This window comes from Malus domestica, chromosome 15 (assembly GCF_042453785.1).
Source record: "Malus domestica chromosome 15, GDT2T_hap1".
NCBI classification, from domain to species: domain Eukaryota; kingdom Viridiplantae; phylum Streptophyta; class Magnoliopsida; order Rosales; family Rosaceae; genus Malus; species Malus domestica.
In genome coordinates, this window is record NC_091675.1 from 14,178,350 (window position 1) to 14,247,667 (window position 69,318).

A 69,318-nucleotide genomic window follows, 5' to 3' on the forward strand; every position below is an offset into this window, starting at 1 on the left:
TTGAAATGATTAAGAATATTTTTTGTTGCGTTTGAGCTCCTGTATTTAATTTTCCGCTCCCCAAATTTTCCTCAATCTAAATTTGCTATTCAATTTGGTTGGTGGAGTTGGATATGACTTGACACAACTTCTAATAAATTGAAGATTTTTGTTTCTTGCTAGATGACCTAAACATGCATATCATTCATAGTTCATCAATCTGATGTTGTAGGTAGACAAAAATAGGTACACTTGATGTTACATTCAACTGTTAAGATGATTATTCATTTGAATTTCGTCGTTTACAGCCCAAATTTAAATTCGTACAAGTTACAACAGTAACTTCAAAATAAAACTTTGAAGGCAAGAAACTGTAGGTATATATATGATGTTGTAAGTAGGCAATGGTCAATCAGAAATTGCCATCCCACTTATCTTCTATATTTAATTGCTACATTCCCTTTGCTTGAGGAGCAAACATATGTAAACACAATTGGTTTTCTTTTATGTTTACTCTCTAATAAAGTATCGATTACATATGAGAGTTAAGTTAGTTGATAAATGCGGTGTGTTGGTCATTGGCATTTAAATTCGGATCTCTCTTCTCATATATAATTTAGAATATAACAATGTATTGTCAAAGATATGGTAAATGCAGTTTATCGTCTTTGCATTCAAATTTGAATTCCATGCCGAATAATTTAGCCATATCACCTAACAAAAATAAAGTACCAATCACGTGCACACGCGCTTGAGGGTAGCTTTCTGGACCCACCAAAACCTTAAAATGGAAATAATTACTGAAGTCAAATGCCAACTGGTGAAGTTTTAGTTCGGTAAACTATCCAGTCCAACGGAATTAAGGTTTCTTTAAATATGGACTTTATGTAAATAGGTTAACCATGTATTACTTGCAATGTACCTCGAATACAGTGTTTGAAGGTGTATAAATGAATTACCCGTTAATGAAGCTTATCCATCCTTTTAATATCGTCAAATGAAAAATCATTTTCCGACCATCAATATACCTTGAATACAGTGAACTATCCATTTCAATATAATTCTAAAGACCAAACAAGAATCAAGTCAAGAAAAAAGACTTGTTATAAAACATGTGTGTCACGTCATGTACTCACGTGTCTGTCGAATGTTATAGCAAATACGCGAGAAACCCATTTTGACGAGATGGATACTTGTATGCATGCAAGATATTTTCAAAGTGTTGAGATGAACGAGAATCCAAGGAAAACGAAGCAAGAGTTGGGTCATATCTTGCTAGACAATTGGTAGTTGGTACACTCCCTCACTGCAACCTTCACAATTAATTGGAATTAAGCAAAGTACTAAGAAAGGAGTCATGTCTTAAACCATCTTATTTAACTTTATCCACAATAACACAAGCATATAATAATTAAAGGTGGTAAGTCAATGTCATGTCCCAGAAGGAACTCCAAAAACATTAGCACAGATGGTCCACATTTATATTATGCATTAATGCATGTGATTATCAAGTTAATTATCACTTAGATGACTATAATCTTCTGATTAGTTAGTTACATTAACCTCTAGCAGACAAAAATAGAAGGAAAAAAGTCAAATTTTTGTGCGACCACAAGCTGCTAGCGTCCAACTTTCGGTGCATCAAAACCATGAAAATGTGGCTTTTTGGAAGAAGGCACTTGCGTCGGTTTCTCAAGACCATGCTAGACCTAGATTTTATACAAGGTTTTGGAGGCAGTTTTCTCACGGTTAAGTTAGGTAATTGTATTTAGCGGGTATATTTTTGTTCAACTCCTTCAAGTAATATGATGCTCACCACATTAGTTATTATTGTTAGGTAAGTTTAAATTTCGAGATTGATAGATACAAATATCAAAATTTAAACTTATTAATTGATAATAAGTAGGGTGATTAGGGACAGAGTTAGAAACTCCTTTTAGTGAGAGCAACCCAAAAACAATACTACCAAACTTATTATGGTATGGCTTATAACCAAAATGATGATGCGAATGATTTCATAGTATATGATATACCACAATTTTAAAGTTACAAAAGTTTTAGTGTAGTAGTGGAAAAGTGGCTAAGTAGAAGAGATATAATACATGAGAGGCAGGAGCACAACTTTCTCTCTCTATTTCATGATCTTCTTCTTCTTCATCTTTACAATATAAATATATTCTGTAAATAATATAACTGCAACTTATGATCGAAATTACTTGAGTGTGAGCAATTGTCCTCAGTGAGCCTTCATTGGCTCTACCCATAAGAGTGATGAGCATTACTATCATGTGAGAATGGAGAGAAAAAATACACCCATATTTAGTTCTCAAAAGTTGAGCAATTAGCAATTTAGCATCCTATTTTATTTGACAAAAGAAGATTAGGAGTTAAGGAATCTTTAAAATAATATATCAATGGATGCATTATGAATGAGTTTAGTAGTACAATCTCTTAAGGACACAATTGATGTGATTATATCAAAGTCGTGGACGATTTAGTGTTCAAATATTAAGGAAACTTGGACTATCGAGCCTTATCAATTTAAGGGGTCGTTTGGGAGTGAGGTGCTTAAAAAAAAAGCACCCATGAAAAAAAGCTGTGAGGGTTTTAGGTGTTTGGTAAACTGAAAAAAAAGGCTTATTTTGGAAGCTACTGTGAGAATAAGCTGAAATCAAAGGAAAAAGCTGAAGTTGCTATTTGCAGCTTTGGAAAACTGGCTTTTTTTCAAAGCACACGGAGATACAATGCTCCTTTAATGAAAAGACCCACTATCAGACTGCTTTTTTTTCCAAAAGCACTTTTACAAAAAAGTTTACCAAACACTCTACTGATTTATTTCACAGCCGCTTATTCTCACAGCAGTTTTTTTTCAAAGCACAGCAATACCAAACCAGCCCTAAGTCATGGCATGTTGACAAGATCAAACACGTTTATTCACATGACAAAATAGTATTTATTCACCAAATATATTTAAATTTGAAGAACTTCCGGTCATGTATTATTGATTCATGCCCTTGAGTACGAATATGATGTCTCGCAACGATAAATTACATAAGTATTATCGTTATTTTTCATTTTTTATATTGAATGATCAATACAACATACTGACGAAAGTTGGAAGTTGGAAATTCCATTAATTCGAAATAATTTTCCAATGAATGCAATGGTCTGAAAAAAAATTTATGTTCTTTTCTTTTTTAACAAACAATAGTATCTATGTTAAGGGGTTGTGAAAGTAGGCTAATTCTCATAATGAACTAGAAATAATGGGGTTCAATTGCGCATTTGACGATAATTAAACTAAAAATCTCTTACTTGTAAGTGAAGAGGAATACCATTAATTTTTTTTCGTTTTATGTCTTGAAACATAGATATTACAGTAGCGAGTAGGCGAGTGCTGAACACAAGGGGCGAGTGAAGCAGGATGCTTGTGGCTTCTAAGAGATTTTTAAGAGTGACATGAACACAAGTGGTACACCACGTGTAACTATATAAATGGTGGGATATGTGTGTTAAAAAATTAATAACTTAAAAAATAAAATTTCTCACCACTTATATAAAAATACGTGGTGTACTACCTATGTTTCGCTATTAATGAAAATTTTCTCTATCTGTAGGAAGATGTAAAAAGACGAAAATTAAAGAAAAAAGTTGGGTCCCCGTGTCCCTGGAATGGACGAATGAAAATTGACGCATGAGAGAGGTGGGGCCTCTCATGCGAATCAACGGCTGAGATCTTCCCTATTGGTCAAAACTCGCTCTTTTCTGCTCCTCAGATACTCAAGACAATAAAAAGAAGGAAAATGAGAAAGCCGTCCAGGCTGTTCCCCACCCCACCATATCCCTTCACCGGACCCAAAGAACCAAAGATAAAGGGACAAATGCTTCGTCACGTGGACAGTGATCCCCCACATACCAACCCAAGTACATCCTACGCCGCTGATCGCGCACTTGACGGGGCTGATTTTCAATCATTGAGCTCCTTCATTAATTACCACTTGGTACACCCTAGTTGGGAACGGAAGTAATCACAGGATGTTATTGTGATAATATTTTTAGTTATTTGGTACACATTTTATATAGGATTTATCTTGAATTCAGCAGTGACGGCTGCTTACATCCAATTCTGGCTAGACACGTATCCAAGTTTTCATTAAAAAATTCAAAACTTGAACAGTGTCCAGTAGGGATTGGGTGTAAGCGGCAGCTGCTGCTGAATTTGTAGCAGCCAAGTCCAGTTCTTTTATATATGCTAGGATGTAATTGTAACAATATTTTTAAGTAACTATAAGATCATGGAGCACTTTCCTTAATCAACGCTTACGTAAGATGGGTACGATTTTGTAACGTTATTCAAAATTTATAATGCTCGATAATGCGTTTTTTAACTCTTTTCACATAACAGTGTGTTATTGAATTAAAATACAACCATTATGACATATACAAGTTTCTTTTCTTTTTAAGCACACTAATTGAATTTTTACATGTATGAAGTTAGTCATTTTTCTGTAACAACACGATATTTAATTTACTCTATAAGAGTCATGTTTATGATATTTTTACAATTTACCAATTCATCATGATTATGTTATTTGTTATTATACTGTCGATTTGATGGACGCATAGGTCACTTGTGAAAGTTTAAATTAAATTTTTTTAGAGATGATTTGTGAATCACAATAAAGATAATTAACAGCTCTAAGTCTGACGCTACCAAGAAAAGAAGAATAGCTCCTTGTAAGCAATTTGAAACTAAATATATTGTCGTTTTATGTTGTTTTGAGTAATGCGCAAGAATTTAATAAGCATTTTTAGGAGAATTTTTCAAGAACCCAGTTGGCTGCAGGAGCTGGATTGCAATAAAATCAAAAGAGCCAACAAGAAAGTACACATAAACCAACAAGAGCCATGTGTAAGAGATGGGAAATTCTGGAATCTATAAAACTAAAATTAATCAATTCCAATCAGCTCATGGAAATCCTCCAGTGAACCCCCCAAACCTTCATGAACAATTCAAACCCTTCCTCCCACTTGTAAAAATCATTGGCAAATTTTAAAAAAGAAAATTACAAAAAAATTAAAATTAAAAAAAAACAGATATTGGACCCACCACAAATTACCCACATTGTCTTTTGTCGAGAAATTTTTTATTATGTCGAAAATACAGTACAATACTCCAAACACAATAATACAATTAGCTGAAAATTTATAAAATAAATTTTAAACAAATTGTATTATTATAGTTGGTGCAGCAAACCGTATTTTCGCACTCCCATTTGTCCTTCCAATTTCTACCCTTTACAATTTTTTCTTCTTTTTTTTTCTTTGTTTAAATTGAAATTATTTTCTAAGGCGTGGGTGTGACGCTGGGTGGGGTCCTCGACTCAGCGGCAGGAGTATGACCGTCGGATCCTTTCGATGGATCATCGGACGACTGTCTTAAAGCGTCATCTGTCTCAGCTCGGTTCATATCTTCGATCATGCGGACCACCTCCTGCATTGCGGGTCTTTGATCGGGTACGGTGGACACGCACGCCATGGCGATTTGTAAAAGCTGCACCATCTCCTCCTCAATGTTGTGGAACCTCATTAGCTCGACGTCGAACACCTCCGCCGTCCACTCCTCCCGGACCACCGACTGCACCCACCGCGGGAGGTCAATTCCCTCCTCCCCAAGCGACGCCTGATTGGGCGCTTTCCCGGTCAACAGCTCCAGCATCAACACGCCAAAGCTGTACACGTCGGATTTGAACGTGGCCTTTCGGGTCTCCACCACCTCCGGCGCGCGGTATCCCGCCACCCGGTTCGGCGGCGTGGAGGTTCCGAAGAGCGGGTTGAGGCCGAAGTCCGAAACGGAGGCGTCGTTGTCGGGCCGGAGCAGGACGTTGGATGACTTAATGTTGCCGTGGATGACCTTGCCTACGTGGAGGCGCGCTATTCCTCTCGCCGCGCTTAGCGCTATTTGCATGCGGTTGTCCCAGTCAAGTGGCGTTCGGCCCGAGCCCCTACTCCCTGCAATCAAATCAAAATCTTTTTGTTTAACCCGCCATAGTATTATCTGTTTTCTTATTAAAGAACGCTACATTCTAAAATACTCTAGTTACCTGCTTAACTCAATCAATTAAGCACTGTAATAATATTTAAATTAATAACGTGCCGGGTATAAGTAAGTTTTCTCTTTTTCTCTTAACCTAAGAGAGTGGAATCTGAACTAGAGGCAAGAGCGCAGACCCGCATAACTAACCTAACTGATCTAACCTACATCAGCATCCAATTATTCATAATTTTAATGAAATGATTGTTTAATTTCGTTTTTTTTTTTTTAATTTTGTTGAGTATCTTTTACCTTTTTCAAAAACAGAAACTAAAAGCCTCTGCACAGAAAATAAAAGAAAAAGTGAAATGATGTCGGCGACCACCGACCACCGTGGTGAATCATGACGACCAGTTCATCTTTTCCCTTTTATCTCCAAGTTTTAATTTTCCTTTTCTTTTTCTTTTTTTTTTTTGCTCTGAAAAGAAAAAACAAAGACATTTATGCGTAGCTTGCACACTAAGAATGTTTGTACAGAAATAGCAATATCCCAGTGATTTCAGCGCACTCACCGCCGGATAGAAAATTCATAAATTTAGAAAGAAAAAGAAAAGAAATTATACCAAGGAGCACTGCGTTTATTCTCTCGGATTAAACCAATTAAGCTTTAATCATACTGAAAAATAATCAGCATTAATTTGTTTAATTAAAAAATGGAAAAATTAAGAGGAAAATGGGAAACGAAATCACACCGTGGAGAAGTGCAGACAAGCTGCCGGCGGACATATAGTCGTAGACGAGCAATTTCTCGTCTTTCGAGAAGTAAAACGCGCGCAGCGGCACCACATTGTCGTGCTTAATCTTCCCCAGAACCTCCATTGTCATCTCGAACTCTCTCTTCGTAACCACCACGTCCTTCAGCCGCTTCACCACCACAGTCGTCCCTTCTTCCAGCACCGCCTTGTACGACGTCCCCACGCTCCCCTTCCCCAGAACCTCCGCCGACGCTCTTAATAAGTCCTCCAAATCGAAGCTGTAAACTCCGCCGTCGAAGAACACAAGTTTGTTTCTCTCCGCCTCGGTGGACGCTCCCGTGATGTCGTCTTTCGATGATGATGTTCCAGCCTCAGCCGCCGCAACCGACCGTGTCGTTACAGGTGGCTTCGGGGGCTTCGCCGGCTGCTGACGCCGCAGTTTCCGGAGGCAGAGGAAGAGAATGAGAAGGAGCAGGAACAGGGCTAGAGCGGAACCCCCGGCGATGGCGACAATGGCAGCTGTGGAGAGCTTTTTGGACTTCTTGTTGACTGGGATTATGGGCGGGGACTCGGGAGACGGAGTGGGCGGCGGAAAAATTGGCTTACACGGCGGAAGTGGGCTGCCGCAGAGATCTAAGTTTCCGGAGAATGAGGAGGCGGGGAATTTGGATAGCGACGCCGGGATTGAGCCGTTGAGTTTGTTGTTGGAAACATTGAAACTGGCCAGCTTGCCAGCTGGGATGCTGGGCAGCTTGTCTGAGAAACCGTTGTTTTCAAGAAAAAGCCCGGTCAGTTGGGTCAGGTTGCTAATGGCGAACGGAATCGAACCAGTAAAGTTGTTAGAGCTGAGATCGAGCCGGTTCAACCGCTCCAACCTGGTCAACCAAGTCGGAAACTCACCCGAGAATTGGTTCCCCTGAAGGTAGAGGTTGTGGAGCAGAGTTAGGTTGGAGAAATCGGTGGGAATTGGACCAGAGAGTCGGTTAGACCGGAGACTTAAAACCCGGAGCTGAGTCAGCCGGCCGAGTGTGTTGGGAGGGACCGAGCCGATGAGGCCAACGCCCGGGAGGCGGAGGGAGTAGACGTAGGACTGGTTGTCATCGCAGATGATTCCAACCCAGGTGCAGGCCGAAACGGACGCATTCCATTGGACCCGGTTCGCGTGTGGGGTCTGGGATAGAAATGCAAGGAGGGCTTGCTTGTCCTGAGTCGGCTCCGAGTTGACTCGTCCACCACTCAGTGCCAGAAGCGTAATGAGAACGAAACCCACCATAGCATTAAAACTCACTGCCATTATATTTCTAAAATATAAAATAATAACAAAAGGGGAGAAGAAGAACAACGGGATTGTTCTAACAGAGGTTTGGACAGAAGCAATAAGTGGTTTTCCGGCCGGTCTGTAGACGGCGGCGAATGGGTTTCAGACGAAACCCCATGTGTGAGAGCGAGCAGTGGGTAATGTGAGGGAGGAGAGAGAGGGAGAGTGAGAGGGATTTGAGGTATCACGAGGGTGAGAAAAGTGAAAATAAAGCTGGAAGAAAACAGAAGCTCATATGGTGTGGTGTGGAGTGGTGTGCTGGCAGGGAGTGCTAACGTATTTATTAGTAATTTATTGGCCTGAATTAATTGATTATTTATAAATAATAACGTTTTTTTATTTATTTTGCTACGGTTTTCTGTAGGCGCGTGGTTTTGGCGGCAGTGACGAGTGGCAACTTTGGCGACAGTGTTCAGCGGCCTGCGTGAAGAACAAAAATACGGTGGAAGAAGTTGAAAATTCGTATTATTAAAAAAAAGTAAAAATATTAATACTTTTAAATTAACCAAAAATATTATACGTTCATCCTTCTTATTAAAAAGTCTCTTATTCGACTCCCATGATATAACTCAAACTCAAAAAACCTTGATAGTTGAGGATTTTTTTTTAAATTACGTATTTATATTTTACTATTTACTTTTTGGTATTTTGTATTTACGGGACTTTATTTTATTTTCGTTAAATTTTAAAAGTTATTCCTATACTGCTTAGCTTGACATGACTCTAAACGCTTCATAATTCTTATACTGTTTACTCCATGTCAAAGTTAGTCCAATTCAATCTCTGAAATGAGTCCAACTAAATTACAAGCTCAATGCAGTTCAATATTTTTTTTAAATTACTTAAAAGCATTCACGATATAAATTCAACCAACTCAAGCTATAACTTCGCATTAACTTATATAAATTGGTGGTTTCCTACTTATTTAGTTAAAAAAGTTGAAGTTCCACCACAAATTTTATTGGGAATACGGGAGTAACTCATTTTTCTAATAAGCCCAATACAACGCCGCTCTTTTTTCCGATGTGAGATTCATTATCATAATTTAGTATCTTCAATTATTTCATAATGTATTATTTTCCTTGTACAATTGATAAATTAATCATAATTGTGAAAACGCACGCTCTTATGGCCAACTTAACTAAATTCAGATATACATTCTACACTGCTTATTATAAATTATAGGTTGAGAAAGAGGTAGGATTTCACATGATTTTTTTTACCTCATCTGTTTTTTCATCTTTAAGAGTAGTTGCCATTTGACATATGTTTGGTATGGCAATCGAGGATTCGAGTGGCATTTTTAAATTAACATTTATTTTCCTTTTTATAATATGCTTCCAAGTTTCGGTAAATGGTTCATCCATCTCAACTGCCGATGCTCACCAACTCAAGGCAGGCACTTTATGCCTTTTGTTTGTATCAAAATAAGCTCCTGTTTTTTAACTAATTTCCAGCCCAAATATTAAAAAAAATGGAGACTTTGGATACAGTCCCTAATTATGAATATTCTTTGATTGAAACATTGTTGGTTTTCAATTTTTGATTGAAGTCCCTGAAATTAATGTGATAATTTATTTTTATGCACGTTATTATATTTTTAAAATTAAAAATTAAAAATTATATAAATAAGATTTTAAATAAAAAACCATAATTTGTGGGATTAAAAATATTAAAATATAAATATACTATTGTGTGTGTATGTGTGTGTGTGTGTATAAACATGGGTACATTCATCAAAATTAACCAAAAAATTATTGTATCAAAACATGGGTACATTCTTCAAAATCACAAAAAAATATATATATTAGGCTCAATAACATTAGTAAATTTCTTCGATTAAGATTGACATGGATACATTTTAAAATCAAAGAAAAAAGAATGTACCCATATAAGTTTAAAAATGGATTAGAAAAAAATTGAATAGATTTTATATATAAAAAAAAGGGTACATTTTACATATAACAATTTGGTATATTTAACAATGAGTACATTTTAAGATTAAAAATTTGAAAAAATTACATGAATGGGTATATATAATTAGCATGGGTACATTTGACAAGGAATAGGATTTTAATCAATGGAGTAGCAAAATGAAGGATGAGAACCTAATTTCTCCTTTAAAAATTATCAAAAACTCTTAACTTATATTAAGGGCAACAAAACTTTTATTATGTATCTAATCAGTAATAATGTGTCTTAAAAACAGATGAAATGGGTAGGTAATATAATAATATTCATACGTTTTGGCTGTATGAAATGCTGGGTAAATTAATAACGGTATAGTAATATAAGATTAATTAATCCTCTTTCTATTAGAGTTTTTAGAAGAAGAACAACTTACATACAACGAGTTTAACGCGTCATCTATGTAAGTTCTTTTTCGGTAGAAGAAAAGGAAGCATGAGAAGGAATTCTAGGGAAAAGGACATTAGAAACAAGAAAAAGAAGTTAATTTGCTTTTTGTATTAATCCTCTTTCAATTAGAGTTTTTTTTTTTTTTTTTTTTAAGAAAAGCGACTTACATACAGCACGTTCACCACTCTCTATGTAAGTTCTTTCTCTGTAGAAGAAAAGGAAGCATGAAAAGGAATTCTAGGGAAAAGGACATTGGAAAGAGGAAAAAGAAGATGTTAATTTTGCTTTTTGTAAAGTGAAGTATTTAACTAATCACTTCATGCTAAAACGCAACTGGAGATTTTACCAGTACAGTGTAAGTCAAACATATCATGACCATGGCAAAGAAAGCTTCCACGTAAACCCTAATTTAGCCGGAGTTAACAGTTATAAAACAAATCTTCAAAGAGGTGCGAAGTACTTATACGAAAGTAGGGTTTTGCTGAACCTGCTTTTTCAACAAGTGCTAGTGCATGCATAACTGCATATATAACACATATTTTCAATATCCATGCAATACAATTTCTATAATAATAGATGTGTTTCCCAGGAAATATATATTTCATTGACTTAGAAATGATTGGGAATAATTTTATTTTTTCCAAGATCATTAGAATATATTATATTTTATTAATCCGAAAGAATAAACCAGTTAGCGCATGCATAAAAAATAGGGCCAGCAGAGAGGGAACCGGATCCCCTCCGAATCCTTATATTATGAGCCGGTTGAGCAGACGATCCAGATCGTTGAAATTTGATCCAACGATTATAAACAAGGAATCCTCTAAAAATTATAATAATTATAACCGTTGAATCAAATTTTAACAGTATGAATCGTCTACTCAGTAGACTCATGATATATGGATCCGGAGGGGATCCACTTCCAGCAGAGAGCATACAAATATTGCAAGACCGAGTCCAGCAATATCATAATGTTTGCAGCCACTGAAGCCCACTTATTTATTTTCTACTTTAATTAATTGATTTTTTTTTTTATCGTTGCGTATGAGAAAAGTTCATAATAAAATACAATTCCTAATGATTTGGGAGCTTCTGAAATGAGAGAATTTGAATTAGCCATCTGATTAGGTATCTTGTCCGACTATTTAATGTAACTAAATTATTAACTTATTCAAAATGATTTTTGAAATTAACACAACTCATCATGTTGGTTTCTGAAATTTAAAATTGATAGAAGTGGTACATGAGATTATCCACCGTCAATCATTTTGGTCCTTCTACGAAAAACCTCTGTTTGACAAATCAACCCCTCCCTTTAATTAACTGGTTGTTTATTCAAGTTAGTGGAGATTTTCACAGAAGGACAAAAATGATTAACGGTGGACAATCTCATGGACCACTTGTATCGATTTTAAATCTTAGAAATTAAAATAATGAGTTATGCCAATCTTAGATACCATTTTAAATAAAAAAAATTATTGAAAATCGCAACCATCCATATTATTGATATGTTTCTCAATAGAGATTTTAAGTGAACAAAAATCTGTTGAATCTTATAAGATAGTCGAATACTACGGATGATCCGACCGCTTACCTAATATTTCCTCTTGAAAGATAAGCTTTATTTGGAAAAACAAAAATGATGTTCCTTTTGCCCTGGAATTAATCGGTCCCCAGACTCCCCAGTCAGCCATCAGCCATCACAAACAATTGGTTAATATCATGACAGACAGGTTAGACGGCGAATTGACGATTGTCTGTGGCCAACCAAATGCCCCAGGCAGCATGTGACCATATGTATAACTCCATCGTAGAGATCAGTATAATCGAGAAAGCCATTGTCTCTTTTTATCTCTCTATTACGTCATGTCCCAATTCTTTTAGAATTTAGACCCTTTTGGTTTTGTGCTCTCAATTATTATTGAAATGCAATGGCAATACGTAGAATCAGGTTAACTATACACGATAGATTGCAAAATAATGCCTCTATGCTTTTGTAACTTTTCTATACCAGTTATATTCAATTTTGCTACGTCCATATCTTTTTTTAGTTAATGAAACATATTATTATGTACACGATCGAAAGTATCTGCCATATAAAAGGTATATCTCATTGTGTCAACACCTAACAAATTTGCATATTCTACTAATTTATTGAGAAGAGACAGAAAATATGCATTTAGCTTCTTTTGTTTGAAGAAACCTTCCGGCTTTAGTTTTTACTTTTTCGTGAAATCAAACATGAGATAACAAACACAGTATATCGCTAAGGTTTCGTATAGCTTTCTCCATACGCTGGAGTCACATGTCAATGAACATTCATGCATATCTCACCAAACTTTCTTTGATTTTCCGTCAATCAGAAAAGATGGTGTCTCCATTTCTATGGAAACAAACCCTAATTGGTAAGAACATTATTTGAAAAGACCAGTGCTTACTTTTCTTGTGGAAACAAACCAATTAGCAAGAAAATAGATCAAACATGCTTGCTCTGTAGTTGGCATGGATGCAGAATTATTTGTATTCTGTGTTACACCTATTTATGGGGATGAAACTGAAAGATGAACTATACAATCCTCCATTTGCAACCGCCAACTCCCAGCGTGTTTAAGGATCACAATCATCTCCCGATTCTTCCCTTTAATATATGTTTACTTATATTATAGGTCAAATACGATCAACTTGGATTAAACATAGTAAGAGTCAAGTCCTATGTTTAATTAGCAATTTCCCATTTCTAGCATAGATACATGTACTTAGTGTACTATATAAATGTTTTGTACCTAGTGATTTGATCAAAGAATGATATTTCTACGTGGTATCAGCCTCACTAGGTCCTAGGGTTTGTCTCACCAACGCTTCCCACAGTTGCTATCATGGCTTCGTACATAGTTATGTATGCATCAACATGTATTTTCAAGAGAACAATCATCGATTGTAATGAGAGAAATTGAAGAATATAGTGTTTTTTAAGAAACATTGAAATTGAATTATGCATGAGAATAAATGAATCTAAATCTTCTTTTTTTTTTTTGTGAAAAAATTAGAGAAAGAAGAATATATCAAATAGAGGTAGAAAATCTGATATCAGATAGAGATAGAAAAATGATGAGATAGAGTTTAGGTGGGTTGTGTTGTCATGGATTTGGAACAAATGTATGGATGGCATGAGGGAGAATATTATATGTTTAACACTTTAACTTGGAAAACTAATTAATAATTAATTAAATATAGAATTTAAGTAGTCAGAGATTAGGTTGTTTGTTGGGTTGTCTTGGCACATGAACAAGTGAAATGCATGTGGTTATGTGTAGTTCACCACCCCACCACTCTAAGTTGTTTGTAGAAGATGAACCACCTATAGCAATGAAAATTAAGCAAAAAATGTAAGACCATGCCATATTTTGGTAGGACTTCTTGACTAGGATGATTTTCTCTCATCAAGTGGAACTAGTGAAGTCAAATTATACGGATTTTGTTTAATTAGCAAGAGCAATCGAATACATCCGGCTATTTTACACAAAGTATTTTGGTAAAACTATAAAGTTTATTATGTTCTCGTGTGTTTTATACAAAGAAACTACTAATCGTTAAATTTTGATCATTGTCGATGTTTGTTTAGCATACTAGACAATCTCGACGAAAATGGTGGCTGATGTGAAAGAATAAGGCATGAGCAATAACCAATCAATATAAAGAGCCAACACGACAGCCGCTCAAAAGCTTCAAAAATCCTTGGCCCTGCAGTCTATCAATCTATGTCAAGTCTCGACCACATGCACCATCACTATTTTTCTCATTGGCGACACCAAAAAGGGAAAGGGGAAAAACTGGTCAATCTGGACATTGCCTTGGTGTTTTGCTCCTTCTGGTGCTAATTTGTAGCCGCTGAGCACTTGTAGTTTTGGCTCCATCTAATTGGACCTCAATCTTAAGCCTTAACACCATTCAGGTTTTTAGTTGGCTTCAAAATGAGCCACGAGCTTACAATTTCTACTTATATAGTGCGCTTTGACGCTTTGACATTCAATTAATTTACATATGTTTTTTTTTTTGGAACAAAATTTATATATGTTTTTAGGTTGGTCGTTGTTAACTAATGACATTAAAGTGATGGACCCACTTCAGGATATCTTCGGTCTAATTTTTGTGGAACTATTAGTGAGTTCCAGGGTTAGTCTCATTACGACATATAAGTAATTAATAAGGGATGTTTTGAAATAAGTGCCTCAATTTTGAAAATTTTAAATTAAACATTCATACCTTTTAGAGATTTGATTGAACTCTTTTCTCATAATTTTGGTGCCACATGTATTAGAATTAGGGGTGTGATATCCACACGCTCCATTTTATTTCTTACACACCTTTTTAATTTTTAGCCGTCGGATCAGATGAATTGAAGAAGATCAACAGACAAAAATTATCAAGGGGTGTGTGAGAAGTAAAATGGGGTGTGTGTATAGCACACCCCTAGAATTAATATTTTTTGTACCAAAATTACATAACCTGCCATTGCCCCATAGTTCTTAAAACCTCACACTAAAATTCCCTATAATCTAGCATTTTGATTACTCTCTCCCTCTTTGGAGATAATTGTTAAAAAAAAAAAAGGGTGTAGTTAGATACAATCTATTTTCACAATACTTCCTACAATTTAGCAATGATCAACTATGATTTAATATAGGGAACTTTAACAAAAAGCTCCCGGTACTGTTTATTTTAACCAAAAACAAAATTTTTACACTAAAAAATCAATTCTAGTACTATTCACTTTACTCTTTATTTTGTACTTATCGTTAAAACTCAAAGTTTTCAAACAATTTTCATCATTTTTCCTTTTAATATATATATATATATATATATATTTCTTTTTCAAATATTTTTAAAACCAACGAAATCAAACGTACCAAAAATAGGACTGACAACAGTATAAACGTACCAATAAATAATGTGTACAAAGTCGAACGTACCAAAACTGAAAATAATGTACCAATATCAACAATATATACCAAATCAAACGTACCAAAACCGCAAAGAAACGTACCAATCAATACTTTTTACAAATTCAAATGTACCCAACGATAATATACACATAATATATTGCACCTGATAATAGTTTGTCAACAACTATAAGTAAACAAAAAACGCAAAGAAAAATATTCTGAAAAAAAAATGAAAAAATTATTGTGGATCACCAACGATTTGGAAAAAAAATCCATAAAAACAAACCATTTGAAAAAAGAGAGAATATTTAATGTTTGTAGGACAAAACAATTTATTTTGATCGAAATAATATAATTGGAAAAAAAGATAATAGAGTTAATAACTAATATAATGAAAAAAAACACATCCAACAACTTAGAGGATAAATTCAGAAATTAATAATTAACATTTTATTTTTCAAAAAATACATAATGATATGTCATTTAAATTAACTGAAAATACTAAGGTGTTTATTGGTCAAAACACTTTAATCAAATTTTGAAAAGACACAAATGTTTAGTCCAAAAGATATAAAAAAAAAAAAAAGTTTGTAGGGGATTCTAATTTTCTCAATTGATAATTGACTAGACTATCAATCTAACAAAGTTTATTTAGAATCTTAGCAGCACGAGGAAATTTATTAATAAAAAAAATTACATCTGATGAGGGAGAAACATAAGCTCTACTCCTTTAAAAAAAAAAACAAAAAACGAGGGGAACTTAGGACCAAGCCCCCTCTAAAACAAAACCAAAAAAGTAAGAACCTACCAGATAAGCTGCAAAACAAAAAGAAAAATCCTAAATGATTAGGTAAAACAGAAAATCAAATATCAAGAAGAGGAGACAAAACTATAGGCCAGCATATCCAAAAAATCTAAATGCAAAAAAAGAAGAATCTCTATAAGAGAAGCCTGATAAAATGAATTTTGTTTAAAGGGCTCTTCCCATACTCACTAAGTCCGAAAAATTTCAAGTTTGATCCTTTGGCCATCAAATCCGTAGTCAAGAATTCAATGATGAAAATCTAACAATCGAAAATCATCGTGTATAAATTACACCGAAACACACTATTCTCTCCAACAAATTAGAGGTGATTCAGATGAATATGTTTCTACAGGATAAGACATTAAAAGAGGGAAGAGAACCCCCCACCAGTGCTAATATGGGTCACTCAGAAATGTCAGAGGCCCATCCACTAGGATCAATAAGATATATAATCAAAGGGCCAAAGGCCCACCAAAACTTCATGGATATTTGTGATAGAGGAGTGGTCCTCCACCAGGCCCACATCCAAAGTTATTTTCGCCACTTCAAGAACTATTGACGACTAGAAGTAAAAGTTTCATTCACCACAATTTTTTTTTTCTTTTTTTTTCTTCGTTTTGCTTGCCATTATCACTAAAATGAATACGTTCAAAATAAATAAAAATAACAAATATTGCTTTATGGTCTTGAGATAAATACGGGCGATTCTAGTTGAAAGTTTTGGAAAGACGTGTGCCATTTAACCGTGAGTAAGAATGAGCTGAAATGCTTTTAGTCTTTATGAAGTGTGGAATGACTGGGGCTTCCCCGTAAAAAAAAATAAAAATGAAAAACAATAAATACAGCTGGAGGAGGAAAAAGTGTGAAAGTCAACTGTAAATAAATAGTGCTATTTTTACCATCAATTGGTAACATCTATCTAATAAAAGTAAGGTAAATCAACATACATAAGTCTCAATTATATTATTAGAGATGGTCCAAACAATAGTACAAATATGTAATAAAAGTAGCATTTTTTGATAAATATTTACCAAATCAAATCGGAATTATGGAAGCTATCAGCTCGGCCATTCAGCTATGTGTTCCACTTGAGCAGCTATGCATATATGTTAGTATATCTATGTGATCATGCACTAGAGTTACTGTTTAATTCTGGTCAGAACAATAGTGGGCTCGTAGTTCACTTTTGTAAAGACAATCGGAATAAGCTTATTTGGTCTTGGAGGAGGGTGTGGAAGAGCATGTCCTGATGTGCTATACACCGGGAGTAGAGATGGCCTGATGTAGGACAAGAAGAGTGGATAGGAATATAGTAAGAAATCCAGATTCACTCCGGCCTTTGGCATCACACTGGCGTTCGGGATCACACTGAAGGTGCCTCGGAATCACTCTAAGGTTGCTTGGCCTCACACAGAAGCATGAATTCACAGAACTTCTTTCCACTAACACTGATATTGAAAGAGGCTGAAAGACAACAAACTATCAGAAAATTGCACTTATAGGGCAAATGGTACATGATTCGGGAAAGATCCACTCTAATTATGTGACATAGAGAGGCTCAAAGACTTCAGACATTGCATTTGTTACATAGGAAATTATAGAGACTCTCATTAACTAAACTTTTTTTTGTTTTGTCTTGATCCTGCATCAACTTCACTGTTTCTTCAATTCAGATTTCTATTCTGTTTTAACACCCGACCCCCAACCCCCGGTGGAATGTCTTACCCCTCACCTATCCCCAGAAGTTACCATTACCGTCCAGTCTGTCGTCTTTTTAGTAAACAGTTTGTAAAGATGATTTCCCTTATCATGCACTTCCTGGTTATGAACACCCAAGTCTACATTCATCAGCTTGTTGACAACTATGCGTAGGAACTCCGAAGTCTTGTGCAAGGCTACAACAAATTTATCTGGAGACCTTCCTAGTAGTACTCCTAGCGGGATGAGCCAGTACGAGAAAATTATCGAAACTTTGACAACTCTATTTCCTGTGTGTGTAGGTGTTACATTTCTTTTAACCAGATTCTCATCTTCGGTACTTCTTAATTGCTTACTTCTGTGTATATTTTATACAAAGCTTTTTCAAGAACAGTTGGAAGTTTTAAATCTACTTCCACGGACACGTCATACTGGGCACCATCCTTGGGATCTACAAGCCAGCTGCGGTAATATCTTTGCCTGCTACTTGATTGTGTGGCATATCAACTAGCGTATGGTTAGCCTATTTACATGGTTCCTACAGGTAACTTGGTTGGAGACAGACCTTTTCACGCTTGGCCGGGGTTTCCTCATGCTTTCTATGGGATTGACATTGACCTTTGAGGATTTTAGACGATGTTTGCGTAATCCTTGGACAGTCAGTGAGTAACATCCACTCACATTTAAACTGGCGGACACATCTAAAACAGAACTTTTAAATTATAATTAATCTCTCTGTTGCAGGTGGGTGTAGGTTTTCTTGCACAGTACATGATCAATTGCCCTCGTATTTCTTCATTGAAGTTTTTGTTATCTGTCGTGTAATTTAATATTGAAATGCATTATTTCAATAATTTCAAGTAGAGTTTGTCCTTTATGCTGTTCAGGATCATGATAAAAGGTAATAGGAAAGCATGTTTGACAATTATAATTAGATATCTATTCAATTCAACGTTCAGATGCAATTTAATATGAACATATTTTGGATTGTATAACGATGAACACAGCTTACGAGTGTTTAGCTGCAATAGTAACATTGACCTAAATGTATAGTTATCTAAAATTTTTTTCTGATATTTCAGACTAAAACTTTCTGCACCTATTGCGACTGGTCTCATCTTGGTCTCGTGCTGTCCTGGTGGTCAGGCGTCAAATGTTGCTACTTATATCTCTAAGGGAAACGTTGCGCTTTCTGTTCTCATGACAACGTAACTTACACGCCCTCAAATGCATGCATTTTCTTTGGTTGAGCAGGTCCTGGAAAATGTTTGCAGCACTTATTAGCGTATGCTGCTACTGCAGTACTATAAAACCAAAATCAACAGTCTTTACTTTATTGTAATGTTACATATTGAGACAAAGGTTATTTTGTGGTCTCTCTGTAGGTATTCCACAATAGGAGCTATTATTATGACACCACTTCTTACCAAGCTTCTTGCTGGCCAGCTTGTTCCAGTTGATGCCGCAGTAAGTTGAAACACGGTTCATAATTCCGTTGATAAGTAATGCATCAACTTCTGCAGTTGATAAGTAATACTTGACCGGCACTTCCTAGAGTAATTGGAGAAATGTTACAGATAAAAGAAAATATACGGAAACAGTCTGTTTACGCTGACATTTCCTCCCCACCATCTTTGCAGGGCCTCTCACTCAGTACTTTCCAGTTGTTTTAATGCCAACAATTGTTGGAGGTAATAGAAGGTTTATAATTATCATTAGAATTCGAAAATCCTACCACAAATGATAGCTTATTTCCAATATCTGGACTTAAATTTATAATCAACACTCTCCACCCTTTTTTATGTAGCAGTACTGGCAAACGAGTTCTTCCCCAAATTCACTTCAAAGATAGCCGCGGCGACACCTTTAATTGGAGTAATGCTCACCACTCTACTCTGTGCCAGTCCGGTAAGTCACAAACATTAACTGAATCGACTTCCGTACATATACATTTTGTTTTCCACCTCGGTAAATTCATTGTAGCTACATTACGCATCTAGTAGAGTAACTGTGTTCTTATAATTGTTAAGATCGGTCAAGTTTCTGAAGTCTTGAAAACACAAGGAGCTCAACTAATACTCCCGGTGGCTGTTCTACACGGTGCTGCATTTGGTACTGGTTATTGGATTTCAAAATTATCGTTCGGTGAATCTACTTCTCGTACCATTTCCCTAGAGTGTGGGGTGCAGGTAAACATCGCCTCATCTAGTATTTTCTTACTGATTCTATCGCGGTGTTTGTCAAGGTTGAACGAGTTCATACATTTAAGTACCTGCTGATTACCTTCGCGATATTTCATTTGCAGAGCTCAGCACTTGGATTTTTACTAGCTCAAAAGCATTTTACAAACCCCCTTGTTGCCGTCCCTTCTGCCGTCAGCGTTGTTTGCATGGCGGTACGATTCTATTAAAATCTCTTAATTTCTTGCTTAACTATTTTTTTGAGTTAATTAATCATGGGTGTTCTACCAAGTACAACCTTCTTTACTGTCATCATAAATTGTCCCTCCTAACAGCTTGGTGGGAGTGCTCTTGCTGTCTTCTGGAGAAACAGCCCAATTCCCATTGATGACAAGGATGATTTCCAGGAATGAAAATTGCTTGGCCCCCCTTTTTGTCTGGGTATTTTTTAATTAATAATTACTCATTATTATTTTGAGAATTGTTATTAGCATTCCAAAAATCTTATTTGGCGCTCCAAATTTTTTTGTAAGAGATGTAGAATGAGATTTTTAAAATACTAATAACAATTCTCTATTACCTTTAGAGCTAATAACATGGGGCTTGTCGCTGAAGTTGTTAAATGTATATCATTGCACCGAAGTTCTCTGTTCCAATCCCGTCTCTCCAAATGTCGGTTCTATCAAGAAAAAGGCTTTACACGCACATTGGAGGAAGTGCTTGAATTCAACCATGTGATTAATGGCAGATTTATGTACACGACTGGGTTCATAATTCATATTTATGTGATGGAAAGCCTGGAATCAGTTTCTTTTTTGTTGGCTTGTTATCTCCTATCATCATGCATCAGTTTTGGGATTAGGGTTTTTTAGGAAATTGGAATTGAAAATTAGTTCATGAGTGATAATTATGCTCTACACTAATCTAGCCAACACAAAAAGGTGAATAGTCTTTTTGGTGTCATCAAGTTTCAACAAAAATAGTTGAACAAAAATGCCCCTTAGACAAAAAACTTTAAAGGCATCCCAAAATAATGCATCAAATAAGGTAGGGGCATTTTCATCATTTTAATAGTGTTTTTTTAATAATTAATTTTTGGAAGTATTATTGGCATTCCAAAAATCTCATTATACACTCCTCACAAGTGTATTTTTCTTTCCTAATATAGAAAGTTTGGAGTGTAGAATGAGATTTTTGGAGTGCTAATAACAATTCCCTTAATTTTTTATACAATTTCTTTACTTATTTATTAGTGCTTCACAATAGTCTAGCAATAATGTGATTCAATTGCTCTGTTTTTAAACACGTTCAAAACATCTTAAGAGACGTGTAATGCCGGTTATAAAAAAAGGTATTTCGCAAGCGGATAATAATGTGATTAAATAAGTTGTCAAATAATTGTCTTTTTTTTTTAACAAACGATATTATCTACATTAAATGGAGCGGTGGGCTTAACCTCACAATTGGCTAGCAATAATGTGATTCAATCAATTGTTTATTAAATATTATTTTCTCTATTTTTAAACACGTTCAAAACATCTTAAGAGGCATGTAATGCCAGTTATAAAAAATGTGACCACCCGTCCCGGTATATTATTTATCCTCGAGAGCATGGGAATTTCTATCCCTTATTATTTGGACCAATAGGTTCTATCCCTTATTATTTGGACCTTGTTAGAACTAAAGACTTAAAATTTTGGTTGGTTGACTGCAAACTGGACCACACGCACATACCCTCCTCTTATCCCGTTGACTCTCTCTCTTCCCTTTTGCATTTTCTTCCATGTCCGTACAATTGTACATACAAACCTTGAACTCTCCATTTCACGCACGGATCAAGCTTGTGGTTAGCATCATCATCTTCATCTCATCGTCACGCACTCGTATATACCATTTTTAGAATGTGAAGACCTTATTTTCATGAGAACCCGAGAACCCAGTTTTGGGTCACTGTTCATGCAACTCGTGTTATTGAAGTTTTTAAGAGATTTAAAGCTACTAGTGAGCTTTAGGACATCTTCACGAAGCTCGGAGAAGAAAAACGAAGTGAATTAGACGTCGGGAAGTTGAGTTTAGGGAGTTTCAAGTTTGGTCGGATTATCGAGGTTCCTCCGGCGAAATCTCGTGGATTTCAAGGCTTGAAAGTGGTAAGGTTTTGTTCCTCTCGTCCTAAGCTTCATTTTGGTACAAATTTCATGAAATTTGGTTGAGAAATGAGCAGGAAATGACGATTTGAAGTTTTTCAGTTTTCCGGTGACAACGTCAATCACCGAAGTTCAAAGGTTGAAGACGACGAAATATTCCGTCAAATTTGACGGCGTCAGGTTAGTTTTAACGAAATATGCTGCTTTTTGACAAAATATTCCTTAACGCCGTTAAAGATTATGTTAAGTGTGCCAGGCACGTGGCCCCGCGTGGCGGTGCGTCTGGCCGTGCCCTTGCCGGCGCCTAGGGCATCGGAATTTTTTTCTAAAAATATGGGGGTGTTCCTGAGGTTGAGTAGGTCATCGTGGTATATTCAAATGCCCAATTTGAGCATTGTATGAGAAGTTAATTCCTAGTTTTGTGTATGTGCTTTACATAACGTTTATTCAGTTATTTTGCATATAGGTGAGACCTATCATGAGGACGAGCGCCATCAATCGAGACTCGGGGGCTACGACCCTTCGACATATCAGTGAGTAGACTTTTGGTTTTCCGTATATACTATATACTTGAGATTTTTCCCAGAAAATGAATTTGAATGATTATACGTTTTGAAATGCCATGCAAAGTATTTGCCTATTTTATTTATGCATTAGTAGTTGCATATAATTATGATTGGTGATGCGAACGTACAGGTAAGTGTCAGGTAAGTTCATAAATTAAAGATGTGAGATTACTTCAGTTATGCGAGTTATGATGTGATGTGATGAGAGCTCATAAACTTGCACCAGGTGTTAGTGCTCCTGCCATAGTTGGGGCACAGTCCTTCACGTGATGTTCACCTCCCGCACCGTATGCTCACCTTGGATCCAAGTTAGGTGCACAATCTTGTCGTACATACCACTTTAGGTGGTTCCGACTCGTAGGTGACCCGTGATTATTTGCACAGCCTTCACGTAATCGTAGCACTAGAGCATATTTAGTTTACACCTAGTCTTGTCATACAGACCACTGTAGGTGGTTCCGACTTGTGTGCAGGATTTGATTTGATATGATTGAGATTGGTTATGAGCTATATATTCAACAGTGCAGTTTGAGTTAGAGAGATTTGACTGATGCGATATTTGACATTTATATATTTTTCTTGGTTTACCTATAACATTGCATTGAGATACTTTGACATGGTATACTTCTATGGATTTTCATCTTAAGTATGATTTCTGATTCATATTATTATTATTATTTTCTGGGAAGTTATACAGGTTTTATGGCGAGGGGTTAGAACTTTTGAGAAATAAAATGATTTTGAAAAGCTTTGTTTTTGCCCACTCACACTTTATGTTTTGCGCCCCTCCAGGTTTTAGGTAGAAATGCTTGGTAGATCACGAGGATTTCGACGGGGATTCTGACAGAACATCATAAATGTAGGATCACCCTTGGGTGTTGTATAATTAGCACTTGTTCTGCTTGACTACACTTAGGCTATTTATGCTCTGGTTGTATATTTCACGTTTAATCTCGCACTAACACTCTATCTTAATTAGTTTTGTTAGTAGTTTGGTTTTTATTCCTTTGCAATTCCCTTATATCTTTATTGCTTCCGCACTATGCACATGGTTATGTCACTCCCATGTGACGGCCAGCATGCCCTGATTTAGGTCAGGGTGTGTCAAAAAAAGTCTTTCGCACAAGATAATAATGTGATTAAATTAAATTTCAAATTATTGTTTTTTTTTTAACAAACGATATTATATACACTAAGGGAGAGAGAGGATGGGCTTAGCCTCACAATGAGCTAGCAATAATGTAATTCAATCAATTGTTTATTAAATATTATTTTATATATTCTTAATGTAAATTATATAGAGACCGATTTTATTATGTGAATTAGTTTGCTTTAGGGGGTGAATTCAAATGGAATTTTGAGAGAATTTAAGAGAATCTAATTCCATGGAATTTGAGAGAAAAAAAAATCACTTTCCAGGAATTTTGAGTTAAAGTTTTATAGAATTCACATGAATTATGAGAGAATTCTTTGCATGGGAGAATTTCAGAGAGTTTATTCATGAATTTCAAGAGATTTGTTTGACTTCCCATGAATCACAGTGATTATTTAATTTCAAGAAAATCCAAATTGATTGGTAAAATTGGGTTGTCCCAGAAGGCAAAGGATCCAATCATAGCACATGAATACGCATCAAAATATATTGTTCCAAAGCACAAGAGCATCATCGACCCTTCCAACATTGAGCAACCCATCTATTAATGTTGTGTATGTAATCACATTTGGTTCTCTATCTTCACCGAACATCCTGGAGAGGCAAAGTATCACTTTGTCAACATAACTATTTTTACACCTTGTCAACATAACTATTTTTACACCATCCATCTATTAGCAAATTGTAGGTTACAATTGAGGGAACAAGACCCTTCATCACCATCTAATCCAAAAGAGATCTGGCTTCTGAAACTCTTTACCAATATGTTATAAGAAACTACATGCATAGGATTGCACACAATAAAGACTGAACTACATGCATAGGATTGCAAAGAAGACAAATTGAACAAAAGAAATTGAACAACAAACTTGTCAAGTCTCACCCTAGTTACATTGACATTTTGACCGAATGCTAAAATCTCATCCTTATTTGACATAAAATCAACGGATGCTAAAAGCATGATAACCAAACACATAATGAACCCCACATTTAGATCATCTTTCCTTGCAAACGGAAACAAAAAAATTAGGTCAAGTTTTTAAAAGACTTCTTCATAAAATATTTCAACAAAACACATAGCACGTTTGGTTGTGGAACACCACCGTGCAATGCCTTGGCCACCTCAGGCACAGCAAGTCATGGACATATTCATGTAAACTTGTTAAAAAAATAAAAGAAAACATCAATTTGATATCCTAATAAACCCTAGACCATAAACCCACACCAAACCATAAAGCACGAAAAACCTCTTTGATGCCTATTCGACATCAAATTAAAAGTAAACATCAATTCGATATCCAACAACAAGTTTCCATTCAAAATTCAAAAATTATATGGACCCCAAAACCATCTTTGTGGATTCCAGTTGATCTTTTTGACAATCAAAAGTAGAAAATATTTCAACAAAACACCAAACCATAAACCCACATGCATATTCAACAATAGGGTTTCAAATTCTGATAAACCCTGGACTAGAAAACCCTAACCCTAGAACAAGATTACAATATCCAAACAAGAAAAATCCAAAGAAAACATGTGCAAGGTGAAAAGTTTTACCTTCAAGCTACTTTGTTTTTGGAGCAGAAGGCGCCGCTGTCTCTGGAGAGGAGAGTGGCACACAAAGTCACTCAAAATTTCTAGGGTTGAGGTGAGATTTCCCATGCTCTTTGCTATTTATAGGTCTTACCTTGAAATCCTCCAAAATCCACCAATTCACAAATTCCTTCAAATTCAATTCGTTTTCCAATACACCTAATTTTTTAGAGACTTTGAAAAATCACAATTGAATACACCTATATTTCTAGAGACTTTTAAAAAGTCATTATAATTCTCAATTGAATACACCTAAACTTTTATGAAGTCTTTTAAATTCCTAATTGAATACCCCTAAAATTATTAATTCCCTGAAACTGTCTCAGAATCTCAATTGAATACACCCCCTTAATTGGTTTATGAGGAATTTCTTCTAATTTAATATAAAATTATTCATTTACTTCAAATATTTTACTTTTCTTTTGTCAATTTACGTATATAAATACATTTAAAACGTATAAATCACGCATAGTATGCCGTGATTCAAAAAATATCTTTTGCATGAGCGTGAGCGTGTGCATGAAGGCTAATAGTAAATTAATCAAAAAAATGGAGAAATAATGGGTCATGAATGATAATATAAAAGATTTTGTTTTTTGGGGGGGGGTTGGGGGTTGGTTGCGTGGGTTAAAAAAAAAAAAAAGAGAATGGGATTGGAATTTTGCCAACACCCTATCTTTGACTTTTTGTGACCCTTTGGCAGCAAAATCTGCAAAAACCTGTCCAACTTTTTTTATTCTTTTCTGTGGCACCATTGAAGACAATTGGCAGGTAGTATCTTTAGAATGATCATAACACACGGATGATACATAATATATTTTTATATAAATGATGAAAATTTTTATTTTTAAAATTTTTAAACACACATATAATACTATTTATATAGTGATATATAATGTATTACTTCGTGGTCTGATCATACCAAACAGTTCTCTTGAATTGTGATGTGATATGATATGGATGCTTTAAGAGCCACAGATTTCAAAAGGGTGAGGTATCACTCCAAACTTATTCTCATCTCTTTGACCTATTTGTGCGTAGTGTACTACTACTTGGAGGAGAAATGCTAATGGACCATCTGAGATTTTTCCTGGACTCTTTTATTATTTCGCAGGTTAGCTTTAATTTAAGGGTGTTTTAATGAAATAATTTTAATATTGTTTATTTTTAACAAAAATGATATTTTTATTTTAAAAAGTCATTTATAGTATTATTCACTTACAACACAGTTTTATCCCTTTAATTAAAATTCAAAGTTTTTCAAGCTATTTTCATTAATTTTTCTTTAATTTAAACTATTTGCTAAACAGTATTTTTGAGTAAGCTAGATATAATTTTCTAACTTGGAGAAGTAATGGCTGACCTTGGGATGTTTATGAGGTCAGTTGCTAATTTTTTAATTTGTTAATTGAGTTATTATTTTCGGTGGAGTTGTGTTTTTCTACGTGGCATAAGGAATCTAACTTTATTATCTAAAGGGATGTGATATTCACACACCTAATTTTACTTCTCACACACCCTTCTAATTTTCGGCCGTCGGATCGAATGAATTGAAGAAGATCAACGGACAGAAATTAACAAGGGGTGTGTATGAAGTAATTTGGGGTGTGTGGATAGCACACCCCTATCTAAATGCTACATCCCTTTGAGATGCTCTTATGTTTTCATACCATTATAGAACGACTTTTTAGCTAAAATGATTATTGAGATTTGCATAACACATCACTTTGATGTTTGAGATTGAAAATCAATAGAAATGGTCCCTAAGATTGTCCACTCTCCATTATTTTGGTCATTCCGTTAAAAACTCCTTTAGGTATTCCTGAGCTCTTGGCCGGAAGTTTGGGCAATTTTCAATATTTCATAACTCAATCGTTTCTTAACCAAATTCGATCCATAATATATCAAAAGGAAGATATGAAAGTGTAGAATAAGATTATACTTATTTGGAAGCCCAATGGTTGCCGGAGATGGACGGAAAATAACCTGAAAGGTGACTGGTGAAAAGTTGCCGGAAACTGGGTAAATTTTAAACGTTCATAACTTCTTCAATACTCAACGAAATCGAGTGATTTAAAATTAAAATCACACTTCTTAACAAGACAAAGAGAATGATACATTTCTTGACTGCTAATTCGCCGTAGTTTAGCCGGAAAACGTCCAGCTAAAATAGTGCTAGTGGTCCAAAAAATTCATTTGTGGTTCAAAATATCAACATTAATATCACTTAGTACTACGATATAATGATATTCTTCTTTCTTTATAAATGAGAAGTTTTAGATTCGATTCTCGCTAAAAAGGAATTTGAACGATATTATTGCTAGTCTATTACACGGGTAAGCCCACCCCCTCTTCATTGATGTTGATAATATCTTTGATAAAAAAAAATATCAACATTAATAATATACAAAATGATAAATAAAGAAATTATATAAAAAAGAGGAAGAAGCCAGAAAAACCAGAAAAAAATGGAAATCATTATTTTAGTATCGACTTAATGAGGAGGTTATCGTCTTCGTTCAACATACCTTTATACGCTTTTTAAGAGAGAGAAAGATAGAATATAAAAAAACAACAAAAAAAAAAAACTCATCTGCTTCCGTATAGCAGAGAAAATACGGAGGCTCCGACATTCTACTTCATCATCATCCGCTAAGTGTCCAAAGTTTTGGATTTTCCTGCAGATTAGACTTGCTGCGAATTTCTTAATCATGTCTCAGAGCCAGAACAGTTGGGAAGCTGATAAAATGTAAGTAATTTTGCACCGTAAAATTTTCATTTCTCTTAATGTTAGGTCTCAAATTTTCTGGGTTTTTCCTTGTTCTTACTGCCATGGCAGCAGCTTTAACTTTGGGTGGTTTGAGTGAGTTTTTGGTTGTAGGGTTTCGGTGGGTTCTATTGTTTTCTTATCTTTTTCAAATGGGTATTTTATGGTTTTTTTGGTTTTGCCATTTGGGTTTGTTTCACTTGTGTTCTTTCATTTTTTAAACATAATTAACCGTTCTTTCTTTTAAAGATTGAATCTTTGCTGTTGGGTTGTTGTTAATTTGTGTTTTTCATGTTTTGGTGACCTTAATATGTACTGGGTTGTTTGATTTTTACATGTTTTTGGAAGCTATGTCGAGATATCTTCCATGTTTATGTGTGTGATAAGGGTGTCTTCTTGTTGTTGATAATTCCCAATGTTCTCGTGCTCCGGAAAAGAAGGGGAAAAGAGGGAGGAATTTAACTTTTCTTCTATGAGGACATTGGGGATCGAAAAAGTTGCTTTTCTTACATTTTCTTAGCAGTAAATAAAGCACCATGTCTTTTGATGCTGTGGATTTTCTTAAAACAACTTCAAAATTTTGTTTCACGTGTTTGATTCAGTTAATTCTAGGAACTAAATAATTCGCTTCAACTAAACCTGACACTATAAAGATAATTAGTGAGAAGATTTGAGTTTTCGGGCTCGAAGATTTTCACTTTTAATAGTTCCATTCATTTTCTTGGCACCGGATTGGTGGATTAGCGTTGTGTCGGATGTTATGTTTGCATTTTTGTACCTTCTGCCAAAGTTATTTTCTGCAGATTCTCAAATGTTAAAGTTTTTTTTGGATTTCTGACATGTGGTAACCTTCTAATCTGTTTGGATCACAGGTTGGATGTGTATATATATGATTACCTTATGAAGAGAAAATTACATGCTTCTGCAAAGGCATTTCAAGCTGAGGGAAAAGTTGCTACGGATCCTGTAGGTGAGAATATACTTAAATCTGCCGAAGAAAAGAGATTCAGTGTTATCTGTGAATTTATATCTGAATTTAATCAAATTTCTTTGATTTTACCGTTGCTCCAGCTATTGATGCACCTGGCGGCTTTCTTTTCGAATGGTGGTCTGTCTTTTGGGACATATTCATTGCTAGGACGAATGAGAAGCACTCAGAAGCAGCTGCATCTTACATTGAGGTGTGAACTTATATTTGACTTCAGTCCTAGCTCTATTGTTCGTAACATAGATGGTATTGTTTGAATTTCTCCATTTTCAGTTGTTTCTCTGTTTGCCTGGATGTGTTAGACTCAAGCGATAAAGGCTAGGGAGCAGCATCAGAAGCCTCAGCAGCAAGAGCAAATACAAATGCAGCAGTTTAGATTACAGAGACATGCTCAGCAACAGCAGCAGCAGCAACAGCAGCAGCAGCGACAGCAGCAGCAGCAGCAGCAACAGCAACAGCAGCAGCAGCAGCAGCTTCGAGATGGGACCCAGCTTCATAATGGCACTTCTAATGATTCTCTTTTGAGGCAGAACCCTGCAACTGCAAATTCTATGGCAACAAAAATGTACGAGGAGAGATTAAAGCTTCCAACTCAGAGGGATGCTATGGATGATGCAGCTATCAAGGTAATGAGTTTTGCCATATATTCCGAGGGACTTTCTTTCTATCTTATATTCATTTAATCTAGTTACAACCTCACAATACAAACACCATTCAGCAAAGGTTAGGAGACAATATGAGTCAGCTTTTGGATCCCAATCATGCCTCGATGATGAAAGCAACTACAGCAGGTGGCCAGCCTCCTGGGTATTTCTCTTAAGATTCCATATTTATCATGACTCAGCTTTACGGCGTAACACATGCTCTTTCCTAGCAATTGATACTTTAATTAATATGAAAGTGGTTGAACTCCTTTACAGTCAAATGCTGCATGGTACACCTGGTGGTGTGTTGGGGAATCTTCAACAACCTCACAGTCGGAGTCAGCAACTTCCTGGTTCTTCACAGGTGATTATCATCAGTGATCTGTTTCTTTGTTTGTTTATCCCTACAATTTGATTTTCTTATTTTGGGCATGTTTTCTATGATTAAACAGGACATAAAGAGTGAGATGATGAATCCCAGAGCTGTTGCTCCAGAAGGATCATTGATTGGTGCTCACGGTACTGAATCTACTGATTGATGTTATTTCTTTTCATCTGCTAGAATGTGGGCTGGTTTTTAGATATGAAACTTGGGCAGTTAAATAAGAACACTAGTACAATTTCTTGTGTATCGATTGCTCATTGGATTTATTAAGGCAAGTGTTTTGGTCAGGATCCCTTGTCTTGTAACGAAAGGGGCTCATATTATAGATGCCAATACCAAATTGAGTCATAAAATATCATCAATTTGGACTCATATTTAATTAGAATTGAAAATGCAATTCTCATTTCAGAGTCTGTTGCATATTTCATTGCTCGTTTATGTGTTGAAATCATTACTCATATTTGTATTGGATTCTTCTCTTACCAATGATTCATATTTTCATATTAGGATCAAATCAAGGCAGTAACAATTTGACTCTGAAAGGATGGCCTTTAACGGTAGAACTGAATACCCTTCCACTCTATATGATTGTAATGTATTTTTTCCGTGTGTTTCTTTCAAATTAGATAAGTGGTTTTCTGATAGAGTTCCACCTTTTTAGGGATTTGATCGGCTTCGATCTGGGATTCTTCAGCAGCAAAATCCTTTGATGCAGTCCCCGCAACCCTATAATCAACTTCTGCAACAGCAGCAACTTATGCTGGCACAACAAAATTTACCTTCTCCATCTTCCAATGACTTGGACGGTAGAAGGATGAGAATGCTTCTCAACAATCGAAATATGGTTCTTGGGAAGGATGGTCAATTAAGTTCTGTTGATGTACCTAATGCTGGATCACCAGTGCAAGTTGGTTGCCCGGTCTTACCTCGTGGAGATGCTGACATGCTTATGAAGGTATCATTTCCTTCGTCTACACTGGATTTTTTGGAAACTCATAATTTTAGCTATTATCACTAGATCTTGTCAACTTCATGCTTCCTGTATATATTTCCTTATATAGCCAGCTTATCAGTTACAGCAACAGCAGATGCAAAGCAACAATCAACAGCAGCAGCAGTATCTGCAGCATATTCTTTCAAGTCAGCACTCTCATAATTCAAGCCAACACCTCCAGCAGCATGAAAAAATTATGGGTTCTGGTGGCATGGCACCAGATGGTAGCATGCCTAACACCTTTCAAGGGAATGATCAGGTTTTCTATTACTGCCCATCGAATTTTTGTCTTCTGTAGCAATGCCTTTTTCTTATCTCTCTTTTTTTTTTTTTTTTTTTTTCCAACTTGATCATTGCAGTAAAAACGTACTACAAATTTATCGTGTACTAACTTTCCATTCTACATAGCTGGTTTTTTAGTACTAAACTCAAATTTCATCATATTTCTAGAGCCAACTGTTTTGTGATCTGTATATTTCGTTGTAAACTTGATTAGTGTTGAATACTGCTATATGAGGTTCTGACTTAGTTTTCCTTGTTCAAGGCTTCAAAGAATCAACTTGGGCGAAAGAGAAAGCAGCCAGTGTCATCTTCGGGTCCTGCCAATAGTTCAGGGACAGTTAACACCACGGGACCATCTCCCAGTTCACCTTCAACGCCTTCTACTCACACAGCGGATGGCGTGTCTATGCCGACTTTACCCCCTAATGGTGGTTCGTCGAAGTCTGTACTTATGTTTGGCTCTGATGGCTTGGGCTCAATTGCATCAGCACCAAATAAATTGGTTAGAAACTTGTCATTATTTTATCTAACTTTGAATTGATTGCATTTGGGATGACTTGTATTACCCTAAATCACTTGTAGTGGGTATAACATGCTCGTAGAGACTTGCCTCATGTGATTTTCTTATTATGGTTAAATGTGCCCTTTGCGAGAAAGCATATAGTGCTTACTTATCAGGGATTGTTTCTAGGACTACATTGGCAGTCAGTAACTGAGCTATATATTGCAGACTGATGTAGACCGTTTTGTGGATGATGGATCTTTGGAGGATAATGTTGAATCGTTCTTATCGCATGATGATGCTGACCCTAGAGGTAGAGTTGCTCGGTGTTCAGATGTTGGCAAAGGTATGATGAATCCCGACTTTCATATTGGTCCTAACTTGTTAACCTCGTTAATTTTCTCAGAAGATGTATATCTTGGTTTATTTATACTAGAAATATAACAAAAGGCTTTCTACATCTTCTTGATGAAATAGGCTTCAGTTTTACGGAAGTCCAGCTTATTCCTGCAAGTAAAAATAAAGTTGAATGTTGCCACTTCTCTTCAGATGGAAAATCACTTGCCACTGGTGGGCATGACCGAAAGGTAAGCCTAGGCAGATCAAAGTTTAATATAGGTTTTAGGGGCATGACTGGCCTAAAATGATATCTGCTCTTTTGAAAAAAAAACTTGTTACCAATATGAATAGTTGAAAGAAACACAAAATACTCAGGATTACTTTGATTATTTTATGATGCAGGCTGTATTGTGGTGCACTGAAACCTATAGTGTCAAGTCCACACTTGAAGAGCATTCTCAATGGATAACTGACGTTCGCTTTAGTCCTAGCATGTCAAGGCTTGCTACATCTTCTGCAGATAAAACCGTCCGGGTTTGGGATGCTGATAATGTGAGTCGACGTATACATTTCTTAGGTTCATGGCATGTAGTGTATGCTACCATGATGATTTTATGTTCAATATGAAAAGAGTATAATGAGAACTTGAAACCGACATGGTAACAGCTTGTCATGAACACGAAATTGCAATCTGGAAAACCTGGCAAACGACCTATTGTTCCATGCAATTGATGATTTGATTTTATTTCCTGTAGCCTGGATATTCACTTCGTAATTTTGTGGGACATTCTGCCACTGTTGTGTCAGTGGACTTCCATCCCAGTAAAGAGGACCTTCTCTGCTCTTGTGATAACAACAGTGAGATGCGGTACTGGAGTATCAAGAATGGTAGTTGTGCTGGAGTTTTCAAGGTATACAACACGGTGTTAATTTGTCTACTCTGTATAGGGAGTACCAGAATTCTGGTTTTTCATTTAGTCAACCTATTTGTATTTAATAATGTTACACTACTTTTTCAGGGTGGTGCAACTCAGATGAGGTTTCAACCTCGTTTTGGAAGAAACCTTGCTGCTGCAGCAGATAATTTTGTATCAATCTTGGATGTTGAGACACAAGTTTGCAGGCTTAAATTACAGGTTTCTTATTGACTTTCCGTTACATTTTAATAGTTTTACTATTGATTTGAAATCGTTAGAAATGGGTAGTGGTGGTGGTGTCCACATTTTTGGGGTCGAATGAAATGCACGTACAAACAAGATTACTGTCTTTTACCTGGACGCTTTTTCTTGACTAGTCCAATTAATATATGAATCAAAATCTTATGATTACGTTCCGTGGTTTCTTAAAATTTCGTAACCATCATGTCATCATGAACGCGTTGTGATATGTTTCTTGCGGTATTCATGTAGGGACATAAAAGCCATGTGCATTCTGTGTGCTGGGATCCTTCTGGCGAGTATCTAGCATCAGTGAGTGACGATTTGGTTCGAGTGTGGACAGTTGGTTCCAGCTGCAAAGGGGAATTGATTCACGAGTTGAGCTGTTCCGGCAACAAATTCAAAACGTGTGTGTTCCATCCGACTTATCCTGCATTGTTGGTGATTGGCTGTTATGAGGTAAGTCATAACTGCTCTCTACGTTTTGTTATGCTGATGCCTTTCTCTCATCGAAGATGCTAAGCGGGTTTTAATTTTGATGTGAAATGGGTGCGCGAAATCAGACTTTGGAGCTTTGGAACATGGCCGAGAACAAGACAATGACTCTGCACGCTCATGACAAGCTAGTGTCTTCTCTGGCGGTATCAAATGCTACGGGGCTAGTTGCTTCAGCCAGCCACGACAAGTGCGTCAAGCTCTGGAAGTGACATGGTGGTATCTTTTCCTCACCGCATCTTGAAGGAGTCGGCATTTAGATGCCTTAGTTGTTTATATGTTTACTGTGCACGAAAGAAGTGACATGCTAGCGAACTGATAGAAGAATTTTGTTGCGTCGAGCCTAACTGCCATGTCAAAACAAACTCGATCGAAAGAATCTCCTTCTTCAACTTAAAAAGGGGCTTACAACGTAAATATATTTCGGCCAGACGACGCGTAAATGAAGGCGTCTTAAAGATTGCCCAGGTTGTGAGTTATGATATTCCAAACCTGCCATTTCATATCAGTATCTATGTACAATTGGGCCATTGGCCGAAGGCAAAATCATCAGATGTACGCTGGTACAGCTTCTGGGCATCTGTCCGGATTACTTCAAGCGCCTTCTCGAAATGCGTTGCTTTGTAATCGAGGTACTCCTTCCATGTTACCGGCTGATAGAGTGGATGATTGTGGTCAATCAATGGCGATATCTTCACGTCCATCGGCGGGCCATAGAAGTACGCCATCGAGATGCGATGGTGTACTTCGTTGACAACCGCACGATGCGCCGCACTTTTGAATTGTCCGTTCGACAGTATGTGCATTAAATCACCGACATTGACTACAAGGGCGCCGGGGATCGGGTGCGCCGGCACCCACCGGATCCCGTCCACAAGGACTTGGAGGCCGCTTATGCTGCTTTGGTTTAGCAAAGTGAGCAATGAGGAGTCCGTGTGAGGAGCGAGACCCATTGCCCGGGTCGGGTCTGGGCAGACCGGGTAGGAGTTCAGTTGAAGCACGGTCTGTGGCCTGCTGCTATTTTTGGGCTTAAGCCACTTCACATCTTCGTAGTTCAGGCCCAATGATCCAAGCATGAGCCCAATTAATTTTAGGGCTAGGCCCTTCATCTCCTTTTGGTACTCTTCCATTGCATCGCTGCATGAACATCGATGAGATGATTAAATTGATGCAAATATTATGATGACCAATAACACAAATCTGTACTAAAATGGTTGTTTTCAATCTGAACCGTTAATAAATGAACTTTTGTTTAATTGTATGTAATTCAGATTGACATTCCGATACCATAAAAATGTTTATTGTCGAGTGAAAGAACTTAACTGCAAATTCCGTGTTCGTAAATACAAGATCACAAACTGATACATACACTCAAGCGACTTGGTAAAATCACAAAAAGAAAAGTTTATGTTAAAGTAACAAATTGTTATTTGTATGTAAAAAACCAATGATCCTCAACCAAATATTTTTCAAAATAATTTTTTTTTTAAATTGTTTTGAGCACAACCCCAAAAAAGAAAAGAAGTCTGTTCTTGTTATTGAGAGATTTTCAGTGTGATCGGAACAAGAAGCGGTACACTATATATCCTTATACGGTTGGAGAGAAATTTTTTTTTCAAGTGTCGCTCTAATTGTAATATGACATACAGTGCACTACTTCGTTTATTTTTTTTATATATATAAATATCACTCTAATTGTAAAATAACATATGGCCTACTACTCTATTTTTCGGTGACACTGAAAATCTCTCCATGTTATGGGTCTGGACTCTGGATCATGAGCAAACGGACTACGTGAAGAACAAGGCAGATGGTGTATGTACCAGTACGGACACGCGTTCGCTAAGCTTAGTTCTAAACCACTCATATTCCACCACGTCATATTTGAAACATGCTCCTCAATCCATCGAGTCATCGACCATAAGGATTAAGGAACATAATCTAATTAAAGAGAAACGATACTAAAGTGACAAGCAGGTCGTGCATTATTTATGCTTTTGTGCACGTACCAGAAGTTGGCATGGTGACGTGGCCAAAGTTGAAGAGCATGTTCCGCCGGAGACCCCATGATGGTGAAGCCCTCTGACCACATCAGCTTCGGGAAGTTCTTCGAAATGCGGGCCAACCCGTACCCGGTTACTCCCTCGGGTGATCGGAGGGCCCGGAGCTTTTGGTCTCTCGGGAGAGCGAATAAGCGACGGGTTTGGAACTCGGCTTCTTTCATGAGGTGCATGGGAATGCCGTGGTTGGTGACTTGGAAGACACCCCATTTCTCGCATGCACGGCGTATGAGAGAGGCGGCGTTCGAATCGAATAGGTCAATGACGGGTACGCAGACTAAAGAAGGAGTATTATAAGGTGTTGGAATCTCAACCTCCTTCGTATGAGTCCAGACGTGGGAATCGGGTAGGGCATGAACGGATTCGAAATCGAGTGGGATAATGTGGGAGAGGTTGATAGGGTTTGTTTTGAAGGATTCTGAGATTGATGAGTTCATGTTCATCATATGAGAGAGAGATAGAGAGAGAGAGAGAGAGAGAGAGAGAGAGAGTTTTTGTACGGATATGAACTAGAAGAGAGAGCGGTTGACCAAACAGTTTCTTATTTTGTCGGTTTTCTGGGCAGATTTTGGAGGTGTAATAAACTGAATTAAAAGGGGTTCAGTTTCAGATATATAATTTCTCTCCTCGTAGAGGGTGCGGCATGCGTGCATGTAGGTCCAACAGGGATTTTGATCCTCTGAGTTCCGTTTGAATTTTCATTTAACGGCCATAATTATTATAACTTTAAAAGGATCTCTTATTTGTAACTATTGGATTTGATTATATTAGATAAAAATCCAACGGTTCACAATGCTTGATCAGGAGGATTCTCTCTATTAGCTCAGGAGAGGATCCAAATCCGTCCAACAGGATCCTCCGGATCTTTTTAATGAAAATTTAAATTCATTCGGAGTGATAATATGTAAAGTGATAACCATTATCACCGTTTGAGAATGATGAGCAAAAAGAAACCCTATCATTGTACGAAGATAATGATGAGCAAAAAGAAACCCTATCATTGTACGAAGATAATGATATCATTGTACGAAGGTTAGTTGGGAATTTAATGATGACGTTTGACTTTGAAACAACATGCCTCGTAATACTTTTATCAGTGGCCCAAATTTCTAATCTTTCCTGGATTTTTCCCTCTTTGAGAAAGAAAATGTTGAAAAATGAGTGGCCTAAAGTTCCTACAACGCACAAATCCAGTAAGTCGTACTGCACTGCACTTGTGAGGTTAAAAAAAAGTCGCATACATGCCCCCTTCATTCTCCACGGACATGAACATAGACAAGGATTGTCTGCGCTTTCACTTTCGGTGCTCTTTCATACCTTATTGTTTTGTATGATCATGGTTAAGTCACGTTTATATTTTATATTATTTTTTTATAGAGATAATAAGACAAAAATGAATAGTAATATAAAATTTTGACGTGGTTTAACTGTGACCACATAAACAGAAGCGCACGGAAGGGCACTGGAAGTGGGAGGGTAGACAATCCTTGTCCCATGAACATATCACTATATGTCATGTTTACCATGCTTCCGGACGTACGATATATCAGATCGTTTACAAGTGTCCATAACCCGAGAAAAATTATTTAGATTCTGACAAATACTAAAAAATCACTAACCAATACCATGAAACTCGTTAAATACTATGAAAAAAATATGAAACAAATGAAAGTTTTTTTTTAATTTACTTTAGCCATTAGTTTTAAATTTGGACTGTTAATTTTTTTTTTTTACCGTTGAATTTTATCAATGAATTTATAAAAAATAAAATATACATATATGGTGGGCCAGCCCCACTAATCCTAGGCTAAATTTGGATTCCATTTGAGTTTTAGGTTTTAAACCACACTTTAACCTTGGGTTGGATTGAGTTTTGGAGGAGAATAGAAATAGAAATTTAAGTTTTAACCCAGGGTTGGAGAATGTCTAAAAGCTGGCTTCGAGGTCATTGGATCTTTCTTGAATTTTTCTTATTATCAGTCGCGTATGATTGACAAGCCAATATATATAGAGAAATGAGCACAAAATGTTATCAGCCGGGTCCTTAGAAAACAAAAAAGACGATGACATTTTATTCACCAATTGGTTGAAGAAGCGTTCATACCAAAAATATGGAACTTTACAACAACATTTTTAAGTTTTGTAAAGTAAAACATACAATATATGTAAACCTTGTAGCTATACACCTCAACTGTTCCTTCAGGAAAAGCTGATGTACTAGTATTACAAGCAATAATCCCAGAACCAAAGCAATGCGGTATAAAAATTGGACTTATCATCTCCTCTGGAAGTTGAATGCTTTTATTGCAAAGGCAAAAACAAAGGCGAAAAACACGCAGAAACCGACCACAGCAATGCCGGCTACACCCAGAAAATCATGCTTGTAACCAAACCCTACTTCGAGCAACTGCCTTACAGGCATCTTATGGATGCCGTCAGCTAGCTTCACAAGACTGTGATCCTCGCCGTACTGTGAAACAAAGAGGCCGTACAGACTCCAGGCGATAGGGTCTGCCCAGTAATACCATCTCCACCAGATTGGAATTCGCTGCACAAGTGCGTGTTAGATAGCTAGCTCAATGAATCAGTATTTTCACCTATAAATCAGGTTTTCGTGCTAGTTTCGTGTCTGAAACTAGCATTATACATCCGAGATGTAGCACAGAACGCAAGCGATTAAATTAAGCAAACTGAGACGAAAGAAAGCAGTCACTTTCCGTTACCTTGTGAGGAATCATAAAGCCGCTGAAGAGGTTCCACAGCATGTAAATCGGAGCAGCAATTATAGCAGCGACATTATGATTTGGCGTGACAGCGATTGTCATCATTCCGTAGAAGGTGAAATATAGCATTGTGAAGTACATAAAGAATATGTACCAAAGAAACTTGAAAAGAGTCCACTCAAATGAGGCCGTGTAGTAAAAAATTGCGCAGTAGATAATCGCTTGTGCAAACACATAAGGGAGCTCTATTACGACCTGCAAACACCCCATCAATGCATTAGATGGCTTTCAGGAGTGTCAGGGTATTGTGAGTGAGCATAGCGTAATAAAGGCAAACCTGAGCAAATGCAAATGGTAAGGCCGAGTACATCCCAGCAGCTCTCTCTCGATACGAAACAAATCGTTCTACAGAAATAACAGGTTGAACAGCACTGGCATTGGTGATTCCGCTAAATAGGATTGCTGCATACATGGACCCCATAGCGTTTAACAGATCCTGCTGGGTCTCCCTGTAAGAGAGAAAGTAAAAGTCCTGTCATAGAACCTAAATTGCAGAAAAATATCTAAGCTCGAAATATCTTAAGAGTTGCAACAAATTCAGAAGAATAAGAAAAAAGAGGAAACCTCTTATCTCCGAATTTCCAACAAATTGTTCCCAACATAAACGAGATGATGACTGTATAAAAAAAGCGAACTGCAGTGTACTGAGGGTTTCGCCAGTAAGACAGATTTTGCTTCCAAAGACAAGTGAGAAATTGTTCGACAAATGACTGAGAGTACTTGCTTGGAAAGTTCAAGTCCTTCGAATTGGCGCTTGGTTTGCTTAGGTTTTCAACCAACTCTTTATTACGTCTGAAACAAAGGAGGATAGGTTGTTAGTTAAGGAAGCTGATAGTTCTCCGAACAAGCAACACAGCCAGAATTCATTAAGCAGTCATACTGAAACAAGTTAGATCTTCGGTAAACTTCTGCAAAATCCACCCCCAGGCGACTTTCTTCAACTGTAGAAGTAACATCAAGCATCCATGTGGCAGGATTATATCCAGGCCTGATCTTTTCTACTCCCTCGACTGCCTGCAGAAGGAAATATTTATATTTTAAGTTGACAATCGTCACCATTATGCAATCTCACATTTTCTAAACGAAATACTGGCGTGCAAGATCCAACCTCAAAGTATTTAATGAGTTCACAAGACCTGGGACCAAGTGGACCAGCATATATGAGCTCTCCTCCGCGCTTCAAAAACAGAAGCTGCAATGACAGATAAGATTATAGCACGACGAATCAAGACATTATATCGGTATAGATATACAGGGGGAGAGAGATGGAGAGAGAGAGAGAGAGAGTACTTCATCAAAGGATTCAAAGATGTCTATGCTAGGCTGGTGGATTGTGCACACTATAGTGCGTCCAGTATTGACTATATTCCTCACAGTCCTCATCACAATAGCTGCAGACCGTGCATCCAACCCTGATGTGGGTTCATCCATGAACACTATAGAGGGGTTGGCGACCAGCTCAACAGCTATCGTTAGCCTTTTTCGCTGTTCTGTCGACAAACCATCTACCCCCGGTAGACCAACCAATGCCCCACTTAATGGGGTGAGCTCCACTAGTTCCATCACCTCTTCTACAAACGCCTGAATGTTTTTTTAAATTACTTAAGATGATGGATTAGTTGATCCTATAATGAAGACATACACAAGCAGTAAATAAATTATGAGCATACCCTCTGTGTCTCCAAGTCAACATCTGATGGTAATCGAAGCCAAACAGAGAAGAGAAGTGATTCCAGAACAGTCAAGCAGGGGGAATGAATATCGGACTGCTCGCAGTAACCAGAAATTCTCGCAAAAGTTTCTTGTCTTTTTGGGTAACCAGATATATGAATGCTCCCTTCAATCATCCCACCGGTTTTTCGACCAGCTAATACGTCCATGAGGGTGGTTTTCCCAGCACCACTTACTCCAACCAATGCTGTAAGCACCCCGGGCCTAAATGTGCCAGTGACATTACTCAACAACTGCAATTTCTCTTCTTGAATGCCCTGCTGCTTCAATTCCTGCAGTTGTACTTCGATCAGAAAAGATATCTAGTCAACATGTTTCCAAGAATAGATGGTGCGAGTAGTGTTAATGTCTCACCTGAGGGACATCGACATAGTAATTGATATTGCTGAAAGACATGGAAAGTTGTTGAAATGGGAGCACCATTCCTCTCTGCTTCAAATATTTTCCTGCGCAGAATATGAACAAGAATTTCGGAAATTAGACTAATCCATTGTTAAGTGAAAAGATTTGTTCTAAAACATAATCAATTTTATGAATTTCTTTACGAACCATTTAATGACTCTGAATGCTGCAAGTACTGTCTCAGCTCAATAACAACAGTGTCTCCTTTTCTTCTCCTTTCTCTGTCTTGAAGCTCGTCCTTAGTGACTACTGCTTGTCGTTTCCCCAAGGCTGTTGTATATATCGTACATCAACTTAATTAGCTTTCTTTCTTTGAGTTTGTTTGGCTACATGTAGCACTCGAGAAAAAATGAAAATTAGGTTATTCTTACGAGCAGAAATGACTTACGATTAAGGTAAGCTAGGAAGAATGTGAAGAGGACGTTGAATAGAACTGTATATCCAAGCAAAGCACCAGCACCAATCCAATACCAGTAGCTCTGTGGAAACAAACTGCGTGCTCTTAGCAATGCCTCGCCTAATGGAATGGTCTCGTTTCCAACTCTCTACATAAATAACAGAAAAAAACGAATTAGAAGGTTCCCAAATTAGAATCCTAGATATTAACTTGATATATATATATAGAGACTAACTTGATATATGTATATATATTTATCATGAAATAAATCTGTAGTGTGGAATTTTGTTAATGTCCATGTGATTCAGCAAAATTAATAGATAATTATAATCCATTAAGCAAAATTGAATAGATAGTGAATTGGAATGTCACCTTATCCCATTTATGTCCAAGGAATTCATTTACGGAAGCTGCATTTTGAGCATACATCAAGGGAGAAACCCAGAAACCCCATATCCACCACTTTGGTACACGATCTGTCACAATCAAATAAGGAAAACAATAAAATTGTAAACTCAAACTGGAAACATAAGCATTGACAAAATGTTAGTTTACCTCTTGAGATGACGTATCCTCCAAGACCCATAACAACTAACATAGCAAAGGATCCAAAAGTGTTAGCAACTATCATATTTCGACCCAAGGATCCAATAAGACGGAAGAGAGCCACTGACATCTGGTGTAGCAAGAAATATATCAAGAACTGCCCACAGAATCTGCAAATTCAACAAATTAACCTAAGAATTTCATCCCAATTTTCACAATGTATGCGGAAATCCAAAGGAACGAACAATTTACCTAGTAATTGAAGGATCAAATCCAATGACATAGTATGTGATTGCCACCCACAAGCCAGACTCTATGAATGAATTTGGAACACTTAAGGCCCAGGACGGAATGGTATAGACCCAGCTAGGGTAGAAGTGCAAGTCCCTATGCTTGTAAAGTACCGGAAGCTTGGCCACCAACATTGACACCTCCATGAAGCCATTGAAAAGAATAATAACCATGGAAAAGTATAGAGCACCGAGATATAGGCCTCCATCATCAATTGTATTGTGGTGTAATGTTGACCGGAAAAAAACACTCATTGTGACCATAGCAACCAAAAGAAGCTGGAAGGCAGAACATAGTACTTGGGAAATCAGCACCAGATAGCAAAAAGAAGCCGGAAAAAACACTCATTGTGGCGCAACGTAACAATTTCATCTTTAATTGGATAAGAATAAAAAGATACTAAGGTAATCTACACGCTAACTCAGAAGTGAACTGTTACCTGAATGAACTTGAAAGCATAGATAAATGCATTTCGCTTCATGAGTAGAAGTTGCCAGTTAAAGCTTGTTTTGAGAAGCTCACACCTCTTCATGCCATAAAGAAACGTTGCTAAAGCTGCAGGATGGTTATAGCGTTTATCAAAAGGAACTTCTAGTTCTTCAGACAAAGTCTTCCCAGCTTGAAATAAACGATAAGCGTCAACAAACTTTGCCGGTGGAACATAGCAGTACGGGAGATCAGGATTGGACCAATACTGCTCTTGGTCCTTCTCTGATATAACCTGCGTAAAAGGAAAACAATTACCAACCATTCCATGTAACAGAATACAAATCCACGAATCAAGCTCTCCATAAACTTACTTCTTGCAAGAAGTCTGCCACATTCTTTCTCTGTGGACATCTAAATCCCACATATGAAAAAAAATCAAGAGCTGTTTCGCGGGGTCCCTGATACACAATTTGGCCCTCACACAAAAGTATAACATCATCAAACAACTCGTAGGTCTCTGGAGCAGGTTGAAGCAAAGATATGACAGTGGTTGCATCTAGTGCCCGAGTTGAATGCCTTAGATATTTGATGATTTGATAAGTAGTTGAACTATCAAGACCAGTCGAAATATCATCCATGAACAGAACTCTTGCCGGACCTACTAATAATTCACCTGGAATTCACATTGGAGTTATTAGCAAACAGATTTACCTTACTAGTGCACAAGAACTCCCTCCCTCGTCAAAAAATTTAAAAACGAATGAAGTATGCACCTGTAGTAAGCCGCTTCTTTTGACCCCCTGAGATTCCCTTGAGCATTTCATCTCCTACCAAGGTATCAGCACATATGTCCAACCCTAAAATCTTTGACAAACATATTTTAGTACCAAAAGAGAATCTAAGAATAAATCTAGGGTAGATCTGACATACTATACACGTCAGTGATATCCAAACAAAAAACGGATAAATGAAAAAACCTAATATAATCTATCTACTGAAACCAAGCCTAATACCCTGACCATACACTTCACTTTGTGAAAACAAAGTCTCCATAATCTCTTTTCTTTTCGTTTGAACTTATATCACAATTTGCCCATTTTAACAATGTGATCCAGAATGTTGTGAAACAAGATTTTTCTGCTTTTGGGAAAATATAACCTCACAAACTATTTTCATTCATTCTTGAAACGAAAATAACCAAACATAGACTCCATATGGTATGTATTCGAAAATAACAAGCATCGAACAAGTACCTTCATGATGTACTCCACCGTAAGGCTTGTCTCCTGCCCCCCAAGAGCTAATGACTGGAAAACAAATTGTGTCAGCAATTATTTCATATACAATGGAATCGACATATCTAACAAGTGCAAGTACCTTCATAAATATATCAAGATCTTCATCGGGTTTTATCCCGTCTCTCTTTTCCCTTCTTGCAAGTTCTATTAACATATCTATGATGAAAACTACTCATGTCAGCATATAAACAAGCACGATTCATACCCAAAGACGTGACTATGTAAAGCTTACCATATTTGAATCCAACACCTTGACATCGTCCTGCAAACTCAAGAGTTTCCCTTACAGTCATCTCTGCCGCGTGCCAATCCTGTTGGCTGACATACGCAGATGTCCGCTGAGGAACAAACTCCTTTAAGCGATGTCCATTATACGTGACGTTACCTGACGTCTTCAAAATAATCAAAGTACAAATGAGCAAAAGGACTTGTCTAACGGGGCGAGCAACTAGTAGAAAATCTGTCATTAAATCTGAAAAAAGCGGTAATTTCACAGCACGAATATTGTCTCATCCCTTCAAACATTTGCTCGATAGGATGATCAAAGAATCCATGATTTCATGAAAACTAAAAAAAGTAACGGAATTACCTGCAAACCTGCTCCCAGGCGTCCGGCAAGAGCCAATAGTAGCGTAGTCTTTCCGGAGCTTGGTGCACCCAATAGTAATGTCAACCTAGAAGACAATACCAACAGTTTGTCAGGTGTAAACACTGACAGACATTCGGATGCCACTGTGCCGGTTTACCAAGCCAATGTAACACTAACGCGCCAGAAAAACGGCTTGAAAGACCGCCGCAATGGTATCCGAATTATAAATAGGTCCTTCTTGTAAACACCGGACTGAAATTGAGTAACAGAGTACTGACTGAAGCATTTTTTTCTAACATAAGATAGAGAACCTACCTTGAAGGTCTTATTATCCCGCTAACGTTGTCTAAAATCGTTAATTTGTGTCTCTGCCCCCTGTATATTCGCAATTGCCTAAAAAGGGCCTAAAACGACATCCGAAAAATGCAAAAATTACAAAATTTTCAAACAATTGTGTAATTTGAAGAAAATTAAAGGAGATTTTGAATGAGTTTATACCTCCGTCATATTAAAAACAAAATTGGGAATAGTCGGCAGCGCTCTGCTTCCCACGTGGACGAAAGTTTCAACCTTCATGTTCTGAAATCGGACCTCGATTTTCGGAAAGTTCAATCTTACTCTGCACACCCAAATAACGAACACCATAACAAATTAAGCACAAAAGAAAAGTTCTGGAATTGAAAAGGAAAGGAAATTCTGTTTGGTTGCTGAGAAAACAAAGACTCTTCAATACTCGCAGTCTGGCGCCAATTTCTTAGCAGCCAAACAGATTCAAATTAAATACAAAAGAAAAGTTCCGAAATTGGAAAGAACAAAAAGAAAATCCGTTTGGTTGCTGGGAATATAATCGCATTTGGCACTAATACTGAAATCATTGATTTTCTCAGCAGCCAAACAGTGTCAATCAAAGTATCCAGTAAAATTGAAGAGGATTACGCGTCAAATCTACGGCGCATGCGATTGAAGAATTGCTCGGGGTCGTCGTCAGCGGAGCTAATGAGACGGTCAAGGAGGAGCTTCTGCTCCTTGGCCTCGAGCTCGCCGACGTCGATCTCCATAGTGCCTCCGGCGACGTTCCTGAAAATGCCGCGGCGGGCGCGGGCGTAGGTCGGGAGCCTCTCCAACGCGGCCCACCGCAGCGCCTCCTCATCCTCCCCTACCTCCCGAAACGACGCCGATCTCGCGAACACATTCTCCGCCGAGTTCCACATCGGTAAATCCCTAAAAAGCCCCTCCTATCCACCGAAAGTTGCAGTCTTTGGTTAAAGAAAGAGATTAGAGAGAGAGCAGCTAATAAAAAGCAGAGTGTGAACGTAAGATGGACAGGTTTGATTGCTGAAAATGGAGGTTGGAGCTCTGCATTTAATCTCTCTCTCTAAATAATTTTTGATGTCTGTTTAGACGGATGAGAGATAGAGCTTCTAAACTTTCTCTCACTCAAAAATTTCATGTTTCTCTCTCTAGAATGCAACGTTAAAGTGTTTCACAGTATGTGCAGAACGACGGAGGAATAGAGCGAGAGGTTCATTTATGGCCGCGGGAAAGACAGAAAGCATGAGGCCTCTTTGAAACCACGACTCGCTCGGGTGTTATATCAACTCCATTCGCTCTACAGATGAAGCTTCTATTTCATCCAACGGCTGGAATTAATCGTGATATGGAAAATTTGAAAACAAGATTTTTCTAGGGGTCCCTTCTTACACATTTCTTCTTAATTTTTGTTATTTGATCATCTTCAATTCATTTGATGCAACGGTTGAAAATTAGAAAGATATGTGAGAAGTAGAAATAGATGTGTGAATATCACACCTAGAAGTAAAGACTTAAAAAATTGATGCCCTTCTTCTCTTTTTTAATTATGAAAGGAACTATGGGCTAGTTTGGAAGTATCTTTAAAATGACTGAAACCGTTTTTACAGAAATTGATTTTGGATTTTAAAAGCACTCTAAGCGCGTTTAGAAAAAGCACCATAGAATCACTTAAAATGTTTTTTAGGATCCACTTGAATTTTTACTAAAGATTAGTTTAAAAAATATTTTCACCAAAAGCATTTTAAGTCATTTTAAAAGTACTTCTAAACGAATCATAACTTTTTGTTTTTGGTTTTGATTCCTTTGCTTGAGGCTCTTCAAGAACAATTTGAGCTCATTTTAACATCTTTTAAATATCAATATAACATTTGAGACAAGAAAGATAACTCGACAAACACTCGAGACAAAACAGTTGGATCTTTGAGTGCTATTACTATAAGGCCGATTAAATCTTTTTACATACAAAAATAGAAAAATCTATGAATAAAAAACAAAAATCCTTTTGGCCCACTAAAAATACATGTTTCCAACATTCCCATAGTTAAAGAAGAACCGTTGGTGGATTATACGTATGGCGCGTGTGTAGTTGGGTTGGTGCCGGTGCGTGTGTGGGGTCTTTTCGTGGGAATTTGAATGAAACGGCTGGGAATGTGGGATTTACTGTATTTCTACTTTGTTAGAGATTTTTAGTGTTTCAATAACACATGTATACTCACTTAATAGTACAATTAATTAAAAAATAAAAAATAAATCAAATAATTTTATTATAATATACCGATAGTCACTCAGTATTATGGTTTAGTGATATTCCTCTTTACTTGAAAGTAAGAGATCTTAGGTTCGAATATCGTGGATGACGAATTCGATCCCAAATTAAGCTGTCTATTATGTGACTTAGCCGAACTCCTCATTTTCTTAATATAAAAATATCGATCTATTAAAAAAAATTAATATATATATATATATACCGAATCATATTTCTACCCTTTTGAAAAAAAGTTCTCCATGTTAATAACGTGGGGTGATTTGGAGTTGAAAAAAAAGGCGGGTAGAGGGGAGTTGGTACTGCGACCTTTTTCGGGGAAAGGTTTACTAGGCAAAACCAATAACGTTTCATCTCTTCGGAAAGGTGAGACATTCTATTTTTTGGAAGCTTTCATTGCCATTGCTCACGATACTTATGTGTCTTGCGAGAATTGCTACGGTTAGTTGCCTGCAATTTTTAATTCACAATGTATTGTAAGTGAGAGTTGTTATATTCAGTAATTCGTAATTGTTGATTGTTGATATATAGTCCAAATTAATTCATTTAGTTGTGCACGATTTTTAATTGTTGATACATGGTAGGTCATAATTGATTCGATCAATCACCTACCTTTAAATGCATAACATGGCAGGGTTGATTCAGTCGATCATCCATAGTTTTTAACCGTTGATGTCCAAAATTCCAAATAGTTAACGTGTTGTAGGTCATGAATGTTCCAATAGCCCATAATTCCTAACCATTAATCCATTTTAGGTAAGAGATGCTTTTGTCGATCGTCAACACAATTCTTAACTGTTAACACGTTGTGAGTTAAGAACGCTCCCGACTATCACCTGCAATTCCTCATGGTTGATGCATTGTGTAAACTTATAATGGCACACACGTACGGAACGACGGATCATAGAACATTTTGTGTTTCAATCCATAATTATCTATATATGATCGTATGGCTACTTAGATATGTGGAGGGTAAATGCAATATCTTAATTTCATCAAATGGCACGGGAGTTGTTGAGCCTATTGAAAGTGACATTTTCATCATAATAGCTTCTTGCATGTACCAAAATCTTGCAATTTCGATGAACAATATTTGACCTACTCAAACCAAAATCTAGAAAAATTAATTTATTACGCTCAACTAATACTTGTGACGTTTAATATAATGCTTTCTAACATAAGAAATGAATTAATTAACAAACTGGTAGATAATTAAGTTGGATTAGTTCTAACTCCTAAGTCTAACCGATTGAGACGTATTAAGCAAAATGCACTTCAATAATTTAATTTTGTTAACCAATGCTTGATGAGTAATTTAAGTTATACTAACTTACATTGGCAATGGCATATTTTTCACCTCTAAGTCCAAGGTGGGTGCACCGTAAGTAGGTAACGTATTTACCAATTGTGTAAAGTTAAACATGGAAGTCAAATCCATATAAGATGTGTGGAACATTAATTTTTCAAGCCAGAGTACGAGTACAGTGGATCAGAATACAAGCATTTTTGTAATCCGGACCAACGGTGCCACCACACTCAGTTGGGCTCCGAAATGGTAGGCAAGATCCGCAGGTCTTGTCAAGAATGACCATGCTTGCTTTGCAAGACACGAGATATGGTCCAATGACCTAGCTTCCTATTGTATTGAATATTTGTACAATCTAATGATTGGCTTAAGCCTCAAGTAATCACAGTCCTACACAGAAAGAATATCTATTACTATATATCATTTAGAATTCTTCCAATTTTATGAGAATTCGCTATTCTAAAAGGTATCTTTCTCGATCATTATAAATACACTCAGTTTAGGGTTTGTCAAAGGTATTCACATTCTGATATTGTGCACATTGCATGCATATCGCTCTCACTCTCTTGCTCATTGCTTGAGCTCCATAAACCTTTACTGACTTGACCGTCGGAGGTCCTTTGGCCGGTACCGCAGCGATGTCATAAGGAATTCATAGTTTGTTTGCTCCTTCTTGCAAGTCGCTGCTCAAGCACTCCTCCCTAGATGGTGGTGTGCGAAATTAGTTTCAACAAGATGCAGACCGAGTCATAGTCAAGTTGATTAAAATAGTGTGTAATATAAACACAAGTTATGACCCTCATTCATATAATTTAGATTAATTTATAATGTCACTCGAATATATGAATACTCAATTGTGGAAGTAAATGAATGGTTAATGAGTGCCAAAAATGCTATCCTTTAGAATATTTCCATTGAGTGTCAGTTTTACAATTGAGCTAGAAGAAGTCTCCTTTTTCTTATACATTGAATTGATCAATGATTTTACACTTCTCTTTTAGTCTTCTATGTCTTTAACGTGAGTATAAACCCAAATTGTGATGCGCTCAATTTTGAAGTACATGAATAGTTAGCAATATCATAAAATGCTTTTGAGAGTGAATTTTACATCGGAGAAATGATGATCTTATATGTACTTATTATAAGTAAGTTGGACTACTTTTTATATTGTCAATTAATTTTATGGTAGAACCTTAATTTTCTTCAAACACCATCTTTTAGACTTTCTCATTGACTGAGGTTAACCTAGCAGAAAAAATGTGGTAGCTTTTACAATCGAGCTAAGAAATCATCTCCTACACCACACATATATGATAAATATCTCCGTTATGGATTAGAATTTTGTTTATATGGAAAAAAAAAACAAGTGACAAGTAAAAAAAATATTCAGAAAAAAAAAATCAAACTAATAAAAAACTTAAAATAGCATGCATACGTATGCATTTGGAAAATAAAAGGATCCAAAATGGAAAACTTTTCCCTGCCAACCGCATATTATTATTATTCCTTTGCCTTTAGTTGGCAATGACGTTGGGATATTAATGGGAAAACTTAATGCCCAAGGCCCAATTTTGGAAAAAAAAATTCAGTGAATAAGACCCGGTACACTACAAATAGTTAATTTTTTTTTAAGTATTCAAAAACTTGTATTATGACATTTGATGTACCAGATCATATTTTCAGTACATTGAAAAATCTCCTAGCATTGAAATATGTAACACCACCACTGCTGGTTCATATACAGTTGCAAAAATCCAATAACGCCTCTTAATCTACCAAATAAGTGGGGGTGCTACATAGATGTTTACATAAGAGTGGTGCTATCAACACACAAATTTTTACTTCACACACATCCTTCTTAATTTTCAACCATTGAATCAAATGAATTGAAGAAAGTCGATAAACAAAAAATAACAAAAGTGTGTGGGAGCTAAAAAAGGGTATGCAAATAGCACTACTTTTTATATAATTGAACATGTTTTTAGAACAATGTGATTGTACGTATATCATATGTCTAGAGTTTAAAAATGCTAACCATAATTGTACGTGAAGAATATCTTTAAAATGTAAAAAATAGCGATGCATGCATGGTTGAGATTATGGCACATGCATGTTTTGACTCAAATCGACGTGACTTGTAAGTAGTTTAATTACTCCATCCAGAAAACCTAACTTGATTTTCTTCATCTCCTCCCAACGGACTGGAGGACTTCCTTCTCTCGTTGTGTACTGGTTGGTGAGAGTAGCTCACAATATTGGTGAGCGACTGATGAACCATAAGAATTAGAAAACAATAAGCATGTTTATATACATAATCAGCTATATATATATATATATATATATATATATATATATCTCGATGGTAACCTGCAGGTTAGCTTCTTTTTGGTAATGCTTAAAATATGGGTTATCAATAATTTACCTACGGCCAACAAATGTCAACATTATATGCGGTTTATATTTGAACCGGAACTTTATAACACGATTGCACACATACTGGTTATATTTGACAAAAGAACAAGAAGCGGTTTCTGTACTCTCTTACTGTCCACGTGCACTCTTCAAGTTTGTTATATTCTTTATATTGAACACAATAAAGGAGAACTAATAGATGTAAACAATATGCGGAGTGTGAAAATCATTACCATAATCCAATTACATTTTTAGCCTATGAGAATTAATATGTCAATTACCATTTAGGTATCAATAGCAATTGATATAATAATTGGACTTCATATGTAGAGATAAGTGTGGTTTAGTTTGATTCGGTTCAAGTCTTAATACATCAATCAAATGTGATAACACAATTCAAATTAGTTTTGATATTACTTATTAGTAGTGTTCTAAAAAGCGGCTTAGGCGGCCTCCTAGATTCTGGGCACTAGGCTTCCGAGATGATTTGGAGCGAAACGTTAGAGAAAATCGGTGATGGCTTAGGCGGGCGCTAGGCGGTCTAGGCAGTTGCCATACCTTCGCCGGCATCGATTGTCCCGAAGAGGAAGGAGATCCACCTCCTTTCTTTGAGCCCTAAACAAAAATTTAAGACAAAACCCTAACTTTATTAAAATAATTAAACAATCAATGAAGAAGGTAGTGGAATTTGGAGCTAACCTTGGCCCTTTTGGCTTTCTTTGGGTTCTTGATGCATCTGGCCATTTCTGGTTCTTTCGGTTTTGCATAAGTGGCGACTGACGAATGAAAGGCGGGAAATGGAGAATGCAAAAGTAAATAGGGTTTTGGTGGGGCTAGGGAGCATATTGGGCTCCCGCCATTTATGATCATAACTATTTTTTTTTGGCCCAAAATAATATATGATTATAGTTAATGTGTTTTTAAACTATAAACTTGTTGGATATGGTAATTTATGTATTCTTCTACTTTTATTTTGTTCTCAATACAAGTGTATATATATATATATATATATTTATTTATTTATTTTTTAAAGTGTAAATAGACACTTATTTATAAGATATACAATGAATTAATTTAAATTCGCCCCAGCCCGCTGCCCGACTAGCACCTAGCGTTTTCTAGAACCTTGCTTATTAGCAGTTTCTAATTAGGCCAAACCGAACCAAACCAAACTAAATTTAATTTGATTCAATTTAATATAAAGTTGCACCTTTTAATTATAAATGTCAAACCAAATCGTTTAGATTGGTTTTTTATTTTATTTTAAATGTTTTACTTCAAACAAACGATATTATCTACACAAATGGAGAGGGGGTGAGTTTACCCTCACAATGAGCTAGTAATAGTGTGGTTCAAAATCTCCTTTGGCAAGAATTGAACCTAAGATATCTTACTTACAAGTGGAGAAGAATACCACTAGACCGTAGTACTAAGTGATGTTTGGATTGGTTTTTTATACAATGTACATTTACACAAAGAGGTGAAATGAATAAATTAATATCAAACTCATCATTTACGAAATTCGGACTTAAACCTTCTTATTTATAAGTGAATAATCGCAGCATTAATGATGTGTCATGTAGGACTGGATCCTCCTATAGCCATTGGGTCATGCATTCGGCCCACCCAACCTGCCGTTGTCCGTTACTTTGTAGCCCTTAATCTTGGGCCATTGGCCCTCATTCTCAGGACGCCGTTTCATGATCCATTGGGGGCTGTACCGTACATTTGCCGTTTTCTGTCGCAAAGTTCAGAAAAGCCCCAAAAATCAAACGCCGCGGCAAACAGGCGCTGAAAAATGGATGGGGGGAGTTCCGGCGCTGCTTCCGACGCTGCTTCCGACGCTGCAATCGAAACCCTAAGAACCAGAGGATGGTGCTTCGGCGACCTCGAACAAGTGAAGGCGATGATCCTGATCCACTCCGCCTTGTCCGACGACACGCGTACGGTGGTGGATTCGGTGGAATCGGAGCTCACCAACGTGGACCTCAAATCCATCTCCTCCAGGTCCTTGCCCGACCCGCATACACTCCGAAAGTCCTCTCACCTCCTCGGCCCCAAAGTCCTCCAGGTATTGACACCTCTCCGTAATTTCTCTCGTGAATTTTCTGGGTTTTGTTTGGTTGCTGAGAAAATGGATAAACAGAAAGAAAAATGTGAGCTTTCGTTTGTTTGTTTGTTTATTATCAGATAGCTTGGGTGAGAGACGTTACCAGATGTAGTGTGGAGGATTTTGCAAGGAATTCGAATAGTCGGCGTCTTTTGAAACTTGGGCTCACAGACGGCCACAGTGAGGTAGCAGCCGTGGAGTACTCTCATATCCCGGCAATCCCCGACGACGTCGTTCCGGGTACTAAGGTACTCTTTCTTGCTTCGTGCTTGCTCAACTTTCAGCTTGCGTTTTTTATATTGTATAAAACTTGGAGTTGTAATTTTTGTTTTTGAACATTGTTTGGATTTTGCATTCAGATTAGTATTAAAATAAAACCCATACGGAATTGAGCTACATAATGAAAACCAAGGGGACTACATTACAGAACTAACACTTATTCAGAAATTAGTAACTAACACTTTCTCCTCATGGATGCGATAGTGAATTCCAATGGAAAACTAATGATTCGCCTATCTTCGGCTTTGTTTTTTTTTGTGTGCTACTTCTAGGGTATTTTAAATTCTAGGAAAAAAGGCTTAAATTATTGCTCTTGAGCTACTAAATTACCTCTCCCATATGTTAAGTGCTCAAAACTGCAATGGAAGATCCTAGGAACATTTTGTAAATTTACAACTAATTTGTAGGATACCATTGTGGCGGGACATAAGTACTTTTTCATGAGATGTGTGGTGCTCGTTTGAAGAAACTATCATACTATTGGGAGTTCCCTGTTTGCTACTGCCTATTGTATGTTATGAACCCCGATATAAATTTCACTACAAGTTTTTGGTGTTTCTCTAACCCACTTTCTTAAGTGATTCTTGAAAACTGGTGCATAGATAAGGTTGCATCATGAGTTAACTGAACGTCTTTAGTTTTGTCCTGCTTTTTAATTGGCAGGTCCGTTTGGAAGGTAAAGCTACTATCCGTAGTGGAATAATATGTTTGAATCCTAAAGTTGTGACTGTGTTAGGAGGTGTTGTTCAATCACTTTACGAAGAATGGCAGATGAATAAAAAATATTCTGGGTTCTCACGTTCATCTTTAAGGCTTTCACAGGAAAGTGATGGTAAAGGCCCCCCTCCATTTGAGAAATTGCAAATTGGGGCAGCTAAACGTAGGTTTCCTCAGCAGGACAAGTCTTCAAGTCAGTATTCTTGAGCTATTGATTTCCTAATATTTTATTAGTATATGTCTTTTACCATAATGTTCAACCAGTCATTATTTCTATTGCATGCGTAATTCATGAGAAAAATGCAATCATTGGCAGATTTCTTGGATGTTAGCTCCAAGATTAGTGGGCCTATTGCCATAAATACTGAGGTTAGACCAGTTGGAAGGCAGCAGAACCTTCAATTGAAAGCAAATGACGAGGATAAATCTTATAAAAAAAGTGAGATAGATAACACCCGTAAGGCAGATTTCCTTGATGAAGGAACTCAAGACAAACCTAGTGGCTCTGCAACGACAACGAGGCCAAAAGAAGGTGGATTTTCATTTATGTCCAGCTTTCAACTTTTTATTAAATTTTACTTATTATCTTATGCTGCACCCAGGTTTTGTGTAATATTTAGTTTGATTTTATGTCACTTAGTTGTGGGGAAGAGGTTGAGAGGAGACCGATGTTTTTACACTTGGATTTGTTCACTGATTATTTCTAGTGGCACATATATAGTTGTAGATAGGACAGGTGTAAGGTGGCAGAGTAAAACTTGAATCATTTGAATGGAGGGAAAACCAAACCAAATTTCTGCTAAATTTTGTCGGTATCAACGATCATGTAAATTAAATAACCTTCTACTTGAATCACACAAGAAACACATTTAGTTAACTTATTTATTTATTGTAAATGTGCAACAATTTTTATTTGTAATTTCATATTGATATGTTCATGGCTTCCACAGCAATTGAAGCTGTCCCTGTTCAAAACCAAGCAGCTGCACAAAAACTCCTTCAAACAATGAGTTATCAAAACCGGGATGACAAGCATTCAAGAGGTAGGCAGTTTAGGGGAAAGGGGAGGCAAGAGGAAGAACCCGTGGTGTACACTTTGGATGAATGGCAAAAGATAAAAGCTGGGGCAAAGCCTTCAATAGGAGGTGCCTTTACAAGTAGCAGTCGTGATGAGGAACTTGCACGGCAGCTCCAAACTCAATTTGATTTGGAAGATTATCATGTCAGCATCTCTGCCTCTTCTAAGCATTCTTATTGTTATGGTTGTTGTGTTCCAATTCTTTGATGTTAATATGCTGCAACTCCAGGTACAAAAGGGTCCTCCTGACGTGGATGCAGAGAATATTAAAATGAGCATGTTTAGCTACCAAAAAGACGATGACAGGGATTATGAAGGGAGAGGAAGAGGAGGGAGGGGACGAGGAAGGGGACGGGGGAGGAGTAGAGGGAGAGGAAGAGGAAGAGGAGGATTTTGTTGACTTTGTCGTATCTTTTATTCTCATCACGCTTCGACTCTGTCAGGTAAATTTGGTTCTTGATATGTATATGGATTTTGATGGTGAAAACGTATCTTCCAGTCCTTGAAGTTTAGCTGCATTTGCACTGATTGCAGAACAAGAGTTTTTCTCGTTGTGTTGTAATAGATACTCCTTTTGTGAGTCCGATAGAGTTTGTTACCGACGATCATGCTGTACTTGGTTTTAGTTGTATTTGATGGAATGCAGGTTCTAAATTATGGAATACACAGTCGTATTTGCCCAATTAACTTCATAGTTCGGATTATTGAAGAAAAATTGATTATCTAGAGCTGCAATGCCGGAAATTAAACGTAAAGTTTTGGGGAAAATAAGATGATTGGTAGCAAAAATATTATTCTCAAAACATTACTGGACAAGGTTAGGTGGGATTTGCATGGCTGTTTAAATTGAGGATCCTCTCCATATCCTCTTTGTGAAGATCCTCAAATCGTGTTCGTTCATCGTTCATCGTACATCATAAATCATTTTAAATATTTTTATTTAAAATTAAACAAGAACAATACCTGACGAAAACTGGTCATACGATGAACGAACACGATTTGAGGATGTCTAGGATCCTCATTCGCTTAAATCAACCTTCTACCCGACTAATTGATATTTATTCTTTATTTATAAGACAACTTACTTAGCAACACTTGGCGGGCGCTGGCTTTAAACCATTGTTTAAGTGAGTGTCATATGTAATTTGACGGTATGACTCTGTTAAAATAAAAATAATATTAGGAAGATCAAAATTTTAAATTAAATTTGCAAACTAAATGATAAGGATTCAATAGAATATAAATACTTTAATTAACATTTAAGTGATAATCCAATTATCAATATTCATATCATTTGATTTAAAAGATTTAGTTTAAAATTTTAATCTTTTTAGCATTCCTTTTTATAGTAATAAATGGACTTATTTCGTGAATGGAAGAAACCAATGGAATGAATGAATGAATGATGTGAAGAGAGAGGGGTACATGGCAAAAAGCCTCTCTTTTTTAGAACTTAAAGCCACCTCTTTTTTTAGGAGAAGAACTTATTTACTCTCGGACGCAAATATGGTGGCTTTGTGAATCGACAACGTTGCTTTGTATTTAACTTTTGTTTATTAGAATCACTTGCTACTACAATTTAGTATTATTTTTATTCATCGATAAATTAGAGGTCTTAGGTTTAATTGTTTTGTATTTAACTTTTGTTTATTGGAGCTACTCAATACTACGGTCTAGTAATATTTCTATTCGCTTATAAGTTAGAGGTCTTAAATTCAATTTTTGTCAAAGATGAATTTGAAACAAATTATTGCTAGCCCATTATGAGGCATTAGCTCACTCTCCCACTCCCTTATTGTAAATAATATCGTTTGTTTAAAAAAAAAAATATTCCTTCATTGGAGTACACTTCTTTTTCAGGAGAAGAAGAAAATAACATGTTTACTTAGATGTGAGGGTAAAAGACTGTTTACTACCCTCATGTTTCATGGTTTTCAACATTTAGTACATCAAGTTTTTTTCGTCTCAGAGTCATACCTAAAGTGTAAATTTTGGGACAATCTCATACATCTGTTAGTCAAACTGTTAAATTTGCCGTTAATTGTGACGTGACGCCCATGAAGAAGGAAGAAGGAGAAGAAGGGGAAGGAAGAAGGAGGAAGGAAGAAGGAGAAGGAGGAAGAAAAAAAAAAAGTTTGCAGTCAGGTGGAAGAAGAAGAAGAAGAGAGAGAAAAAAAAAAATTCCCCAAATTCAGAGGAAAAAAAAGGAGAAGGAGAAGGAGAAGGAAGAAGAAGGAAGAAGGAGAAGAAGGGGAAGGAAGAAGGAGGAAGGAAGAAGGAGAAAGAGAGAAAAAAAAAAAAGAAGTTTGCAGTCGGGTGGAAGAAGAAGAAGAAGAAGAAGAAAGAAGAAAGAAGAAGAAGAAAGAAAGAAAGAAAAAAAAAAAACGTGTCAAAAAAAAAAACGTGGCTGACATGTGACGCCACGTCATTGTCCACATAGGCGCCACGTCACAATTAACGGCAAATTTAACAGTTTGACTGACGGATGTATGAGACTGTTCCAAAATTTACACTTTAGGAATGACTCTGAGACGAAAAAAATTTGATGTACTAAATGTTGAAAACCATGAAACATGAGGGCATGTGAAGTCGTGATTGAGAGTGGTACCTAAGATTATTAGGCGCAGTGCACGCTGAACACACATGTAAAGTCTCCTTCCCCCTATTACGACATTAAATTTATGATACTTTTGTGTGAATTAATCTTAAAATACCATGACATCGATGTATGATTATAATAAATTTATCCCCACATATAAAGTGTAGGCCACCAGAAAATACAAGAGATGCCAAAAATTATTAGGCGCAGTGCACGGTGAACAGACATTCTTCCCATTTCTTCCATTGTTTCCTTACCTTCCTTCCCACCATAATCCCGAAAATTAATCCAAAGTTTAGAGCGATAAGCATGGATAAACTCTTAATCCAACCGCTAATCGCGGTCCTAGTCTCGTCGTTGATCGCCGCGAGATCCTACCGAAGAAAATCACTCAACCTCTCAGGGGCAATCGCGGGTTTTGCCGTCATGACCATCCACATTGCAGTCGGATACAGGTGAATTTTCTTTCCACTTTCTTTTATTTTCTCGGCATCCAAACAGCCTTATTGCCCACAAAGTTTGCTCATCGAAGGTACGGAGCTCTGCTGCTGATGTTCTTCTTCACATCGTCGAAGCTGACCAAGATCGGGGAAGACAAGAAGCGGCGCGTCGACGCCGATTTCAAAGAGGGTGGCCAGAGAAATTGGGTGCAGGTGTTGTCCAACAGTGGGATCGCGTCGATGTTGGTTCTGATTCTGTGGGCAAAATCGGGATTGCAGGAGAAATGCTTGGACTCGAACGACTCAGTTCTCGTTACGGCGCTCGTTGGTGGGGTTATTGGTCACTATGCTTGCAGCAATGGCGACACCTGGTCTTCTGAGCTCGGAGTTCTGAGCGATGCTCAGCCTCGGTTGATCACGACTCTTAAGGTTCGTATGACCTGCTCGATTTAGTATTTTCTCACTTGGGTTAAGCTTAGATTTTGCCAAAGTTTCAATTTTTCGCATCTTATTCTTGCTGCAAAATTGCAAATGCGTGCACTTCTGTACATATCTTGAGCTGGAGAAAGAACTTCCTTACAAAGGGATGTCATTGTGGCGGTATCCCAATCTAATGGCGCATTGCCATGTGGGGAAGTTAAAAATGCATTTCTATGCGTGATTAAGTTGGATTACCTGGCATCCCGGTGTAGGTAAATTTCTTATTCGTACCTAATCATCAAAGTTCTGTCTAGAATACGTGTCCTTAAACTCGATAACTAGTTGAATTGTCATATGAACACACATATAGTATGTATCATTACATTTTCGCAGTTCCCTGTCGTCTCCCATCTTCCTTGTAAAAGCCTAGTTGCTTTCGTGCTGTTGCTTATGAGTGTTATTTGTGCATCTTTTTATACTTTGAATTGAACTGTTCTAAAGAATTACCGATCGCCTTATAGACTAAGGGTATAAAGTATTTTTTCTGTCATGATTGGCATTTATGGTGTTATGGGTAATGTATTTGTCTAGCTCAAAGAAATCGAAATTATCTGGCTGCTTGAATATGTAGATACGGATATTAATTTGGGTCTCCACATTGTGTTGGCAGCCTGTTCGGAAGGGTACCAATGGCGGAGTTACAAAAGCAGGACTACTGGCAGCTGCGGCTGCAGGCTCCCTTATCGGACTGACATTTGTGGTTATTGGATTTCTCACTACAAAATGCGCATATGATGTAGCACTGAAGCAGCTGTTGGTGATACCTATTTCTACTCTTGCCGGACTAGGCGGTAGTGTCATCGATTCTCTTTTGGGAGCAACGCTGCAATTCAGTGGATTCTGCACTGTTCGTAACAAGGTGTGTTAAAGGCATACGCGAATCTGATGTTATCATCTTTAAGGCAACAATTGAATCTGCTTAACTAATCTCATTCCAACTTCTTTTGTTTCTCCAGGTTGTTGGAAAGCCGGGGCCAACAGTTGAGCAAATTTCAGGTCTTAACTTTCTTGACAACAATGCTGTGAATGTTGTTTCGATACTGCTGACAACAATTCTCACTTCCATTGCCTGCGTTTACGTTTTTTGAGATCGACCTGCTCAACAGAATGATCTTTCCATTATCATCTAAGATGGCGACGTGGTGTAGATGCAATCGAAACTGTTTCATGTACGCTAGCACGATAACGGTAATCTGTATCATTGTAAACCATGATTTGGATAAAGAGTTTAGTAAATGTTAACCTTCTAATAAGTGTGGTTTGAGGAAATGATACTTGTAGATGGCTAGCTGAGTGGTGGTTTGAGGAACTGATACTTCTAGATGGCTAGCGAGTAGCGTTGTAAAATTTTCAGCTGCAAAACAGGTAGCAGGAAAATCATTTCACTTTACACACGGCTTGAGGAGCTCACCCCAGTGGCTCCGCCCTTAGATGCAATGTGTTAGAGCCGGTACTGAGATTTTTGAGGCCATGGGCAACGTTAACAAAGATGCTCTATTATTAATGTGACATAAGTATTTTTGTACTAAACTTATAGTTGTATGGTGTTTTTTTATTTTCCTTCTAATTTACTAACCTTTTACCAATTGGAAATATCGGTCCCATTAGAAAAATGTTTTGAGTTTTTTTCGTTTTTGTATATAAACAATGAATGAATACCAAATTACAGTAATAATTTTTAAGGTTCTTAATATCCTTTATCCAAAAAAAAAACATATATATATATATATCGCTATAAGACTATGAAATTGTGAAAATTAGTATACAGAAAACTACTATTTTTTTCTTCCATACAATATATTTAATCTGAATTTGTTGCTGGGGAGATTTGAACCTGCGTGCGTGGTATTTAAATGAAATGAATATGTGTGCAATTACACTATAACCAATGCCTACATATAAAACTCAAGTTACAGATTTAAAAAGAAAAGAAGAAAAGGGGCCTCTTATGCAACAAAGCAGCGAAAACCAACACTGCTGCTTGTATTATTTTGCTAATTTATTTGAGTTTTAATTATTTTTAACATTGCAAAAACATAACCGCATACCCACAGACCAACAAAATGATTTTGGTGCCCCCGAGTCCTTGGGCCCGAGCAGTTACCGGGTTAGCCCGGCTCATTCTATACTAGGATTGGCTTTGCTATGTGTATATTTCTCTTTTTATTACGTGTCTTATTAAGTAAAAAAAATGACAAATACAATCAGATATGCAACTAGTTGCACTAAAGATTTTGCCAACTTACGTAATTGTAGGGAGATCATCGTGTAGAATACAAAAAGATTACGGTGGAAGTTGATTTATAAAATAAACTATGATTTTTACCAGATATCAATCACTTTCAATATACAAAATGAACTAGATATATAAAATAAACTTCGATTTTTACTAGATATCGATCACCTTCGATATACAAAATGAACTTGTGAGATTCCTTTTAATGATCATAAATGGTAGTTCCGCATGGGTGGATGCATGCGCGCATACATATATACATATATAGATTACATAAATCCAAGGCCTACAGTGCAAACAAACAATACCAAAGGCAAATATTTCACGAGATCATGACGAAATCTCGGTCTGATCTAATAAACAAACAAGGAGTTACATATATTTCACTAGATCATAAGCATTTGCTGCTATTTAGTAAGAATCGAGATCGAAAATTAAATCATTATGATACTTATCAAGATAATCATTCGGTTGGGAGGATACTAGGTTAACCTAAACACAGATTCTCCTAAGAAGATCATGACTTAGGGTTTGCTTGACAACCAAGTAAGAACGATCAGCATAAATAGAGTGAGATAGATGCATTTCTTCTGAGTTCATCATACAAAACCCAATCTTGTTTTAAGCACCGAGCCTGCATTTCGAAGCACCTACGCTACTTCAAAGTTAGTTTTGTTTTTAATCGCTTAGCCTGCCGATCTTCTTAGTTCATAACATTTGGTAAACTTTTTGTTTCTTGTTGTTGTGTAGTGTAACTTAATTTCTAGTTATAATTTTTGTTTTTTCGACCAAAAAAAGTTACATTTGGTCGGGGGACATAAACCTCTTGTGTTTATCTTTCAATTCTACGGCTGCTGAGTTAATTAATGTGTTATGCATTTGACTGCAGAGTGGCATTCAAGTTATCACTTGAAGATGTTGGAACAATTGTTCATATTTACCAGGGGAGGACTAATCCTGTGGACATATAAAGAGCTTCAAAGTGCTCTTAACGGCCATGGATCCCAAGTACTTGGAAACTTCATCGAATCCTGTCTTATGGAGGAACTGTCTGGCGCAGCAGCAGCGACGTCATCTTTGGATTATAATCGCCCGGGGGCTGCTTACACACTCAAATGGACCTTCCATGACGAGATTCGCCTCGTGTTTCTCTCTGTTTATGATCAGAAAACCTTCCATGACGTCTGGTATGTGGATGAACTGCTTTCGATGGCAAAGCATAAGTTCTTGGAGATTTATGATCCGACGAGGAGGGACGTCTACAATGATTTTGATGAACCTTTTAAACAACTTATGAACTACGTTAAAATACCAATTCAGTACCCTTCCCTTGACGAGGAGTTTGAGTCCGTCAAATATCCTATTGAATACCCTGGCCTTAATAAGGAGTATGATCAGTCCGTTAAAATTCCAATTGAATACACATCCCCTAAAGAGGACTACTTTGAGTCAAAACCCGTGCAAAAGGCTGGACATGAAGGATACAAAAATAACGGGTGGTTTTCGTGTATGTTCCGGAGGTAAGTCATTCTATGTATCTTGATGCTTTATTATCTTTATCTGTATTCCTACTCTAAGTTGATTAATTACTAATTATGCTGGTAAATTTCTTAAAGAATGCCATTGGAGAAGTCGGACCTCGAACCAGCTTTGAAAGCTCTCAAAGAGAAGCTGATCATGGCCAAGAATGTGGTATATATTTTGTTTCTTAATTTAATTAATACCTAATCTTATGCTGCCACCTTGATCATCAAGTTTCTTAATTAATTTATTTGTAATCTGTCTGTGCTTTTTCGTAGGCCGAGGCCGTAGCTGAGGAGCTTTGTGAATCAGTGGCTGCTAGTCTTGAGGGTAAAAAGTTGCCGTGGTTCACAACAATATCTTCTGCTGTGCAGGCAGCAATGGAAGAAGAATTTGTTCGTATTTTAACTCCTACCGCGGACTCTTCTCCTATACTGAATCTGCAGAAGAATGTGCCAAGGAAACCCTGTGTTTTCGCTTACATTGACACCACGGGAGATTGGAAAGCAATCAGTTCGGTTAAGGTAATTAAGCCGATTGATTTATTTCTTGTGCTTAAGTCAAGCAGGCCTCTAATTTACTAAATGGTTCTGTTTAATCATACATTGTGATCAACTTGCTGCAGGCTGCTTGTCGGCTTCAGAAGGAACGAAAGAACAGCGTTATTATGGTGGCCGACTGTAATACATTCCGGTCAGAGACTGTTAAGCAGCTGCGTAGAGATGCCTGGAAACTCCAGGTACTGAGCTATATAGATAGTTTCAATTATAGGATTCACATTCACTTAAGAAGATTATATTTCACAGACGTGATTTAGGTCAGTTTGTTGGGGCAGTGTCCCACCCCTTGCACCTAAGTTTGAGTCACCTTACTCGTAAAGATTATTACTTACTGTCTCAGCCTGATAATTAACTTCCGATTATTAAGAAACCACTTTTGTTCCATGTCAGCGGATTCCTATTTTTGAGAAGCGGTACGAGAAAGATCCTGCAATTTCCATGAAGGAAGCAGTCCAGGAGGCCAGAGACGACGGTTCAGATGTGGTTGTTCATGCAGCCAGTCCAAAGCAGGTATATCGTGTTTTCAAGTTTTTTCTTTTGCTTTCGCTGATGCTATGATCATGTGTTATGTGAACTAATGACTGAATTTGATCATGCATTGTGTAGGCTGCAACTGTGCTGGCGACGGCATACTTATCTGGAGCTAAGGTTATTTTCCGTGGAGTTGGGAAGCCGTACACAGGAGAGAAGCACACAACCAGAAAAATTGTCAAGAAACTCTTCAAATGACACTCAACTGTGCCGGCTTCTTAATCTCGTTAGTTAATTTGTTTGTCGATTACGTAATCCAGTATCATTATCGTGGATTTTCGAAACTTGAAGGTGAAATAATGAAATTGTTTGGCACTAGTTTAATATCAAATCTAATTAATTTTATGTTGTTGAAGAGCTTCTCTTTCTCTAATGTAATTAACATTCAAGTTTTCAAGTCCATATTGCTCACTTGTCTTCTTGTACATCCTGCATATCTTCCTCGGCCTCTAAACGAGTAATGAATCGAAAACTTGTCAACTATCAAAACAAAATATTTCATCGACATTCAACGATCTGTTAAACATTTAGCAGCAAGGGCATAGACTTGAATCGATTTTATTCCTCCTTATGAAGAATTGTTAGAGAGATTTTTGTTGGGTTCTTTTTGTGAGGATGCATATCTCTACCGGCAAGATAACTAGGCATATAGGTGAAAGTGAAACTAACCAACTTGTAGCTCATGAATTTAATTTAATACTGGATTACAGAAGGGTGGGAAGATATATGCGAAAAAATTTACATGTCAAAAGACATATGCTTGTTAAAAAGATATTATATAATCCAAATTACATGGGGGTGACTCTTATTAATTTTATAGTTGTTAAACAAGTTAACTCGCAGTTTTTCTGTTTATGCTTGGTCTAAGACTGTTTTATTACAAGTTTGCAGCTGGGTTCGCAATTTTATTTCGACAAGTAGTACAATTCTCGAACCTATTTCTCTGTTTCTTGGAAGAAATGTTGTGTCCCTTTAAAGGAAAGGGGTCTTGGAGTGAGGAATTTTCAAGCTCTTATGGCTTTCGCGCACAGTGCCGGTCAGTTGCGCTATTAATATAAAAGGGCTTCTGTTTGGCCTGGTTTGCGGCCTGATTTACTTTCATTACAACTGTCATCCATAAAATTGGAACTCAAAACCTCACAAATTCTAAGTGCAACAACAAAGTACATCTAAAGAGCACTCACAAGTCATAGCAGCAGAAATGGCAACAAACTGCACCACAATTCACATATCACAAAATTAACGAAATTGAAAGGATAATCGACTAAATATATACGAGTAAAAACTCTAAAAATTATTGAGAATGAGTCCCAGATTGATGGGAAGATGGACTTTGCATGAGCTTAAGGTTGGGTTACTCCCCATATTGCCAATTGGTTTTATGGTGGAATCTCAACTTTCTTCATGGTATCAGAGCAGGTTGTCCCCGTGTGAAGCCAAACAGCCATATGTGCTCCACGTCACCCCGTTGTTTTGTTCACGTATTAGGCTTGAAAATTCGCTACACGTGAGGGGGCGTGTTGAGAATGAGTCCCACATTGATGGGAGGAGGTTACTCTCCATATTATCAATTGGTTTTATGGTAGAACCTCAACTTTCTTCAAAAATTTCTTTCTTACTAACCAAGCAGAGAGGCAGCCCTTCTCCTCGTGGCGCCTTCGAACGTGATCAACCAGCGACATTTCTTGGTGCCCCGATGGTGCATACATTTTCTCTTCTTCCTCCCATCACAAACTAAGAGAGTGCTGAGTTTTCTGTGCAACTCTATGCTTTTTTAGGCTTACAAATTTGAATAGAAATACTTAATGATAAAAGCTGCGTGTGATAAGCAACTAATCAGATTTGGTACTAAACCCTTCCAGTAGTGGTGGACAGGTGGGTGAGGGAATGAAGCTGAGAGATCCTATCCCGCCACAAATTAGTGGGTAATACGAGAAGTAGTCTAACTCTTTATAAGTACGTACAAGGTTTCTTAATCTTCGATATGGAATATACATTTTCAACATACTCCCTTACATATAAGATCATTTAAGCCTAGCACATGTATGGCGTCATTTAAGCCTAGGACGTGACATTACAATTGGGTAACGTGGGAGCACGCGAGTTGTAGTTCAACACGTGGGTAATGTGCTCTGATACTATAAAGAAAGTTGAGGTAAAAAACTAATTGCTAATATTGAGAGCGGCTCAACTTTTATGAGGACATGCAGGATCCTTCAATTCCTTGACGTGGAATTTACGTTCTCAACAGCATACATACATACATATACACATGTTTATGTGCATATATATACGTATAGTAGGTGCATGTATACGTATACACATGTTTATGTGCATATATACGTATAGTAGGTGCATGTATACGTATACATATGTGCAGGCCATGTGTGGTCACCGTCCAAATGAAGATGAGAAGTCAAATTCCAATGGCATGAGTCATGGCACCATCATCAGGGCTTCCCGTGATTCATATCCTTGTCAATCACAGGAAATCACTTGTTTCTTTATCAATATTAAAGACGAGACTCCAAAACCTACTCTCCTTTATTCTTTCAGGTATGACAGTTGTATGATTCTAACATGGGTTAGTTGACGGAAAAATATGGGTAATGGAGTCCAACCAGGTCATCCGCAAAGGACCTCTCAAAATATCAAGGATGGCGTATGATTTGGTCTTACTCGATCCCGAGTTGATTCTCACCAAATGCGAGAGTTGCCTTGTTAGTCTGTCCTACCGAAATTCAATCGTTTTTATATGGCTACTTCAGCCAAAATCAAAACACCATACCAAAATAGAATCTCATATATTTTGATCTCATCCGATTTTGCACTAGTCTCACCCCCATAAAGTTGTCCTAATCCGTCATCCCCACCAAAATTTCTCCCGTTTGTATGTAGATGACTCTTTTAGTAGAAAAATAACTTTAAACTCAAAATTTGTGAAACATAAGCAAGACCAAAACACTAACATAATAAACAGAGATAACGCGTAGAATCCTTGAGTCAGATGTTGTTCAAAAAGTCATCATAGCAACATTTAGATTTATGAACTTCACCTAGTACATGTGAATCCATACTAGCCAAGGTCAAACATATTTGTTGCAAAAAAAAAAATGAGGACAGTCATTTAGCTATACAAATCTTCTTTTGACATTACAAAGCCAATGGCTTTGAGCATGATCACCATCTACTTAATAGGGATAGACTCAGAAAAATTACAACTTACAAAAGATAGGCCACAGCAAACCAACCTTTCTGTAAAGATACAAAGATGTGTCAACAAACATAACATACAGCAAGGAAAACAGTCCTTTAACGAATCTTCAGCGCAGCGGGATCATCCATCAGTACAATTCCAAAGTACAACATCCAATCACTAACATGATCAACCCCGTTTTCTATCTCTGGTTCCGTTCAGAACCAATTTTTGATACTCGATTAGAGCTATGCATGCCAAGTTCTGGTACTTGAGAAATTAGCAGACAACAGGACACGCGGGAGGCTTTATGGGAGATAAAAAGTTACAGGCTACAGGTTGGACACCAGCAGCAGTTTCCAAGCGTTCCCATGTTAACCTTCGCTTCTCAGCTGCAGCGCTTGACCTTATATTTTCCTCCTCCAACTTAAATTGACAGGCAAGTACCAGCTCCTCATCCATATCGCAAAATGTCTTCTTCACATTGAGGGTCAGGTTCAGCACTGCTTGATTCCAATGGTTTTGGGTGTTTCGCTCAATAGCTGGGAAGACAAGAGGAAAGATTACCTGGCGGTTATGTGCGATAAGGTTAAGGATGTGTTCATTGTTCCACAGCAAGTGGGCTCGTTCAGCCACCTGAAACAAAAAAACATGTCATAGAGGGAAAAGAGAGGCATGAAAATAACATGATTTAGAAGCTTTATCGGTTGAATGATCAAGATCATGCTAATGTATAGTTCTTAGTGTCAAGCAAAGCAAATTTTCAGTCAAACATATAATCTGAAAACTCAAGATGTACTAAGAATTGCAATTTGGCCGCCAATCTATGCAGTAGAATATTACCTGGTAATGAGAACTATTGAGGCAGCATCTTATGCGCCGGAACAATGGAACCATGATCCTTTGAAACTCATCCATGCTAGTCATTTCCAAAACCTCTTCTAACTCACTTAGAAACATCAACTCCTTCTGGCTATTTGTTACAGGCCAGAACTTCAACAAACCCTTTATTACAGTACTTGCCAACTTCGGATCCTTATCTATGAACTGTACAACACAATATGTCAATTGCTGATGATAAATACCCACTGACTTTGGTTTGTGTAGAGGAATAAGAGCCCTCCACAAAAATATCTTGTGTTCCTCCTTCAATGGCAAAGCAAACCCACTAATTACACTTCCAAAAATTTCCAACAGCTCAGAAATTCCATTATGCCTTTCAGTTTCGAAAACAAAACGATATATGATATTGCTGACAGCTTTCCGAATAAAGGGTCTGTGTACCATGAACTTTCCATAAATCCTATGCAGAATGGTTTTCAAACAGTCTCTTTCTCTTGGGTCCTCAGAGTCAAAGAGGTCAAGTAATTTTACGATAAAAGAGTGATCCACATGCTTTTTTGCCACCTTTATGTCAAGTGAAGTATAACTGATAAACCGAACCAGAAGATCATACACAATTTGCAGGTATGACCAAGAAGGATCAAACATTGGTTCTTCATCATCTGTTTCACCCCCAGTAAAATTAGATCGGTACTTAGGTGGAAAAACTCTAAACAGGTTGACTGCACACATTTTACACACAGCAGAAATTGCTGGTTCAGTGAACTTCACAGTCCCAGAAGAAACATAATCAACAAGTTCTATCAATGTTTCGCGTTTGAGATCTTGCTTAACTGGATCACTGGAATCAACAAACTCACAGCAAAGGTTCAGCTTACTGATAAATAGACTATGCTTCTGAGGGTTGGAAACCTCCTTGAAGGATAGATGGGGCTCCACTGCCTCAGCTCCAGCTGCAATGCTTGACGGGAAAACTGCTGAAGACACTCGCTTGACAACATTTAATTTGCTTGTAAGAGAACTCCCACCAATTGTACATTGGAACCCACTCCCCAAATTGGGAGTATTGTTGCCAGAATCACTCCCTGCAGAATCTAGTGAATCAGATTTTGACGACTTGCGAGGAAGTTTGCTTAGAATTTGCTTCAGCATGGTGGAAACCCTGCAAATTCCAACCAACATTCAACATGGCAGAATGACGTAGGAATCAAATCACTCCATCAATGCATAAAACTTTCACACATAATAGGTCATCATGACTTGTGAAGCTAAAAGACAGTGAAACTGCGATGAAGTTGAAGCCTTTGAGCAGACAACTTCGGTTAGTCCATGGACTGTTAATCAGTAATATCTACATGACCACATTTCTTCAGTAAAATCCCGAACAAAAGCATAAACAAGTAACAACTGAACTGAATCTTTCAACCCCTTCAGCAGTACAGTTGCCAAAATAACCAATGCCATTCTTCAGCAGATGGTAAATCCAGATCAAACTCAAAAGCAATCAATTTAAAACATGAAGAATTTATACACCAATAAAAATCTAAGAAATACTTCAATCTGACCAAAAAAGAAACGCATACTACAGAAAGAAACAACTTTAAAACAAGTCTCTAATTAGCAACAAATCATAAGATAATAAATGCATATAAAGTAATTAGATTTTGCTAAAACAAACAATGGAAACTCAGATCTCGAACAAAACAGAAGTATAACACAGATCTACACCAACCCGAGATCACAATTATCATAAAACCCTCTTAAAAAGGAAAACTTGGGCATGATCTACGCAATGCACAAACAAAATTCATCAAAATCAAGAACTTGAAG

General features: G+C 37.1%; 9 protein-coding genes, 1 long non-coding RNA gene and 1 pseudogene across 13 annotated transcripts in view; 5 read left to right on the top strand and 6 right to left on the bottom strand.

Annotated features, from left to right (window-relative positions):
- Nucleotides 1-4,892: 4,892 nt before the first annotated feature.
- LOC114821583 (probable inactive receptor kinase At2g26730) lies at nucleotides 4,893-8,374 on the bottom strand. Its single transcript, XM_029094371.2, has 2 exons — nucleotides 6,766-8,374; nucleotides 4,893-5,991 (listed from the first exon to the last, which is right to left on the bottom strand). Exons 1-2 carry the CDS (start codon nucleotides 8,060-8,062, stop codon nucleotides 5,327-5,329), a joined length of 1,962 nt encoding a protein of 653 aa, XP_028950204.2. The 5' UTR covers nucleotides 8,063-8,374; the 3' UTR covers nucleotides 4,893-5,326.
- A 9,682-nt stretch (nucleotides 8,375-18,056) lies between these two features.
- Nucleotides 18,057-20,483, top strand: LOC103400548 (sodium/pyruvate cotransporter BASS2, chloroplastic-like; annotated as a pseudogene).
- Nucleotides 20,484-24,246: 3,763 nt separating this feature from the next.
- LOC139192581 (uncharacterized) lies at nucleotides 24,247-25,778 on the bottom strand. Its single transcript, XR_011576783.1, has 2 exons — nucleotides 25,491-25,778; nucleotides 24,247-24,527 (listed from the first exon to the last, which is right to left on the bottom strand). It is a non-coding gene; the product is annotated as an uncharacterized lncRNA (long non-coding RNA).
- Nucleotides 25,779-27,981: 2,203 nt separating this feature from the next.
- Nucleotides 27,982-34,496, top strand: LOC103400476 (transcriptional corepressor LEUNIG-like). Of its 4 annotated transcripts, none has more exons than XM_008339127.4 (18): nucleotides 27,982-28,275; nucleotides 29,166-29,263; nucleotides 29,365-29,474; nucleotides 29,584-29,907; nucleotides 30,000-30,088; nucleotides 30,202-30,289; nucleotides 30,378-30,444; nucleotides 30,818-30,867; nucleotides 30,972-31,265; nucleotides 31,384-31,563; nucleotides 31,849-32,088; nucleotides 32,317-32,434; nucleotides 32,566-32,675; nucleotides 32,830-32,979; nucleotides 33,183-33,338; nucleotides 33,447-33,563; nucleotides 33,837-34,043; nucleotides 34,148-34,496. In XM_008339127.4, the coding sequence occupies exons 1-18, from the start codon at nucleotides 28,238-28,240 to the stop codon at nucleotides 34,289-34,291; spliced, it is 2,580 nt and encodes an 859-aa protein (XP_008337349.3). In that variant the 5' UTR covers nucleotides 27,982-28,237; the 3' UTR covers nucleotides 34,292-34,496. The 4 variants fall into 4 exon arrangements, with proteins under 4 accessions (XP_008337349.3, XP_008337347.3, XP_008337350.3 ...); XM_008339125.4 differs by having other exon boundaries at nucleotides 27,998-28,275; nucleotides 31,372-31,563; XM_008339128.4 differs by having other exon boundaries at nucleotides 28,043-28,275; nucleotides 31,390-31,563.
- Nucleotides 34,497-34,591: 95 nt separating this feature from the next.
- Nucleotides 34,592-35,402, bottom strand: LOC103400475 (gibberellin 3-beta-dioxygenase 3-like). The gene has a single exon (XM_029094869.2). It carries the CDS (start codon nucleotides 35,207-35,209, stop codon nucleotides 34,592-34,594), a length of 618 nt encoding a protein of 205 aa, XP_028950702.2. The 5' UTR covers nucleotides 35,210-35,402.
- Nucleotides 35,403-36,024: 622 nt separating this feature from the next.
- On the bottom strand, nucleotides 36,025-36,576 carry LOC139191712 (gibberellin 3-beta-dioxygenase 1-like). The gene has a single exon (XM_070812711.1). It carries the CDS (start codon nucleotides 36,574-36,576, stop codon nucleotides 36,025-36,027), a length of 552 nt encoding a protein of 183 aa, XP_070668812.1.
- Nucleotides 36,577-38,183: 1,607 nt separating this feature from the next.
- LOC103415779 (ABC transporter G family member 32-like) lies at nucleotides 38,184-46,172 on the bottom strand. Its single transcript, XM_029094868.2, has 24 exons — nucleotides 45,542-46,172; nucleotides 45,104-45,224; nucleotides 44,921-45,009; nucleotides 44,606-44,690; nucleotides 44,249-44,408; nucleotides 44,096-44,172; nucleotides 43,972-44,025; nucleotides 43,492-43,582; nucleotides 43,090-43,391; nucleotides 42,729-43,010; nucleotides 42,251-42,567; nucleotides 42,008-42,168; nucleotides 41,825-41,928; nucleotides 41,444-41,600; nucleotides 41,203-41,325; nucleotides 41,008-41,099; nucleotides 40,593-40,925; nucleotides 40,213-40,503; nucleotides 40,031-40,114; nucleotides 39,803-39,936; nucleotides 39,487-39,714; nucleotides 39,200-39,371; nucleotides 38,863-39,117; nucleotides 38,184-38,687 (listed from the first exon to the last, which is right to left on the bottom strand). Exons 1-24 carry the CDS (start codon nucleotides 45,814-45,816, stop codon nucleotides 38,415-38,417), a joined length of 4,260 nt encoding a protein of 1,419 aa, XP_028950701.2. The 5' UTR covers nucleotides 45,817-46,172; the 3' UTR covers nucleotides 38,184-38,414.
- Nucleotides 46,173-52,536: 6,364 nt separating this feature from the next.
- LOC103400477 (uncharacterized) lies at nucleotides 52,537-55,744 on the top strand. Its single transcript, XM_008339130.4, has 6 exons — nucleotides 52,537-52,969; nucleotides 53,089-53,256; nucleotides 53,951-54,197; nucleotides 54,321-54,536; nucleotides 54,955-55,226; nucleotides 55,312-55,744. Exons 1-6 carry the CDS (start codon nucleotides 52,697-52,699, stop codon nucleotides 55,480-55,482), a joined length of 1,347 nt encoding a protein of 448 aa, XP_008337352.3. The 5' UTR covers nucleotides 52,537-52,696; the 3' UTR covers nucleotides 55,483-55,744.
- A 2,071-nt stretch (nucleotides 55,745-57,815) lies between these two features.
- On the top strand, nucleotides 57,816-59,870 carry LOC103400478 (protein PGR). The gene is made up of 4 exons (XM_008339131.4): nucleotides 57,816-58,136; nucleotides 58,214-58,550; nucleotides 59,212-59,460; nucleotides 59,558-59,870. The coding sequence occupies exons 1-4, from the start codon at nucleotides 57,991-57,993 to the stop codon at nucleotides 59,687-59,689; spliced, it is 864 nt and encodes a 287-aa protein (XP_008337353.3). The 5' UTR covers nucleotides 57,816-57,990; the 3' UTR covers nucleotides 59,690-59,870.
- Nucleotides 59,871-61,752: 1,882 nt separating this feature from the next.
- Nucleotides 61,753-63,846, top strand: LOC103400549 (uncharacterized). The gene is made up of 6 exons (XM_008339200.3): nucleotides 61,753-62,357; nucleotides 62,454-62,529; nucleotides 62,637-62,882; nucleotides 62,984-63,097; nucleotides 63,309-63,428; nucleotides 63,525-63,846. Exons 1-6 carry the CDS (start codon nucleotides 61,753-61,755, stop codon nucleotides 63,645-63,647), a joined length of 1,284 nt encoding a protein of 427 aa, XP_008337422.3. The 3' UTR covers nucleotides 63,648-63,846.
- Nucleotides 63,847-66,459: 2,613 nt separating this feature from the next.
- LOC103400479 (serine/threonine protein phosphatase 2A 57 kDa regulatory subunit B' kappa isoform-like) overlaps nucleotides 66,460-69,318 on the bottom strand; it is a 3,444-nt gene continuing 585 nt past the window's right edge. The window contains exons 2-3 of the mRNA XM_008339132.4: nucleotides 67,489-68,650; nucleotides 66,460-67,281 (exon numbers count right to left, since the gene is read on the bottom strand). Of these exons, the coding sequence (XP_008337354.2) occupies nucleotides 66,925-67,281; nucleotides 67,489-68,640 (1,509 nt within the window). The 5' untranslated portion in view covers nucleotides 68,641-68,650 and the 3' untranslated portion in view covers nucleotides 66,460-66,924. The remainder of the gene's footprint in view (nucleotides 67,282-67,488; nucleotides 68,651-69,318) is intronic.

Coding starts and splice junctions, on each gene's coding strand:
- LOC139191712 (XM_070812711.1), bottom strand. CDS start 36,576: ATGAACTCATCAATCTCAGAATCCTTCAAAACAAACCCTATCAACCTC.
- LOC103400478 (XM_008339131.4), top strand. CDS start 57,991: ATGGATAAACTCTTAATCCAACCGCTAATCGCGGTCCTAGTCTCGTCG. Junction 58,137..58,213: donor CACATTGCAGTCGGATACAG/GTGAATTTTCTT, acceptor TGCTCATCGAAG/GTACGGAGCTCTGCTGCTGA. Junction 58,551..59,211: donor GGTTGATCACGACTCTTAAG/GTTCGTATGACC, acceptor TTGTGTTGGCAG/CCTGTTCGGAAGGGTACCAA.
- LOC103400476 (XM_008339125.4), top strand. CDS start 28,238: ATGTCTCAGAGCCAGAACAGTTGGGAAGCTGATAAAAT. Junction 30,868..30,971: donor TGAAAGGATGGCCTTTAACG/GTAGAACTGAAT, acceptor CCACCTTTTTAG/GGATTTGATCGGCTTCGATC. Junction 32,089..32,316: donor CATCAGCACCAAATAAATTG/GTTAGAAACTTG, acceptor TATATATTGCAG/ACTGATGTAGACCGTTTTGT.
- LOC114821583 (XM_029094371.2), bottom strand. CDS start 8,062: ATGGCAGTGAGTTTTAATGCTATGGTGGGTTTCGTTCTCATTACGCTT. Junction 5,992..6,765: donor CTTGTCTGCACTTCTCCACG/GTGTGATTTCGT, acceptor ATTTGATTGCAG/GGAGTAGGGGCTCGGGCCGA.
- LOC103415779 (XM_029094868.2), bottom strand. CDS start 45,816: ATGTGGAACTCGGCGGAGAATGTGTTCGCGAGATCGGCGTCGTTTCGG. Junction 41,326..41,443: donor CTTCCTAGCTTACCTTAATC/GTAAGTCATTTC, acceptor TATATACAACAG/CCTTGGGGAAACGACAAGCA. Junction 40,115..40,212: donor TCTTTGAATCCTTTGATGAA/GTACTCTCTCTC, acceptor CTGTCATTGCAG/CTTCTGTTTTTGAAGCGCGG.
- LOC103400549 (XM_008339200.3), top strand. CDS start 61,753: ATGTTGGAACAATTGTTCATATTTACCAGGGGAGGACTAATCCTGTGG. Junction 62,883..62,983: donor AAGCAATCAGTTCGGTTAAG/GTAATTAAGCCG, acceptor AACTTGCTGCAG/GCTGCTTGTCGGCTTCAGAA. Junction 63,098..63,308: donor GAGATGCCTGGAAACTCCAG/GTACTGAGCTAT, acceptor GTTCCATGTCAG/CGGATTCCTATTTTTGAGAA.
- LOC103400477 (XM_008339130.4), top strand. CDS start 52,697: ATGGATGGGGGGAGTTCCGGCGCTGCTTCCGACGCTGCTTCCGACGCT. Junction 54,537..54,954: donor GACAACGAGGCCAAAAGAAG/GTGGATTTTCAT, acceptor TGGCTTCCACAG/CAATTGAAGCTGTCCCTGTT. Junction 55,227..55,311: donor TTGATTTGGAAGATTATCAT/GTCAGCATCTCT, acceptor CTGCAACTCCAG/GTACAAAAGGGTCCTCCTGA.
- LOC103400475 (XM_029094869.2), bottom strand. CDS start 35,209: ATGGAAGAGTACCAAAAGGAGATGAAGGGCCTAGCCCTAAAATTAATT.